General features: G+C 39.9%; 1 protein-coding gene across 1 annotated transcript; it reads right to left on the reverse strand.

Annotated features, from left to right (window-relative positions):
• Positions 1–33,419: 33,419 nt before the first annotated feature.
• On the reverse strand, positions 33,420–34,382 carry LOC138900043 (uncharacterized). Its single transcript, XM_070186746.1, has one exon. It carries the CDS (start codon positions 34,380–34,382, stop codon positions 33,420–33,422), a length of 963 nt encoding a protein of 320 aa, XP_070042847.1.
• Positions 34,383–72,089: the final 37,707 nt, after the last annotated feature.

The raw sequence follows: 72,089 nt of genomic DNA on the forward strand, positions 1-72,089 counted from the left end.
TCAGGCTCAGAGGCAGAATACCGGTGCTGCTGATAAACCGGTTAGTGCGAGAGTTCGTGATTTTATTAATCTAGACCCTCCAGTGTTTACCGGATCAGACCCCAAGGAGGACCCACAAACATTTATTGATCAGGTTCATCGTACATTGCGGGTTATGCATGCTAGTGATACGGAGGTAGTAGAGTTGGCTTCTTATCGGTTACGGGATTTAGCAGTTTTCTGGTATGATAGTTGGGAGAGATATAGGGGTCCGAACGCTCCTCCAGCCGTGTGGAAGGAATTTTCTGAGGCCTTTCTTCGTCACTACTTGCCAGTTGAGATACGACGAGCTAGAGCTGATAAGTTCTTGAACCTTCGACAGGGTAATATGAATGTACGAGAGTATAGTATACAGTTTGATTCTTTAGCAAGGTATGCTCCCCATATGGTGTCCGAGATGAGTGATAGGGTGCATCTGTTCATGAACGGGTTGGGACCACATCTGATAAATGAGTGCACAACAGCCTCCTTGGTAGAGGGCATGGATATTTCCCATATTCAGGCTTATGCCCAGACCCTAGAGGATCGTAAGTGCCAGCAAAGGGCAGATAGGGAGCAAGATAGGGGCCAGCATAAGAGGGCGAGATTTGTAAGGTATTCTGATGAGTTCAGAGGCAGTATTAGGCCCCAATCTTCGAGGAGTTCGGTGCCACCTGTAGCTAGTGCTCCTCCACAGTTTTAGAGGCCTCGGTATGATCGATTTACCTATTCTGGTTCAGGTTAGAGTTTGAGGGCATCAGGCTCACAATTTCATAGAGATACTAGTCAGACGAGACCCCCAACACCTCGTTGTGATCAGTGCGGCAAGGCCCACTTTGGACTGTGCCGTCGAGGTTCTGATGCGTGCTATTCTTGCGGACAGCGTGGCCATATGATGCGGGATTGTCCTAATAGAGGAGGTGGTGGTATGGCTCAACCGACTGGATCTGTGTCTGGTTCTTCCTCATCAGTTCGACCTCCAGCACAAGGTTTTCAACAGTCGACAAGTCATGGTAGAGGTAGAGGTTCAGTACCGAGTTCGAGTGGTGCTCAAAATTGAACCTATGCTCTAGTAGGTCGACAAGATCTCGAGTCGTCTCCGGATGTTGTTACAGGTATATTGTCTGTGTTTTCTTATGATGTATATGCGCTAATTGATCCAGGATCTACCTTATCATATGTTACACCCTTTGTGGCTAATAAGTTTGGCATTGAACCTGAATTGATAAGTAAACCACTTGCGGTATCCACTCCGATAGGAGATTCTGTGATTGCTAGAAGGGTATATAAAGGTTGCACTGTGATGATTTGTAGTCGTCAAACCTCGGCAAATTTATTTGAGTTAGAAATGGTTGATTTCGATGTGATAATGGGAATGGACTGGTTGGCCTCATGCTATGCAAATGTTGACTGTCGTACGAAGATGGTTAGGTTTCAGTTTCCTTGTGAACCCGCCATTGAATGGAAGGGGAACATTGCTACGCCGAAAGGTAGGTTTATTTCCTATCTTAAGGCAAGGAAGATGATCTCAAAAGGTTACATTTATCATCTTGTTCACGTTAGGGATGCGGAGGCAAAGCCGCCTACTCTACAATCAATCCCCGTGGTCAATGAATTTCCAGATGTTTTCCCAGATGAACTCCTAGGCCTTCCTCCTGAAAGGGAGATTGAGTGATGCGTTGCCTGACACTCAACCGATCTCTATCCCTCCATACAGGATGGCCCCGGCAGAGTTGCGAGAGTTGAAGGTGCAGTTGAAGGACTTGCTGGATAAGGGTTTCATTAGGCCTAGCACTTCACCTTGGGGTGCACCAGTCTTGTTCGTGCGGAAGAAAGATGGGTCGTTAAGGATGTGTATCGATTATCGACAGTTGAATAAGTTTACAATAAAGAACAAGTATCCACTTCCAAGGATTGATGACCTGTTTGACCAACTCCAGGGTGCCAAGTATTTCTCCAAGATTGACTTGCGTTCAGGGTATCATCAGGTAAGGGTTAAGGAGAAGGATATTCCAAAGACGGCCTTCCGGACAAGATATGGGCACTTTGAGTTCTTGGTGATGTCGTTCGGGCTAACAAATGCCCCAGCAGCTTTTATGGATCTCATGAATAGTGTATTCAGGCCCTATCTTGATGTGTTCGTGATCGTATTCATTGATGACATTCTGGTGTATTCTCGTTCGGAGGCGGAACATGCGGGCCACTTGCGGATAGTATTACAGACCCTTCAGGATCATAAGTTATATGCTAAGCTCTCTAAATGTGAATTCTGGCTGAACTCAGTAGCATTCCTTGGCCATGTGATATCTGATGAGGGTATTAGTGTCGACACTCAGAAGATCGATGCAGTGAAGAATTGGCCGAGACCTACAACACCGTCAGAAGTCCGCAGCTTCCTGGGGCTAGCAGGATATTATAGGCGGTTTGTAGAAGGGTTTTCCTCTATATCAGCACCATTGACTAAGTTAACATAGAAAGCTACCAAGTTCTAGTGGTCTGATGCTTGTGAACATAGTTTTCAGGAGCTAAAGAATCGATTGACATCTGCACCAGTGCTCACTCTCCCAGAAGGAACAGAAGGTTATGTGGTATATTGTGATGCCTCAGGTATAGGTTTGGGGTGTGTATTGATGCAACGTGGGAAGGTGATTGCTTATGCATCAAGACAATTGAAGAAGCATGAAAAGAATTACCCGACTCATGATTTAGAATTGGCTGCAGTAATATATGCTTTGAAGATATGGCGGCACTACTTATACAGCGTCCATGTTGACATCTACACAGATCATAAGAGTTTACAATACATCTTCAAGTAGAAGGAGTTGAATTTGAGGCAGCGTAGGTGGCTTGAATTACTGAAAGACTATGACGTCGAGATATTGTACCATCCCGGTAAAGCCAATGTTGTGGCAGACGCTCTCAGCCGTAAGTCAATGGGAAGCTTAATACATATTGAGGCAGGTAGACAAGGGTTGACCAAAGAGCTTCACCAGCTGGCCAATATGAGAATCAGATTGTTGGACTCTGATGACGGAGGTGTTACTGTACAGAATACAGCAGAATCATCTTTGGTAGCCGAGGTAAAAGCACGGCAATATGAAGATCCTACCTTAGTAAGATTGAGAGAGGGAATTCAGCAGTGTAAGATTACAGCTTTCAAGATCGGAGGAGATGGGACACTGAGATACCAGGGCCGATTATGTGTGCCTAGTGTGGCAGGGTTGCGAGAGAAGATTATGATTGAGATTCATCAGTCCCGATATTCTATCCATCCTGGCTCGACAAAGATGTATCATGACGTTAAGGAGCAGTATTGGTGGGATAACATGAAGAAGTCTATTGCAGAATTTGTAGCCCAGTGTCCTAATTGTCAACAAGTAAAGATCGAGCATCAGAAACCCAGTGGATTGATTCAGAATATAGAGATTCCGACCTGGAAATGGGAGGTGATTAATATGGACTTCATTATTGGATTACCTCGCTCTTATCATAAGTTTGACTCCATCTGGGTGATAGTTGATCGACTTACAAAATCTGCCCATTTTCTACCAGTTAAGACAACTTACACGGCTGAAGATTATGCAAAGTTGTATATCAAGGAGATTGTTAGGCTTCATGGTGTGCCGGTATCTATTATATCAGACTTAGGAGCTCAATTTACGGCTAACTTTTGGAGGTCTTTTCAGAAGGGTTTAGGCACACAAGTAAATCTCAGCACTGTATTCCATCCGCAGACTGACGGACAAGCTGAACGTACCATCCAGACGCTTGAAAATATGCTACGAGCATGTGTTCTAGATTTCAAGGGCAATTGGGATGACCATCTGGCACTTATAGAATTTGCCTACAATAATAGCTACCATTCCAGTATTAAAATGGCCCCGTATGAGGCACTGTACGGGAGGAGATGTAGATCACCAGTTGGATGGTTCGAAGTCGGTGAGACAGAATTATATGGGCCAGATTTGATTCACCAAGCCATTGAGAAGGTGAAAGTGATACAAGAGCGACTGAGGACGGCACAAAGCAGGCAAAAGTCTTATTCCGATGTCCGACGTCGTGATCTGGAATTTGAGGTTGGTGATTGGGTTTTCCTGAAGATCTCGCCGATGAAGGGTGTTATGCATTTTGGGAAGAAGGGTAAGTTGAGTCCGCGGTATATTGGGCCGTACAAAATTCTTCGACGAATTGGACAGGTTGCTTACGAGTTAGAATTGCCATCTGAATTGGAATTTATCCACCCGGTATTCCATGTATCTATGTTGAGGAAATGTATTGGAGACCCTTCTCGGGTCGTCCCTATCAAAGATGTACAAGTTACAAAGAATCTATCATATGATGAAGTGCCAGTGGCTATATTAGATCGACAAGTCCGCAAGCTGAGAACAAAGGATGTAACTTCCGTGAAAGTATTATGGAGGAACAAGAATATAGAAGAAATGACATGGGAAGCAGAAGAGGAGATGAAGTCTAAATACCCTTACCTATTCCAGAGTGAAGATAACGAGGATGCCGGGGGAAAAAGGACGCATTATAAGGTGAAACGGCTCTATGAGGTAAGCAATAGATTGTGAATACTCTTTTTTTTAATACAAAATGGTGATATGCAGATAATGTACATATCCATAATGATTTGTATAGTATTGTAAGGCCATAGGTTGGGTTTAATATCTTGTAAGTTTGGCTAGTGTCCATTTTATAGGGGAAACTCAGCCGGAAATCTCCGTCGGAATCCACGATGAGTTAGACACCCCATAAACCCTTACATTCGAGGACGAATGTTCCTAAGGGGGAGAGAGTGTTACAACCCAAATTTGCATACCATAGATCACGCCGTAAGTTAGTCGACATAAATCCAAGTAGAGATTATCTTTGAGATGATAAGAAGTTAATCCTATTGGTCTTAAACGATACAAGGGTGTATAAGAGTGGTTAACAAGTATTAGAAGTTAAACGAATCAAAGATGTTGTAACCCGTATTTTTGGGTAACACTAGAGGTGATTAACTGTCCCAAGAGGTCTTGTTTTAATGTATTTGAATCATATAATATCCGTATCATAAGTCTTGAAGTCAAGCGAGTTATGAAACAAAAGTCGATAAAAGTTGTCGCAACTTAGGTTTATAATTTTACTTAAACTTTATGTCAAATGTTACTGCATTTTTATCCCAATGTACTTAGAATTATGGGGTGATCTACCTATCAAATTGAATATCTATGAGCCTAGTTTCCAACGCATTAAACTGTTTGTCGATACGATCTCGGAATAGAGAGATATTCGCATTTTCGCGAGAGTGCGCCAAGCTGCTCTCTATGGGGCCCACAAAGGCGGTTTAAGACATATGGACATATATAAGATACCTCAACCCCGTTTTAAGTCATTATTTTTCAGTATATTCAGACCTTATAACCCTAAAAACAGTCTCTCAAGGTTCTCTCATGATCCAAGACCCAAACAAAGGGCAAACAACACAAATCAAATATCGGGAATCCCGTGGCGCTAGTAAGTTTCTTGTTCTTCTTGTTGTTGCTGATTTTTGTGTTGTTCCAGCTCATGTGGGAGGTTGTTTTAAGTGTTTTATGTTCTGTAAATACACCTTAAAGTTTTTAATATCAACCCTAGGTGATTTCAAGTCTTCTAAAGTAATTCTAGTGCCGAAAAACCCGAATTAATTGCTAGTTTCGCTTCCTTGTTCTTGTGGCAGAATTGGAGGGATATTTCGTGGAAAATTAAGGTCAAATTGGAGTTGTTCTTTATGTTTAAAGGTAAGGAACCTCTTACTCTATATATATTTAAGATTATCCAAGTTGTGGCTAAGTCGTTGAAGCTAGAACTTGTGAAATATATATCGAAAGGCTTGGTAGTAATGTTGTTAGTTGGTGGACTGTTTTGGAGGCTCAATATGATTATTAATGATGTTGTTTGGGCTGTTTGGTGATTGTATTGACTTGTGGAAAGTCATATAAATAGGGGAGGTGCTGTCCGTTTCATCGTAATATAGGTTGCGGTCGATACATAATAGTTACGACGCTTAAACGATAATGATAGTGTCATTTCTCTTATTGTAGACTAAGGAGTCGTGACATTTGCATAGCTTGAGGTTGGGCAGTATATACAAGGTATGTGAGGCTATCCCCTTCATTCTTTTGCACGACTCCGATTGTACATAATGTAATGAACGAGCTCCCAAAGATACTCTACTCTTAGAAGCTAGCAGTACTTACATTGCTGCCCTTCTTATGAAACGATTGATATTGATGTTACTTCTCTTATTCTTATATTATCAATGTTGTTGGTAGTTCCTGATTCTTATAAGATTCTTGATGAAGAGTTAATCCTAATAACGTGTACGAAGGATACCGACCTTACGTCACTCCGAAAGGTTCAAAATGTGATTCCAATGAGTCCAGCATGCATCATATATATGTATCTATTTTACTCTACCGAGCCGCGCTATAGTCGGCCGGGTATGGCACCTATTGTGCAACCACTGATCAGTTGGGTTTTACCGAGCTCCACGTGGCCGGGTACGATTCTACCGAGCCCTATGATGGCCGGGTACGTTTTACCGAGCCTATTATGGCCGGGTACGATATGATGATGATGATGCCCACAAAGGCATATGTTTTAAACGTTTATGTATATATATATATGTATGTATCATGTATTTCATGTCAGTAGCCCTCAGAGGTACCCAGATGTCACAGGTTGTATATTCCCTATCACTGTTTACATTATTGTTCTTACTTATGCTATTCTGCCTTACATACTCAGTACTTTATTCGTACTGACGTCCTTTTTATTTGTGGACGCTGCATGTCGTGCTGCAGGTCCTGATAGACGGGTAGACGCAGCTCCCCCATCACAGTAGGCTATCCGGTTCAGCGTTATTGGCAAGATCCTTTCTCCGGACTTGCCGTGGTCTTGGTATGCATTTTTGTTATAGACATTATGGGTATGTCGGGGCCCTGTTCCGGCAATGTTGTAGCACTTATGTTCTTTTAGAGGCTCATAGACAGGTGTCGACTCATGTATGGTTTGGAATGCCTTGTCGGCTGATTTTTGTTGTATAGTCTTTCATGGCACCATGGTAGCTCGTACCTTATATATAGTTTCTTGACAGTCTTGTCGTCCCATGTTACGTATGTTCATGACATTATCTTTCATTGTTGGATGTTCATGATCCATGTCTACCATTTATATTGGTCTTGTCGGCCCTTAAAGATAATAAGGAAGGTTAGATAAAATGTACGTTGGTGCTCGGCAAGTATGGCCCGGGTTCTAGTCATGACCTTCCAGTTGGGTCGTGACAAGATGTTTACCCCAAAATCTATGATTTTAAAGTGTAAAAATTAGGTTTTTGGGTTACAACTTAAGAGAGCAAAGCTTTGGGATTTGGACCTCAATTTGAGCTCGGATCTTGAAACTAATTATATATTTGGACTCAGGCAAGAATGGGTCATGGGGATTTGGTCTAGATTTTGGATTTCGACCATGTGGGAATGCATTAACCTTCTGTTGACTTTTAGGATTTCTTCAATAATTGAACCCTTATTGATTGTGGGTGTTTCCTTTAGCTTCCTTAGATGATATTTGACTAGGTTTTGATTGTTTTGAGGAGTATTCCTAAAGAAAGTCATTTTGGGTTGTTGAACGTTTTTCGGAATGAGGTAAGTGTCTTGCTCAGCTATACCTAAAGAATGTGTCTTTAACATGTGTGAGAGAATCAAAAAATAAGGATTCAGACTTAAAAAAATCCGCACCATAGAGAATGAAAGAAAGAAAGTTTTCCTAACAGCCTTCTAGCCTCTTGAAGATAAGTACATATACTTCTGTACCAATCTGCAAGACTCGTGAGACAAAAGCAATATAGACTTTCTCACCCCAGCCCCATTTGACCATTTCCAATCATACCAAAGTCCGAATACATTATGCAAACTTTTTTAAATACTCAAACACTACGAATAACATCAAAATCAAGAATACAACAACAACAATAACAACACAGTAAAATCAAGAATCAACGATCAAAATCAATCCTTTGAGTTCTAAACCTTCTAACTTCCACAAACATATTTGAACCATGCCTAAACATTTTGGATTCCAAAAAACCTTTGCACAAAAGTACCAATTCACTTAATGAACCTATTCCAATTCCCAAAATAATAATCTGAGTCTGATATTATCAAAGTCAACTCCCGAAAAACCTTTTGAACTTTGCAAGCATTCAAATTTCCAAATTTTTACAGTTAGAGCCAAAACTCCTAGGAACATCCAAAGATAAATCCATATGATGGTTTGAGGTCTTTTGTAGCTCCACATGATGTCTTGTCGAGATCCACATGATGCATTATGACTTGCATGTATCGTTGGTTTGAGCATTTGTATTTTGTTCGATGGTTTAAGGTCTTGTGTAGCTCCACATGATGCATTATGACTTGCGTATATCGTTGGTTTTAGTTTTTGAGTGGTTCATGATTGATTGGAAAGAATGATTCTCAATTAGGAAGTTTTATGTTGGAAGAGTTGACCACATTTGGCTTTTGTATAATTGACCTCGGATCGTATGTTCGGTGGTTTCGTTAGGTCCGAATAGTGAATTTGGACTTGGGCGTATGCCTATATTTGTATTTGGATGTTTCTAGAAGGTTTTGGCTTGAATTTGCGAATGTTGGCAATTTGAAGGTTAGAAGAGTTCATAAGTTTGACCGAAGTTGACTTTGATGTTATCGGATTCGGATTGTTATTCTGGAAGTTGGAATAGGTTTGTTGTGTTATCAAACTTGTGTGCAAATTTTGAGGTGATTCCGTTTTGTTTGGACGTGTTCGGCGTAAGTTTGGAATTTGGGAATTTGAAATAGTTCACTAAGATGGATCTTGATTGACGATTCATGGTTTTGATGTTATTTTGTGTGGTTTGAGGCCTTTAGTAGGTCCGTGTTGTGGTTTGGATTGGTTGGTTTGATTAGACGGTGTCTCGGGGCTCGGGTGAGTTTTGATGAGTTTTAGATCATTTCCATATTTTTAGGCAGACTCGATTATGGTGTTTAGCATCTACGCATATTGGAGAGCAGATGCGGATTCGCTTTTGCGAGGTTTGAGTCGCTACTACAAGTTATGGCATGGTCAAAGTTTCCTCTTCTGCGGGTGAGGGATCAAAGGTGCGACATCGCATCTTCGGAAGATTGAGGCACGATCAAGTTTGATCCTTCTGCGGAAGTTTTGCGCATCTACGCTGTCGCAAATGTGGTTTTTGTTACACAGATGCGGTTTAAAGTTGAGGTCGCATATACGAGCTTTTGCTCATAGATACGGGTGTGCAGGTGCAAGATTTGTTCTGAAAATATGGAGATGCATAAGAAAAATTTATTTATTTCCAGGGTTGAGTTATTTTATCATATTTTGAAATCTAGAGATCAGATTTGAGCAGATTTTGAGCCGATTTTATTATTCATGATTCCATCTTAATTTTTGATTAGTTTCGAGTCGTTTGGAGGTCAATTGGTGCGGATTGGCACTTCTAGAGTATCAATTTGGCTTGCTTGAGGTAAGTATCTTACCTAAAATTGGTTGAGGCACTAGTTGCCTTAGTTATTTGTGATAGCTACGTTCTATGTGTGGAACACTTGTGGGGTTGAGCCCATATGCATGCACCCAGATATTATTCATTCTCGGGATAGTGTTTAGGGTATGATATGCTTTGGATTTATTTCTAAGATTCATGTTGTGATGGTTCTTACATTTGTACCCTATTGCGAGCTATTTGAACCATGTTTGAGGTTACCTAGAGGTTAATCTCTTGATTGAACCTAATAATTGCTAGTTTCTTGATGTATTTGTCTGATTTGAGCCATGGTAGCACATTTTGCACAAGCATACACCTTAGCATGTTAGTTGTACCGGTCCAGGAGTATGAAATTTGATTATTCATTGATCATATACATGTCTTCTTGTATATTTGCTTTCTGTGTGATATGGATTGGATTAGTAGAACGTGACCAGGCCGGGCAACTTGTGATATTGAGCTTGTGAGCGCACCAGGCGGATTGTGATATTGAGCCAGTGACCACGCCGGGTGGATTGTTATATGGATCATGTGACCGCACCGGGAAGATTGTGATATTGAGCGTGTGACCACGCCAATCGGATTGTGATATTGAGCCCGTGACCACGCCAGACGGGTTGTGATATTGAGATTGTGATAACACCGGGAGGATTGATCGTGAGTAAGCCTTGCGGCATGTGGATATGGATCCATCACCTTAGGGTCACCCTCTCATGTTTATTTTTGATGGTGTACACGCGGATTGTGAGAAACCGATAGGTTTTTGGTTGATGTGGGCTTTAAGAAAGATGATCAGTGTTTTGGTTTGATTATTAAATTATGATGTTGTCCTTAGAGTCGTATTGTGATTTCTATTTAGATCGGGTTGCGCGCCGCAACGGCTTGGTATTTAGATATTGCATTTCTTCTTTACTTACAATTCCTTGGATGCATATATCATTTTTGCTGCATCTCTTCTATATTTGCTAGCTCCGGGTTGTATACATGCCTTTGGTAATATTTTTGCTGTGTACTTGTGAGGTGTATGAATTGAACATTCCATTAGTTCATATCATTTATAAATCTTGCCACTATTACTTGCCGAGGTTAGTTATCATACTTGCTGAGTACATGGGGTCGGTTGTACTCATACTATACTTCTGCACCTTGCATGCAGATCTTGGAGCTGAGAATCTGTAGATGGTGGGAGCTAGCATAGAAGATGTACCTATTTTTCGGATTTAGCTACCACTTGTCCTTGGGTTATTGAATAGGAATTCAGTTATTTCACCTATTGATTTCTTATTATTCTTATTTGAGTTGTGTTGATGTTTGTTTGGATTACCTAGCAAGTTAGATTAGGTGCCATCACGACTAGGTGGAATTTGGGTCGTGATAAGTTGGTATCAGAGCTGTTGGTTCATACAAGTTGGTATAGGAGCTCTAGGTTCATATGTTCTACGAGCCACGAGCAAGTGTCTAGTAAAGTTTTGCGAATCGGTATGATGACGTCCATACTTATCTTCGAGAGGCTACATGGCATGTAGTAAAATTTCCCATATTTCTTTTCTTATCATGCGACATTGATTCAACTTGAAGCATATCTCTTTGAATTCCTTCCATCCGCTCGTATTTTATATTGAGCACTCGGTATCAGCTATGCATCGACGACTAGTAATGTCATAGATAAAGTGCGAGATGTGTTCTCTATATTGTGGATCTAGGCCTGTCTGGAGGACTTGAGGCCAATTTCAGATAACAGCTTGGGCTTGGGGTTTTTAGATGTATGAGTATGTATTTTTGGACTTATATGTCCGGTAGTGTCCCTAGGAGTGGGAATGATGGCACAATTAGTGGTTGGATACCTATATGGTGAGTATCATGTGACTGCAGAAGGACTATGGATATTTGATAGTGCTAAGAAGATTTCTTTTGAGATGCAAAAGGACTATGGATGTTTGATTTCTGCCTGGATGTGTGGTACATATTCGGGATGTGGATGCGTTGGTGGATCTTTTAGTTGTTCATTTGTGGAATAATGTAGATTTTTATGACTTGTTGACGAGTTCAGACCAGGGAGGATTAAGTGATTGCACTGAGGTTGTGCCTATGAAATGGTGTAACGACCCACCCCGCCATTTTGTGAATTGTATCATCGTTCCCTATTTACTGCTTCTTCTTTGTTCATTGTGATTATGTGACTTACCGAGGTGGATGGTTTGTCTTCGAGGATGTTTCAGAGTGAATTGGAACACTGAGTCCTGAGGTTGGAAACTTAAGTCGGAAGAGTTGAACAGAGTTTTGCTTTTGCATAGACAATTTCAAAATGGAGTTTTGATGGTCCCGATAGCTTCATATGATTATTTTAGACTTGAATATATGTCCAGATGTTGATTTGGGGGTCCCTAGGTCGATTCGATGATTTTTGGCGAAAGTTGGAAAGTTGAAGGTTGGGAATGTTGAGAGGTTTGACCGAGACTTGACTTTGTCGAAATCGGGTTTGGATTTCAGTTCCGGGAGTTGGTGTAGGTTTGTTGTGTCGTTTATGACTTGTGTACAAAATTTGAGCTAATTCGAAATTGGTTTGATATAATTCAACATTAGTTTTAGAAGTTGAAAGTTCATTACTTCAATTGGCTTGAATCGATGTGTGATTCATGGGTGTGGTGTTGTTTGATGTGATTTGAAGCTTCGAGCGAGTTTGTATTGTGTTTTAAGACTTGTTGGTATGTTTGGGCGAGGTCTCGGGGGTCTCAGGTGTGATTCGGGTTGAATTAAAATTCATTTGGACTTGGTGTTATTGCTGAAGCCTTATGGTTTCTAGTGTGATCGTATCTGGGGTGGTCTTGGCCATAGATGCGGAGCCGTAGATGTGCCCAGGCGTGCACATGTGCAGAAGCTGAGCTGGGCAGGGGAGTCCGCAGAAGCAGATGAATGTGCACATATGCTCTCTCCCAGATGCGAGTTTTCGTCCGCAAAAGCGGAAGGTCGAATTTTTGGAGGGGGCCGCAGATGCGGCAACTATTCCGCATAAGTGGGACAGCAGATGCGGTTAAGTGACCGCAGGTGCGAATTCACTAACAAATCTTATATTCGAAAGTATTCATGGCTTTTCTCATTTGGAGAGTTTTGGGACTCGGCTAAGGGCAATATTTGAGAGGGTTTTTGCTACAATTGAAGAGGTAAGTGAAGTTTAATCACTCTGTTGATAAATATTTATTATTACACCTAGTTTATGTGAATTTGAACTAAAATTTGGGGATTTTAGACCATGGTATTGGTGAGTGAGAATTGGTGATTTGAGGGTCGATGTGTGGATGGAATTGGATGAAATTAGTATGGTTGGACTCGTAATTGAATGGGTGTTCAGAATTTGTGAATTTTATCGGGTTCCGGGGTGCGAGCACGGGGTTGACTTTTTGGGTTGACATTACATATTTGATTCAAGACTTTAGCTTTATCATTTGGAATCGTTACCTATGGATATTATTAATGGTATTAAGTTATTTTGGCTAGATTCGAGCCGTCCGGAGATTGATACGGGTGGGAAGGGATTGTTAGATGAGTAATTTGGCTTGTTCGAGTAAGTATCTTAACTAACTTGGTTTAGGCACTAGTTGCCTGAATTATTTGTGATAGCTACGTGCTTTGAGTGGCGCATATGTGTGGGGTTGAGCCCATATGCGTGCACCTCGGTACTATTTTCATGCTCGGGTAGTTCTTAGGCTATGACGTGCCTTGAATGGATTGCTAAGCTTCAAGCTGTGATGTTTCTGCTATTTGTACCCCTTTGTGAGTTATTTGTTCCATATTTGAGATTTTGTTGAGGTTACTCTCCCGATTGAGCCCGATAACTGCTATTTCATGATGAAATTCTAGTTGTGATAGTACACATTGTACATGCCTACACAATAGCATGTTACTTATACTAGTCCAGGAGAATGAAACTTGATATTCATTGATCATGTACATGTATTCTCATATATTTGTTTTCTGTGTGTTATGAGATGGACTGCTAGCTTGTGACCACGCTTGGCGAATTGTGATTATTGTCATGTGAGTTGTCCGTTTGGTTGATATTATTGACACGTGAGTTGTTAGTGCGGATCTAGATATATTATTGCCACGTGTGCTGTCCGTGCAGTGCGTGAGTTGCCCGTGCGGCGTGTGGATATGGATCCATCCCCCTAGGGTCACCATCTCATGTTTCTTTTGATGGTGTACACGTAGATTTTTTGAAACTGATCAGTGGTTTGATACGGTTATGTAAATATTGAGGAAAATCTAGCCAGTATTGTTTTCATATTTTTGCAATTCATCTTTACGAGCAATTTCTGTGGTTAATTACCTTATTTAATTGCATATCATCTTCGCAAGTTGTAACATTAACTGAGCAGAGTACTTGGATAATTGTACACGCACACATGGATAGTTCTTTATGTGCCTTATACTTGATCACATTTCTGTACTTGTTGGTTTATGAAACTGTACAGATTATAGCAAGTATCATTTATAATTCTTGCTTCTTTTACCTCGTCGAGGTTAGTTACGATACTTGCTAAGTACGCTGGTTCGGTTGTACTCATACTACACTCTGTACTTAATTGAGCAGATCCAGGTGCCGGACCCAGTCATTAGTAGCCGGGACTAGTAGCAGAGTTGATTGATGAGAGACGAGGTAGAAATGCATTCTTGACCGTAGTCTTGGCATCTTTTTTCTTATGTACAGTTGTCTTTTTTTAAAACAATATTGTACTTGGTCATTTTAGACTTGTACTTTAGTATTAGAGTTCATGACTATGTATTTGCCAGCTCTGGGGATATATCATGTATTAGCACCATTTTCTTATATTAACATTTTAGACCTATACTATTTCTGTAAATTCCACTATTTTAGTTCTTTATTATTATGTCCGGCTTGCCTAGCAAGTGTGTTATGCGCCATCATGACGTGTTGGAATTTTGGGTCATGACAAGTGGGTATTAGTGTCCGAGGTTCATAGGTATTACGAGTTATGAGCAAGTTTAGTAGAGTCTTGCGGATCGGTACAGAGACGTCTGTACTTATCTTCGAGAGGATGTCGAACTGTTAGGAAACTTCACTTTCTTACATTCTTGTTGTGCGAGTTTTTTATTTCAGAAGTTTAGAACTTGACTATTCTATTCTCTCATAGACGGTGAGGACACGTGCGACCATATCAGGCGGACTACCACCAGTACCACCAGTTAGGGCTGCAGTAGTGGCCGAGGTGTCGCTCGTACTACAGCTAGATCAGCACACGCGGAGCCACCAGTTACTAGATGTTGTTGATCCGTTAGGACAAACTCAGGCACCAATAGTTCCCATTGTTAATCCTGGACTTCAAGAGGCCTTGGCCAAGATTTTGATTGTGTGCACGAGCCTGGCTCAGGCAGTTTTTGTTCTAGCTACACCAGCCACTTCACAGGCTGGGCGGAGGTGCCCAGACTCCCGTCGCCCGTATTCTAGAGCAGCTAGCTTAGGGTCACCAAACACCAAGTGTATTGCCAGTTTAGTCAGTTGCTGCTGCTCGGGCCGAGGTTGGTCCACTTATGAGTGATGAGTAGCAGAAGAGGTTAGAGCTCTTTGGGAGGCATAAGCCTCCAGATTTCAGTTGAGCAAAGTTAGAGGATGCTTAGGAGGTTTTGGAGAGGTGGTATTAGATTCTTCGGATAGTAGGTATTTTTGACACCAGTGGGTTTGCATTTAGTACTTTTCAGCTGACAGAGGCAACTTATAGATTGTGGCAGACTTATGCATTGAGCAGGCCAGCCGATGCAGTGCCACTTACATGGCATGAGATCTCAATTATCTTCTTAGAGAGGTTTTTCCCACCGACTCGTAGAGGGGAGCTACGTAAGCAGTTTGGGTGGCTACACTAGGAGGGTATGACAGTGACTCAGTATGAGATGAGTTTCCAAGATTTGGCTTGTCATGCAATATGGTTGGTCCCAACTATGGTTTATGTTTTAGTATGGCTCGAGAGGTTGCGATGGATGCTAGGTTTGACCAGGTGGTCGAGATTTCTAGACGCCAAGAGTCCTCGTAGTTCAAGTGGTTTCAGCACTGGCTCATATGGAGGCTAGTCCCATTACAACAGAGGTCGTCCTTCTAGACCCATTCAGGCAGCTCGCTATGTTCCTTGTGGTACTTTAGTTAGCCACAGTTACTACAGTGCACGCCCAACTCAATCAGCATTCAATGCATTCCCGGCGTAGAGTTCTTACCATGCTTCATCTACATAGGGTTCCTCGGGGAGCTATTCAGATTATCATGCTTCAGCGGCTTCGTTAGAGGAGAGGTTGTTTTGAGTGCGTGGACTTATGTCGTCACAAAAGAGATTGCCCAGACTATTGAGTAAGGTCCCACAGCAGAGCTCTCAGCCTATGATGTCAGCACCAGCAGGCACACCACCTGCATAACTAGCTAGGGGTGGGACACAGTCATCACAAGGTCTTCCTAGTGGGGGAGGTCAATCATGTGATGGTCAGGCCCGTTGCTATGAATTTCTAGCCAGGCCAGAGGTTGTTGCTTCTGATGCTGTGATCACATGTATTGTTTCAGTATGCCACAGGGATGCGTCGATATTATTTGATCCTGGTTCCACTTATTCATATGTGTCATCATACTTTGCTCGTTATTTGGATATGCCCCATGATTCTTTAGTTATACATGTTCATATATCTATGCCGGTGGGTGATTATGTTGTTGTGGACTGTGTTTTTAGGTCGTGTGTGGTGACTATTGGGGGATTAGAGAAGGTAATGGATCATTTACTCCATATCATGATTGATTTTGATATGATTTTAGGCATGGATTGATTGTCTCCATGTCACACTATTCTGGATTGTCACGCTAAGACTGTGACGTTGGCAATGCCGGGGTTGCCTAGGGTTGAGTGGAGGGGCACCCTGGATTATGTTCCTAGTAGAGTGATTTCACATTTCAAGTCTCATCGGATGATTGAGAAGGTATGTTTGGCATATTTGGCCTTCACGAGGGATGTTAGTGCTGATACTCCTACCGTTCAGTCAGTTATGGTAGTGCGAGACTTCCCAGATGTATTTCCAGCAGACCTGTCGGGCATGCCACCCGACAGGGACATTGATTTTGGTATTGATTTGGTGTCGGGTACTCAGCCCATCTCTATTCCACCATATTGCATGGCACCAGCAGAATTGAAAGAATTAAAGAAACAACTTAGGAGTTGCTTGATAAGGGCTTCATCATGCCCAGTGTGTCGCCTTGGGGTGCACCGGTTCTATTTGTGAAGAAAAAGGATAGTACTGTGAGGATGTGTATTGACTATAGGTAGCTGAACAAAGTTACATTAAGAACAAGTACCCACTTCCAAGCATTGATGACTTATTTGACATGCTTCAGGGTGCTAGAGTGTTTTTGAAAATTTATTTGAGGTCGGGGTATCATCAATTGAAGATTAAGGATTCTAATATTCTGAAGACGGCATTCAGGACCCGCTATGGTTACTATGAGTTTCTTGTGATGTCTTTTGGGCTAACTAATGCCCCAGTAGTCTTTATGCACATGATGAACAGTGTGTTCCAGTCGTATCTTGATTCTTTCGTCATAGTATTCATTGATGATATATTGGTGTACTCACGCAGCTAGGAGGATCATGAAAAGCATCTGAGGATTGTACTCCAGACTTTGAGGGAAGAAGATATATGCTAAATTCTCCAAGTGTAAGTTTTTGCTTGATTTGGTGACTTTCTTGGGCCACATGGTGTCTAGTGAGGGGATCAAGGTAGATCCGAAGAAGATTGAGGCAGTTCAAAGTTGGCCCAGACCGTCTTTAGCTAGTAAGATTCAGAGCTTTCTTAGTTTGCCAGGTTATTATCACCGTTTTGTGGAGATTTTCTCGTCCATTATTGCACCTTTGACTAGATTGACCCAGAAGGGTGCTCCTTTTAGATGGACCGACTAGTGTGAGATGAGCATTCAGAATCTCAAGATTGCATTGACTACATCCCTAGTGTTGGTGTTGCCTACAAGTTCAGGTCTTACAATGTGTATTATGATGCATCGCGTGTTGGGCTTGATACAGTGTTAATGTAGGACGGTATGGTGATTGACTACGCTTCTCAGTTGAAGGTTCATGAGAATAATTACCCCGTGCATGACTTAGATTTGGCACCCATTGTTCATGCATTGAATATTTGGAGGCACTATCTATACGGTGTTCATTGTGAGGTCTATACCGACCATCGGAGTCTCAAACACCTGTTCAAGCAGAACGATCTTAATTTGTGGTAGCGGAGATGGTTAGAGTTGCTGAAAGACTATGATATCACCATATTATATCATTTAGGGAAGGCCAATGTGGTGGCCGATGCATTGAGTAGGAAGGCTGAGAGTATGGAAAGTTTGGCATATTTACCGGCAATAGAGAGGCCACTAGCCATGGATGTTCAGGTCTTGGACAATCAGTTTGTTAGATTAGATGTTTTGGAGCCCAGCCATATTCTTGCTTATTTTGTGGCATAGTCTTCGTTGTTGTAGTGTATCAAGGCTCGCCAATTTAATGATCCTTACTTGTTGGTATTGATGTACATGTTTCAGCGGGGTGGTGCTAAGGAAGTTAAGATTTGTGATGATGGTGTTATGCGGATTAAAGGCCAGATTTGTGTTCCAAATGTTGATAGGTTGAGAGATTTGATCCTTGAGGAAACTCACAACTTGCGCTATTCCAGTCACTCAGGTGTCACAAAGACATACCGTGACCTGAATAACACTATTGGTGGTGGAGAATGATGAAAGATATTGTTGCTTATGTCTCTTGGCGTTTGAATTGTCAAAAGGTAAAGTATGAGCAGCAGAAACCTGGAGGGTTGATTTAGAGATTGGAGTTACTGGAGTGCATCACTATGGATTTTATGGTAGGCTTGTCATGGACCTTGAAGAAATATGATGCAGTCTGGGTTATTATGAACCGGTTGACTAAGTCCGCACACTTCATTCCAGTAGTGACTTCCTATTCCGTATAGCAGTTGGCTCAAATTTACATCAGGGAGATTATCTGCTTGCATGGCATTCCCATTTCCATCATTTATGACTGAGGCATGCAGTTCAAATTGCAATTTTAGAGAGCAGTGCAGCGAGAGTTGGACACTCGGGTTGAGTTGAGTACAACATTCCATCCTCAGATGGACGGGTAGTTCGAGCACACTATTCAGATCTTGGAGGATATGTTATAGGCCTATGTTATAGATTTCATAGGTTCGTGTGACTAGTTTCTTTCGTTAGCAGATTTCGCCTACAACAAGAGCTTCCAGTCGAGTATTCAGATGGCTCCTTTTGAGGCCTTATATGGGAGGAGATGTCATTCTCCGGTTGGTTGGTTTAAGCCTGGGGAGGCTAGGTTGGTGGGCACTTATTTAGTCTGTGATTTCTTGGAGAATGGCTTCGTATTGCCCAGTCCATGCAGAAGCGTTATATTGATAGCAAGGTTCGTGATGTTTCGTACATGGTGGGTGAGAAGGTTTTGCTCAGTGTTTCGCCCCTGAAGGCTGTGATGAGGTTCGAGAAGAAGGGAAAGTTGAGCCCTCGGTATATTGGTCCTTTCAAGGTGTTTGAGAGAGTGGGTGATGTGGCTTACAAACTTGCATTTCCACCTAGTCTATCAAGCGTTCACCCAGTATTTCATATTTTTATGCTCCGGAAGTATTATGGTGATCCGTCACATATTCTGGACTTTAGCACGGTACAACTGGATGGGGATTTGACTGATGATGTGGAGCTTATGGCCATTTTGGACCGGCAGGTTTGAAAGTTGAGGTCGAAGAATATAGCATCAATGAAAGTTTGTCAGAGCAGTCAACCGGTCAAGGTGGCAACTTCGGAGACTAAGCGAGAGATGTGAAGCAGTTATCCACACCTATTTGAGAGACCATGTATAATTCTAGACCCATTTGAGGAGGAACATTTGTTTAAGAGGGGGAGAATGCAACGACCCAGCCGGTCATTTTGTGTATTGTAGCCTCGTTCCCCTATTTACTACTTCTTATATGTTCATTGTTGTTATGTGACTTGTCGAGGTGGTTGGTTTGGTTTTAGGGATGTTTCAGAGTGAATTGGGACAGTTAGTCCCAATGTTGGAAACTTAAGTTGGAAGAGTTGACTGAGTTTGACTTTTGCATAGATGACTCCTAAATGGAGTTTGATGGTCCCGATAGCTTCGTATGGTGTTTTTGTACTTAGGCGTATGTCCAGATGGTGATTTGATGATTTATGGAGAAAGTTGGAAAGTTGAAGGTTGAGAGGTTTTACCGAGAGTTGACTTTATCGATATCGGGTTTGGACTTCGGTTTCTAGAGTTGAAGTAGGTATGTTTTGTCATTTATGACTTGTGTTCAAAATTTGAGCTTAATCGGAATTGGTTTGATATGATTCGGCATTATTTTTAGAAGTTGGAAGTTCATTAGTTCATTAGGTTTGAATCGATGTGCGATTCGTGGTTTTGGTGTTGTTTGATGTGATTTGAGGCTTCGAGCTAATTTGTATTGTGTTTTAGGACTTGTTGGTATGTTTGGACGAGGTCCTTGGGGCATCGGGTGCGATTCAGATTGAATTCAGATTCATTTTTGACTTGGTGTTATTGCTAAAGCCTTATGGTTTCTGGTGTGATCGCATCTGTGGTGGATTTGGCCACAGATGTGGAGCCGCATGTGCGGCTAAAAGGTCGCAGAAGCGAAGGGGGAAGCTTCAAGGAAAGTCCGCTAATGTGGACCTTGCACCGCAGGTGTGGCCAGGCGTGCACAGGTGCGGAAGCAGAGCTAGACGGGGGTGTCCGCAGATGCGCTCTCGCAGATGCGAGTTTTTGTCCGCAAAAGAGGAAGGTAATATTTTTGGACGGGTGCCCAGATGCGGCCACTATTCCGGTGAAGCAGGACCGCAGATGCAGTTAAGTGACCGTATGTTTGGATTCACTGACAGATCTTACATTCGAAGGGTTTCATGGTTTTTCTCACTTGGAGAGTTTTGGTACTAGGCTAAGGGAGATTTTGGAGTGGGGTTTAGCTACATTTGACGAGCTAAGTGAAGTTTAATCACGTTTGTTGATAAATATTGATTACCCATTGATTATTATACTTAGTTGATGTGAATTGAAGTGAAATTTGGGGATTTTAGCCCATGGTATTGGAGAGTGAGATTTGGTGATTTGAGGGTCAATTTGTGGATGTAATTGGATGAAATTAGTATAGTTGGACTCGTAATTGAATGGGTGTTCGAATTTGTGAGTTTTGTAGGGTTCCGAGTTGCGAGCCTGGGGCTGACTTTTGGGTTGACTTTGCATATTTGATTCAAGACTTTAGCTTTATCATTTGGAATTGTTTCCTATGGATATTATTGATGGTATTGAGTTATTTTGGCTACATTCGAGCCGTCCGGAGATTGATATGCATGGGAAGAGCTTGTTAGAGGAGTGATTTGGCTTGCTTGAGGTAAGTATCTTACCTAAACTTGGTTGAGGCACTAGTTGCCTGAATTATTTATGATAGATACGTGCTATGAGTGGCGCATATGTGTAGGGTTGAGCCTATATGCGTGCACCGGGGTACTATTTTCATGCTCGGGTAGTGCTTAGGCTATGACATGCATTGAATAGATTGGTAAGCTTCAAATTGTGGTGTTTCTCCTATTTGTACCCCTCAGTGAGTTATTTGTATCACATTTGAGATTTCGTTGAGGTTGTTCTCCCGATTTAGCCCGATAAACTACTATTTCATGATGAAATTGTTTGTTCTAGATGATATAGCACACATTGCACATACCTACACTATAGCATATTACTTATACCAGTTCAGGAGCATGAAACTTGATATTCATTGATCATGTAGTTGTATTCTCGTATACTTGCTTTCTATGTGTTATGAGCTAGACTGGTAGCTTGTGACCACGCCACGTGGATTGTGATTATTTGCATGTGAGTTGTCCGTGCGGTTGATATTATTGGCACGTAAGTTGTCAATGCAGATCCAGATATTGATATTATTAGCACGTGGGTTGTCCGTGCAATACATGAGTTGTCCGTGTGGTTGATATTATTAGCACATGAGATGTCTATGCAGCACGTAGATATGGATCCACCCCCCTAGGATAACCCTCTAATGTTTCTCTCTTGATAGGGTACACGCAGATTTGAGGAAACTGATCAGTGGTTTGATACGGTTATGGAAATATTGAGGAAAATCTGGCTAGTGGTTTTTTTTGGATTTTTGCATTTCATCTTTACGATCAATATCCATGGTTAATTACCTGATTTACCTGCATATCGTCTTCACATGATGAAACATTGATGTAGCAGAGTACTTGAGTTATTGTACATGCGCACACAGATAGTTCTTTCTTTGCCTCACACTTTATCACATTTCAATACTTGTTTGATTTATAAAACTATATAGGTTATAGCAAGTAACATTTATAATTCTTGCTTCTTTTACTTCACCGAGGTTAGTTATCATACTTGCTGAGTATATTCGTTTGATTATACTCATGTTACACTCTGCACTTAATTATAAAGATCCAGGTGACGGACTCAGTCATTAGTAGCCGAGGCTAGTAGCAGAGTTGATTGCTGAGAGATGAGGTAGCAATGCATTCTTGACCGCAGTCTTGGCATCTCTTTTATTATGTACTATTGTCTTTGTTTTAGAGAGTATCGTACTAGGTCATTTCAGACTTGTATTTCCATATTAGAGCTCATGACTCTGTATTTGCCAGTTCTATGGGACATATCATGTATTAGCACTATTTTGTTATAATAAGATTTCAAACTTATACTCATTATTTAAATTTTGCTATTTTGGTTCTTTATTTTTATGTCCGGTTTGCCTAGCAAGTGTGTTAGGCGCCATCACGATAGGTTGGAATTTTGGGTCATGACAAACGACATAGAGAAATGCAAGTTTGAGGCTAAGCAGGTGGGTTATCTCTTTCGGGATGTTCTGAGGTTGTGTGTTCCCTATGATGGTTATGTGAAGAGTTTTCTTTCCTCTAGTGGGATGTGTATGTGCTTCAATTTGCATTCGGATCACTTGAGGAAGTTTGTACGATTGTCACAAGGATGGATATGCGCTTAGCAGATGATTTGAGGTATTTTATGATTAGAGCTACATGAGCATATGAAGGAATTAGTTGAATTACAGTGATCGATTATTCCAGTTATAGAGTAAGGGTATTTGTGGGTTATCGAATGTCATGTTCTATGGCTTCGAGCCAAGTGGGTGAGTCTTCTATCGATGAACAAGCTGTATGGTTATGTGTTATGTTAGCTTTGGTCTGACGCATATTTATGGATCAGTTAGGACTTAAAGGGGGGCTGGCTTCGAGGTTAGTGCAGGGAAATACAAATTGCCAGATGTATGGTGTATTACACTTTATGGATATATGGAAGTCTTGGAGTGATTTTGGTTTGTTATCTACTACACTGGGTATGTTTTTGTTTTTGTTGCATTTTGGTTTGTTATCTGTAGTTGACATAGTGTGCAAGGAGAAGGAATTTACTCGATTGCTTAAGGTGGGGGTTACATCTTTTGGTGATTGTGTGCTAGTTGAGCACAAGTCGCTCAGCTTATTTTATCGGTGCATTGGAGGTTAGAGCATAGTGGATGAATCTAGAGAAGGTTCTAATGAGGTCAAGATTTGTATGTGGTATTTGAGGATTTCCTCGAATTTGTGTATTGCTAAGATCTGACATTTCCTTTGGTTGGTGCCGAGAATTGCAGTGTTTTTATATCATTAGTGATTCTACATTTCAGTATCAGAGAGGTTAAAGTAACAACTTCTAATTCACATAAGGTCTCTTCAGAGTGGGTATCTCGATTGTGGTATTATTGGGTGCTTAAGAGTGAATACAGTGGGTTATGGGCTTTAAGACGATTCGGGTTCATTCTAGGATCTTTTGGGGTGAGTTTTGGTTAAGGATCATAGTGTACTTGCAAGGAGAAGAGCAAACATGAAGGTAAGTAGAGAGGGAATCGAAGAAATAGGTCGTCTTGGTATTGGTTTTGATCAGCATAGTAATACAAGTGATCGGTTCCCTTGGTTGTGAGACTCTACAAGTGTTTTGTGCCAATTCTCTTGAGCTTGGTGATCTGTGTGACTTGGTTGAGTTAGAGGGATTCAGTTCGGATGGCTTGGTTTTGTTCTAATAAGTTTTGAAGAGTTCTTGATGATTTCGACCACGGATTGGAATGAATGTTCTCGACAGGCATGAGGCATATGTTGCATGTTGTGATTTTCTCTTGGATAGGGGTTAGTGGAAGGTTTTTAGTTGATGGAGTATGTATCCTACTTATGATCAGAGTTGATAATGGGGTTCTCGTGTGGGATTGAGGTTTGCATGTACAAGGTTGCAGTTTCGTTCGAAGGGAAGGTTATGAGTTCTAGTCAACATGGATAGTTTCAGATATGTAGAAGAATGCTGGCACTATCTGGTATCACCTGAGAGGGTATGCATTTCAGAAGGCGCAATGTTCTTTGACTTGCGGATTCTTGACCGGTATCACGGTAAATGCCTGGTTGATCAACAACTGATGTTCAAATTTTGCTATATGGCACAGAAGAATTATTGAATTATTTCTCATGAGATGATTGTGTATGAGGGATGTGTTAGCCATATGAGTGGTGGAGTTTGGATCAGACATGGAGATTCTTGTATTCTAGGGATTTGAAGATTAGAAGGGTTCTCAGAGGCAGATTGTTCCTTGGTTGTGGATTGTGAAGGTATGTTAAGAGGTTGACGTCTGATTTTATGTGTTATGGATATGCTATTGTGGACTTTTTGAAGGTTATGTACCTATTTCGGGAGGATTGGAATTGATTTGGAGGCCAGTGGTAGGCCTAATAAGGATGTGTATTCTACATCGGATCGACTTATTTACTCAGCACAGCCATTGTTGAGAGGTGTGTCATTCGGTTAGAGTTGATCTTATTCGTATCCGATATGTTCCATGTGTTACTCTTCTATACCAAGATGGGATATGAGACTGCTGACTATTTACACACGTGATGTGGTTCTATTAGGGCCTTGTGGAGGAATTCGAGTGAGATGGCTCTTAGAGTGTTGAATGATTAGTGGCGCCTTGGTTGTGGTCTTACTGTTGGTGGTATATTATGCTATCTGTTTCTCCATGATTCTGGCCATGATTATGCATTTCTGCATGTTTCTATCATCATTGGCAGTGTACGAAAGAACAAGGTTTTATTTGATATGAGTTGTTGCTGGTACCGGGCTTGTTATTGAGAAGCTATTATGATCGGAAGTTGTTGCTATAAGTATCTGAGTTATGTGGTATATCATGTGATTATATCTTGCAATATAATTATGGCTTGATATAGCTTGTTCAGACATATACAGTGTTTGGATGAGAGAATCAGGTCTTATAATGGATTCCGGATGTTGGAGATTTGGTTCTAAGGTTTGTGGATTAAGGTTAAAGTAAGGATAATTATTTAGGTTGGGCAGTCGTGCTTTTATGGATTGGGGTGACGTGGTATCAACCATGGGATTGTGTATGATAAATTTATACAGTGATTTGACGGCTTCAGAATGACTCTTGGCACGTTCGAGGACGAATATATGTTTAAGTGGGGGAGAATGTGATGACCCGACTGGTCATTATGAGCATTTGCATTCCGTTCGATAGTTTGAGGTCTTGAATAGCTCCATATGATGCATTATGACTTGCGTGTGTTGTCGGTTTTGGTTTTTGAGTGGTTTGGGATTGATTGGGAGGAAAGATTCTCAGCTAGGAAGTTTTAAGTTGGAAGACTTGACCAAGTTTGACTTTTGTATAATTGACATCAGATCCGAGTTTTGATGGTTCCATTAGGTCCGGATGGTGAATTTGGACTTGGGAATATGCCCGAATTTGCATTTAGATGTTTCTAGAAGGTTTTGGCTTAAATTGACGAAAATTGGCAATTTGAAGTTTTGGAAAGTTCATAGGTTTGACCGAGAGTTTTGAAAAGTTCATATGCAGTTGTGGTCATGTAAGTTGAGTTCATAGATGCGAGATTTTGCTCACAGATGCGGGAGCACAGGTGCGAGATTTGGTCCGCAAATGCGGAGATGGCTGGACAGATCCTATTTATTTTGAAGGTTGAGTTATTTTATCATATTTTGAGATATAGAGCTCGGATTTGGGCGGTTTTTGGGACGATTTACATCACTTGGTGTAACGACACGACCGGTTGTTTTATGTATTTGCGCACCGTTTTCTCTTTTGATGCTTCAAACATGTGTATTTGTGGTTTTATGACTTGTGAGGTTGGTTAGTTCGTCTTGGGAAGATTTTAGGTTGATTTGGACCCTTCGGTTCTTGTCTTAGAAACCTAAGTTAGAAATGTTGACTAATTTTGACTTTTGTGAAATCGACCCCATAACGGTATTTTGATGGCTCCGATAGGTTCGTGTCGTGATTTTGGACTTGGGCGTATGCTCATATTCGAATTCGGAGGTCCATAGGTTGATTTATGTTGTTTTACTGAAAGTTGGCAATTTGATGTTTAAAAGTTTGATCATAGGTTGTCTTTTGGCTATCGGGTTCAAAATTTGATTTTAGGACTCGGAATCGGACCGTTATGCTATTTAGAACTTGTCATCAAAATTTGGTGTCATTTGGAGTTGATTTGATAGGATTCAGACACTTGGTTGCAATTTTAGAAGTTCTTGAATTTTTCTTTGAAATTCATGCGTTTTGATGTCCCATTCGTAGTTCTAGGTGTTATTTTTTTGTTTGTTTTGATCATAGGAGCGAGTTCTTATGATGCTTATGACCTGTGTGGATGTTCGTTTTGGAGTCCCGAGGGCTTGGGTGAGTTTGGGCGTGCCACATAATGGTTTTGGACTGAAATCAGGTTGCTAGTGTGTTGGTGCTGCAATAATCGCAATAGCGAGCACTAGCATCACATTGTGAAGCCTGTGTCGCAATTGCGATACCCCCTGAGGATGGACAGTTACCGCGTTTGCGAGGTTTTCTTCGCAATTGAGAGGGTTCACCAATGTGAACCCAGTGTCACAAATGCAACACCTGCATCTGAACATAAGGGCTGGAAAGTCGGGATTTAGTCTCATTTCTCATAATTTAGAGCCCAAGACTTGGTAGGAGGCGATTTGGAGAGGGGATTTTTATCTACAAACTTTGGGTAAGTGATTCTAATAAATTTTCAACTATATTTCTTGATTATATATGCGGTTTAACAACAAATTCATGAGAATCAAAGAGGAAAATTGGGAATTGTTGTCAATGTTTTGAAAAATGAAGATTTGAGTTTTGAGAGTCGATTTGGACTCGGATTTGAAAACTAATCACATATATAGACTCATGGGGTTATTTTAGTCGGAATCTACCCTTGGACCCGAGTTTTGACCGGGAGGGCCCAAGGTTGACTTTTATTGACTTTTTGGGAAATGTGTAAAGATCATAGCTTTATATGTTGTAATTTGGTTCCTCTTGCATTGTTTGATGTTGTTAATTCATTTTTGGTTAGATTTGAATTGTGTGGAGGCGCATTTAAAGGGAATAGCTATTTTCAAGGGTCGATTTGTCCTAGTTGAGGTTAGTATCTTGCCCAACTTTATGTGGAGAAACTACCCCATAGGATTTGGCTTGATTGTGCTATTTGTGTTACGTGAAAGACGTGTACACGAGGTGAAGAGTGTGTACACGGGCTATATGTGTTAATTGACCAGTTTAGGTTATTTAGACTCTTTCCATGCCTTTAATTGAATTGTCATACCATGTTATATATTTCATTGTTAATCTACTCTCACATGTGATAATCTACTCTTTCATGCTTTGTTTGACGTTGTTAGCACTTGTTCTATCTCTTGCTTGTTATACTTTCTCTCACATGCTTTAGTTGAAGTTGTTATCTTCCTTATTGTCTTGTTACCTCTTTATTGTTGTATTTCTCTTACTTGAAGTTGTTATTTCATGGGAATGATCTTTTTGTTGGAATTATTGACATTGAAGTTGTGAAAGCTATTATCACATTGAGGTTTAAGTTGTTGATTTTTTAGATATCTTTCCTTATTGAGTATTTCTCAATTATTATGTCATTAATGTGTTTTTTGTACACATTGTGGTTGAGCCATGGACTATATGTTGTGGAAACATTGGTATTGTTGATTTTGACAAGTTGTGGCATAGGGGCACTTGTGGTGCGAGTTCTTAATGTGTTGTGATATTGATACACATGCGATGGTATAAGGATAGGGGTTGATATGCATGCGGTGAGATAAGATGACCTTGATACGCATGTTGCTAGTAAAGGAATTACTTGAATCAACGCGGTGAGATAAGGGGGCTACAACGCGTGTAGCTATTTCGAGAAAATAATTTAAAAAACTAAATGTATGGCTAACACGGTGATATAAGAAAAGATTGAGACTTGAGTTGTGAAATGTAAATATGAGGCGGTACCGTGGTTGTGATTCGTGTTGTACATTCCATGTTGAGAAGGGTGTAGTGGTTGAATAGATCTTGTTGTTTTCTTCCTTGTTTTACCTGTTTTTATCCGTATTTGATTACTTGTGGTTCTCATTATGTGTTCCCTTCTATTTTCGTTCTTGCTTTAAATTTTGTCATTAGCTTACGTTATTAAACTGCTTTGTTAATATTCATTTCCTTGTTTTTCGGTATTTTGTCTTTATTATGTCTTGTTTTATTTATCTTGTCCTAGTAGGTGTCTTCACCTGACCTCATCACTACACTACTGTGGTTAATCTTGATACTTACTAGGTACCGTTGTGATGTACTCATATTACACTTGTGCACATTATTTTGCAGATCCGGGTAGTTCTGCATGTGCCGGATGCTAATGATCATTTCACTATTTTTGGAGACTTCAAGGTATACCTGCTCGACGTCCGCTCGCCTCTGAGTGACCTTCTACTATCTCTTATTACTGTTTATCATTTATTCTGACATTGATTTATATTGAGAGTTTAGTACTTTTCTATAGAGCTTATGATTCAGTTTCAACGGGTTTTGAGAAATATTGTATTGTGGTTCAGTATTTAGATTCCTATCATGTTTTTAGTTGTTTCTTTCTTTCTTATTATCTTGTTGTTAGGCTTACCTAGTCTTAGAGACTAGGTTCCATCACGATATCCTAAGGTAGAATTTGGGGTGATGACAAGTTGGCATCAAAGCTCTAGGTTACGACTCATAAGCAAGTTTAGTAGAGTCTTGCGGATCGGTACGGAGACGTTGGTACTTATCTTCGAGAGGCTACGAAATTGTTAGGAAATTCCACTTTCTTGATTCCTTATCGTGCAAATTTGTTGACTTCGAAATCTGAATCTTTGTCTTTCTATTCTCTCAGACATGGCGAGGACACGTACTATTTCATTCGATGATCATACACCCATGCCCCTTGCTACAGCCGTGCGAGGCCGGGGCCGAGGTATAGGCCGAAGAGGGGAACGTGGTGCAGCTAGAGCCCCTGTTCGAGCAGCGACTGAGGAGCCACCAGTAGTTTCGATTGGGGGATATGCACCAGAGGCGCTTGTTGTTTCCCCTGGACTTTAGGAGACCCTAGCACAGTTCTTGAGCATGTTCGGTACTTTAGCTCAGACTCCCGTGGCCCGTACTCCAGAGCAGTGAGTCCACATTGATCAGGTCCCGAGTGTCATTCCAGCACATCTCGTTATACCGGTTCAACTTGAGGTCATGCCGGAGGCATCTGAGGAGGAGCAAAGGAGACTTAAGAGGTTCAAGAAGTGTGATCCTCCTTCTTTCAGTGGCACGACTGGCAAGGATGCGCAGGATTTTCTAGAGAAATGCCATTTTATTCTCCGCACCATGGGTATTGTGGAGGTGAGTGGAGTTGCTTTTACTATATTTCGGCTGTCAAGAGTAGTGTACTAGTGGTGGCAGGCTAACGAGGAGGGTAGGACAGATGATGCAGTCCCACTCATCTGGGATCAGTTTTCAGAGATATTGTTGAGAGAGAGTTTGTTCCCTAGACCCTTCGTGCTGCATGGTGCACAGAGCTTGAGCATCTGCGTCAGGGGATCATGTTAGTGTCAGAGTATACTATAAGATTCAATGAGTTGTCTAGACATGTAGCTGCCTTGGATTTTACAGTTGGAGAACTATGCCGCAGATTCATCGAGGCGCTCAATTATGGTATTAGATTCAACAAGGCTCGAGAGTTGGAGAGATACACTCAGTATCAGCAGGTGGTAGAGATCATGTGGAGGTTGGAGGGCATATGGGCCACGAGATAGAGGACAGGGAGGCCAAGAGGACTTGAGATTCCGGGGGGATATAGTGGTGCTCGTGCTCCAGCTGTAGCCCATCATGGCAGAGGCTATGTGAGCCGCCTAGTTCACTCAGCACTTCCAGCTTCTAGTAGTGCTCTGTCTATTCGGAGGTCTCAGGTTGCTTATTTTTCTTAGCCACTATCCAATGCACCTCCTGCATGGGGTGCCTTCAGTGTCTGTCTAGCCAACCACGCCAGGGTCAGTTTTAGCAGTCATGCCCACCGAGAGCTTGTTTTGAGTGTTTGATACTAGACATACGGTGAGGAATTGCCCCAGATGCGGGATTTGCAGATGAGAAGAAGATCAGTGAGTAAGCTGAAAAATGCGAGAGAAGAGATTCAATCATACCTGAGAAGCTTAGTCGAGCTTGCTGGAATTTTGACCGGAGAAAAAGAAGTAGTGGCGGAGAAGGTGTGTATGTGCGTAGGAGTGCAGAGGTGAGAGAGAAGTGTGTACGTAGGAGTTTTGTGTGTAGGTGTAAAAAACATATGTTGTGTTTTGACCTTCAAGTAATAACTAATATTACGTGATTTATTTTTAAGTGATGTCACAACTGGTCAAACATAGCTACGGTGACCCCTGCATAGCTGCACATCAAAGCATAGCCTAGAGCACCAAATATTGATTATCTACTGAAAACAGCTACGCAAGGTAGCGTAGCTACGATCCCTATCTATGCCGCCTCACTTGAGAACTTCCCTTAACATTGAGGAAACTTTTGGCCAAGTTCTTCACGTGCACTCAAACTTTAATCACCAATCTCATCAAAGCAATAAGCTAAAAGAAGGCTAAAAAGTTAAAAATAAATCTACACTAACAAGATAAAAATTAAAGTAAAAGAGATAAGGGACAAAACACTTGGGTTGCCTCCCAAGAATCACCTTATTTATCGTCGTAGGATGACGCAATACCAAACACAACTCACGATGTTATTGGGGTTCCCCTAACTCAACTTCCAAGACCACCATTCTTGAATTAATGGAACCCAAATAATGAGAATATGTTGCCCATTCACTTTAAAGATCCTTTTACCATCATCAGACTCCAAATCCACGGTACCAAATGGGTAAACATGCACAATCTTGAATGGCCCATGCCATTTTGATTTCAACTTGCCCGGGAAAAACTAAAACCTCGAGTTGTAAAGGACAACCAAGTCCCCGGGGTAGAACTCCCTCTTCATGATCTTTTTGTCGTGAAGGTATTTCATCCTTTGGTTGTACACAGAAGCACTCTCATATGCTTGAAATCAAAATTCATCCATTGCATTGAGTTGAGAGACTCTCAAGTTCGCCGCATCAACCCATTCCAAGTTGAGCTTCTTCATGGCCCATAAAGCTTTATGCTCCAACTCCACCGGCAAATGACAAGCCTTTCCAAACACCAGCTTATATAGAGATATACCAATTGGTGTCTTGCAGGACGTTCTATATGCCCAAAGAGCATCATAAAGTTTTCTTGACCAATCTATCTTATTAGCATAGACAGTTTTAGCTAAGATGCTCTTTATCTCTCGGTTGGAGACCTCTACTTTTCCATTTATTTGTGGATGATACGGTGTGGAAACCTTATGTCGGAACCTATATTTCTCTAGCAACGTGGCCAATGATTGATTTCAAAAATATGAACCACCATCCCTTATGATAGCTCTTAGAGTCTCAAGCCTTGTGAAAATGTTCATCCTGAGGAACGCAGTGACACTTCTTGCTTTATTATTTGGTAGAGCTACCACTTCAACAACTTGGATACATACTCAACCGCCACAAGGATGTATTTGTTGTTGTAGGAGCTCAAAAACAGTCCCATGAAATAATTTCCCACACGTCAAACAACTCCACCTCCATAATAAGATTCAAAGGCATTTCATTTATTCATGGAATGTTGCCTTGACATTGGCATTGGTCACAAGCTTTGGCTATAGTGTTGGAATCTTTGAACAAAGTGGGAAAATAGAATCCACACTCAAGAACCTTATTCGCTGTCTTATTTCCTCCATGATGTCTACCATAAGGAGATTCATGGCAAGCCCTCAAGATCGTCACCCTTTTCTCTTTTGGGACACATATCCTTATAATGTTGTCGACACATATCTCGAAAAAATAAGGTTCATCCCAATAGTATGAGTCACTATCCCTCAAAAACTTCTTTTTTGGTATAAAGGAAGCCCTGGAGGTAGTAACCGACTCACCAAGAAATTGGCCATATCGGTGTACCATGGAAACTCATCATCCACAACAATTGTGGCTGCAAAGACTTGTTCATCGGGGAAGGATTCATTGATCTCCTTGACCTCCAAAGCTCTCCCTCCACCAAACTCAAGATGAGAAAAGTGGTCTGCCACATGATTTTCCATTCCCTTTCTATCCTTGATTTCCAAGTAAAACTCTTGCAGGAGTAATATCTATCAAAGCAACCTTGGTTTTGACTCCTCTTTGCCAAAAGGTATCGGATTGCAGCATGGTTTGAATGCACCACCACCTTTGAACCTACAAGATAAGAACAAAACTTGTCAAAAGCATAAACAATTACAAGAAGTTCTTTTTCAGTTACCATATAGTTCACTTGAGCGGTATTCATTGTTTTGCTAGCATAGTGAATGTGATGGAAATTCTTGCCTACTCTTTGGCCCAACACCGCCCCCACAGTGACATCATCCACATTACATCAACTCAAACGGCAACTCTCAATTAGGAGCTTGAATGATAGGAGCGGTTTTCAAATGCCTCTTGAGTTCCTCAAAGGCGACCATAAAAGCCTCATCAAAGTGAAACATGGCATCTCTCTCCAATAATTTACACATTGGGTTCACCACTTTTGAGAAGTCCTTGATGAACCTCCGATAGAATCCCATATTTCCTAGAAAACTTCTTGCACCCTTCACGGTATTTGGAGGATAACTTGGAAATAATATCAATCTTTGTTGGATCAACTTCAATATCCTTTTTGGACACCTTATACACAAGCACAATGCCTTTCTCCACCATAAAGTGGCACTTCTCCCATTTCAAAACGAGATTTTTTTCTTCGTATCTTCTTAAAATCTTGGGAAAGTTAGCCAAACACCCATCAAAAGAATCACCCACCACGGAAAAGTCATCCATGAATACCTCAAGAAAGTCTTTCACCATGCCGGTGAAAATAGCCATTATACATCGTTGGAAGGTAGTCGGAGCATTGCAAAGACCAAATGGCATCTTCTTGAAGGCAAAGGTGCCATAAGGACATAGAGATGTCGTCATATCTTGGTCTTCGGGGGCAATTTGAATTTTGTTGTAGCTCGAGTAACCATCAAGAAAGCAATAGAAGGACCTTCCCACTAACCGATCCAACATTTGGTCAATAAAAGGGAGTAAAATAAGATCATTCTTATCATTGAGAACCACGGTCATCCCACCTTTCTTTGGCATACATTGTACTGGGTTTACCCAAGTGCTATCCGAGATTGGATACACTACTCCAGCATCTAACCATTTTATGATTTTCTTCTTGACCACTTCTTGCATAGGAGGATTAAGCCTTCTTTGGTGTTCCACAATTGGCTTTCACCCTTCCTCCAAGTATATCTTGTGTATACAAAAGGATGAACTTATTCCCCGGATATCCGCAATGGTCAATCCTAATGCCAACTTGTGCTTTTTAAGCACATCAAGCGATAAAGAAACATGCACACTAAACAAAAAGGATGAGATAGTAACGGGTAATGATTCATTAGGACCAAGAAATTCATACCTCAAATGGGAAATCAAAGGCTTCAACTCAAGCTTTGGTAGCTCAATGATAGATGGTTTAGTAGGAGGAATAATCCGGTTTTCCAAATCAAGGGACAATGTTTCGGTCTTGTAAGAGAAGGAACAAAGTCCTTCCAAAGCCATCACGGCTTCAATGTAACCCCCCCATTGTGTCATTATCCGAATTGAGTAGAACCGCATGAAAAGCTTCATCCATACAATTTTTTCGTGCATATCCTCATCTACCACTTCATCTACCATATCAATCACGGATATCACTCCATAGTCATGTGGATGCTTCATTGATTTTTGGATGTGGAAGACCACTTCTTCATCATTCAACCGGAATTTTAGCTCTCCGAATACAACATCACATATGGCCCTCCCGGTAGCCAAGAAAGGCCTACCAAGAATGATTGGTATTTCTACATTCACTTCACAGTCAAGAATCACAAAATCTGCGGGGACGTAGGATTGATCCACTTTGAAAAGAATATCATCAAGAACGCCCAATGGTCGCTTCAAAGTGTGATCTTCCATTAATAACTTCATTGATGTAGGCTTTCGGTCACCCAAGCCCATCTTCTTGAAAACGGCATAAGGCATCAAGTTGATACTTGTCCCCAAATCACACAAAGCTTTTGTGAAGCTTGTCAACCCAATAGCACAAGGAATATTAAAAGTCTCCAGGTCTTCCATCTTCTTAACCCCGGTTTGTGAGATGATTGCACTATATTGGTGGGTGACCTTGATGGTCTCAAAATTAATATTCTTCATCTTAGTGACCAAGTCCTTCATGAATTTAGCAAAACCCAACGTCTTTTCGAGATCTTCCACAAAAGGTACATTGATGGTGATTTAATTCAACATATCATAGAATTTTTGTAATTGACCTTGTTGTTGTTGCTTTGCAAATTTTTGTGGAAATGGAGGAGGCGGTCTCGATAATTGCTGGTACACCCTAGGTGCTTTCTTGTTTGCCTCATTGATTAGTTCGTTCTCCTTTGAAGGGACTTACTTTCCATTTTGAGAGGTGCTTGGTTCACCTCTTCAACAACAATTGGACTTACTATTCGCACCTCATACTTGGGAACTTCAATCACCTTGGGTGTCTTATTGACCATGGGAGGTACATCTTTCTTAGAAACTTCATCAACTTTAGAAAATCATCAACATTGGGAAGAGCAACCTCAAGAACTTTGGGACTCTTAACCTTAGGAAAAGAATATTTGAGAGGAAACTCCTCTTCGTCATCATCATTCTCAACTACAATGGATCTCTTCTTTAGGATTTTTCTCCGCCTTGTGGAAATGGCAAACACACGCTTTATTTCCTCATCTCTCTTTAGATTTGGTATTTTGTCACTAGGCAATGATCCTTGTGGTCTCACATTCAATTGAGAAGATATTTGACCCAATTGAGTCTCAATTTTCTTGATTGAAGTGGTATGAGAAGCCTCCACTTGATTCATTTCTCACCTCACTTTGTTGGATTGCTCTTGATTCTTGAGCATTGTAACGACCCGACCAATCGTTTTGAGAATTTACATTCAGTTTGGTGGTATAAGGTTTTTCATAGCTTCATATGGTGTATTATGACTTGTGTGTATCGTCGGCTTTGGTTTTGATGTGGTTCAGGATTGATTTTGAAGGATGGTTCTCTTTTGAGAAACTTGAAGTTAAAAGAGTTGATCAAGTTTGAATTTTGTGTATTTGACCTCGGATCAGATTTTTGATAGTTTCGGTAGGTCCGGATGATGATTTTGGACTTGGTCATATGCCCGATTTTGCATTTGAAAGTTTCTAGAAGGTTTTGGCTCTATTTGGCGAAAGTTGGCAATTTGAAAGTTTGAAAAGTTCATAGGTTTAACCAGAGTTGGCTTTAATGCTATTGAGTTCAGATTGTTGTTTCAGAAGTTGGAACATGTTCATTATGTCATTTGGAAATTGTGAGCAAAATTTGAGGTAATTCCGAGATGTTTAGACGTGTTCGGCATAAGTTTCGAATTTGAAAATTTGAAATAGTTCATTAAGCTTGATTTGAGGTGTGATTCATTGTTGTGATGTCTTTATGGGTTATTTAAGGCCTCGAGTAGGTCTGTTTTATATTATGGGACTTGTTGGTATGTTCGGATGTTGTTCCGAGGGGCTCAGGTGAGTTCTGGAGTGATTTCAGATCATTTTCCTCATATTGGCATTGAGGGATCCTCTGATTTCTGGTGCTGGATTGTTGGTCATCGCGATCACGAAGATTGTTTTGGGGCCACCGGTAGTTTTTTCATCGCGGTCACAACAGGAGGAGTGCTTCACAAAGGATTGAGCAAGTTGTTCTCCACATTCATGACAGTGGTATTGCATTCTCATTGGGGAGCTGGGATTGGTGGAGTTAGCATCGCTTTCGCGAGATAGTTGCTGCATTTGCATAGGTTTGGCATCATAGTGCATCGCGTTCGCGAGGTATTTTTCGTGAATGCGAAGAGTATTTCTGTGGGCAGTGAAATTTGTACTTCGCGATCGTGAAGCTGGTCCCGCGATCACAAAGGGTTTACCTAGACAGTGTTATAAAGTTCTCTATTTCGAAGGTTTTGGCTATTTTATCATATTTTGAGATGGGGAGCTATGATTTGGAAAATTTTGAAGGGGATTTTCACCACAAGGATTGGGGTACGTATTGTTGACTCGGATTTGATTAGTGAATCTAAAAGAGAAATTGGGGGGGGGGGGGTGTCTAAACTCTTCTAAAGTGAATAATTGGGTTTTGAACCTCGATTCAGAGTCGGAATTGCAAGAAATTAGTATGGTTGGACTCGTATTCGAATGGGATGTCAAAATTTGTTAGTTTTATCTGATTTTGGGGTGCGGCCCCAGGTTGACCTTTTGTTTGATATTGTATATTTGATTAAAGATTCGACCTTTATCATTTGGGTTTGCTCCTAAGGCATTATTTGATGATTTTGAGTTGCTTTTGGCTAGTTTCGTGTCGTTCGAAGGTCAATTTGTGTGGGATGGCACTTCTAGTGCATCGATTTGACTTGTTTGAGGTAAGTGTCTAACCTAACTTTGTTGGAGAAATTTTTTCTAATAAAATAATATTATTTGCTACACGCGACGGTGATGCATATGTGAGGTGACGAGCATTTATGCATGTGCCAAGGTTATCCATTCTCGGGGTAGATTATACGATTCTCTTTGCCTTATTGGCATATATGATTTTCTTGCTTCATATTTTACTTGACTTCTATAATAATATGAATATGGATTTCAATGCTAAAAACCATAATTTAGCTTATTATAACTTGATTAGATTTGACGGACTCTTTGTGAAACTGTTAATGTGCTAAATTTGGTCATCACTATACCTAATCACGAATACATGTCTATGACTGTAATTCTGAGGTACTTGGGTTCCATACTTTCGTTGAAAAACATGTTTGAGCTTTGTCGAAATACTTGAACAATAGCATTCTTGAGGTTTATTGAATTGTTTATTGGTTTGAGAGTTGTGATTGATGCTCCCGTGGTGTATTTGCTTAACCATTCTTCCTGATGTTATCCATGCTTCCTACCTTACTTGTTATTGATATACATATGCTTGGTGAGGAAGAGTGTAAAGCACAAAGGGTGATGCCGTGCCATTGCATATATATTATCATGTGAGGAATAGAGTAAAGCACGAAGGGTGATGTCGTGCCATTGCATATTTATTATCATGTGGAAAAAGTGTAAAGCACGAAGGGTGATTCTGTGCCATTCCATATACATTATTCAGCAGAAGGATAATTTCGTGTCATTGATTTACATTATCATGTGAAGAAGAGTGTAAAGCACAAAGGGTGATGCCGTGCCATTGCATATACATAATCATGTGAGGAAGAGTATAAAGCATGAAGGGTGATGTTGTGCCATTGTATATACATTTATGTCTTCTTTTCAAGTTGTCATTGCTGCACCTATCCATTCTATGTGACTTGTTATTGTTGTCATGCCTTCGCCTCCTACTTTATTTGTTATTGTTCTAGGCACGCTTTCTATCTATTTATCTGTCAAAATCATGCTTTCTGTCTTGTTTGTTATATTTACATTTATGCCTTTCCTCGTTTCTTGTGCTCTCATCTAAACCTTCTACTTTGCTAGATAGTGAAATTTATATTCTCCGACCTTAATTGCTATCATTAGTTATGTTCTTCCCACCATGTCTGCATGCTTTGCCTTGTTTGATATTACTACCTGTGTATTCTCCACATTGTTGTTACTGTTATTGGTATTTCTTCTATCTTGTTGGTACTGTTGTACATATTCTTGGTGAGGATGAGATAAATGCACGAAGGGTGTTGTCGTGCCAATTGATTTGACATACATTCATATATTTGGTGAGGATGAGATAAATGCACGAAGGGTGTTGCCGTGCCATTTGACTTGATATCTTGAACACATTCCTCATACTATGAAGATTTGCAGATTTACTATGTTGTTTGGTGGTTATCGCTTTAAGAAAAGGATTGGTTGTGATATTGAGAAAACTGACCGTGATTTCTTTCAGTAATCACTTACTGCTTCGTATATTTGTTCTTGTACTCTTATTTGGTTTTTCTGGTATTGCTTCTACGACAAATTTAAATACACTGGTTATATTAGTGAGTATCTTTGACCTAAAAACCTCGTAACTACTTCACCGAGGTTAGTGAAGATACCTACTGAGTACATGGGATCAACTATACTCATGATATACTTTTGTACCTTGCGTGCAGATCTTGGAGCTACGTAGCTGTGGAAGACGGAGCCTTGCATTGAAGGCGTACATGCATTCCAGATTCAAGCTACCTATTGTTCAGGGTAGTTTAGGATTCATCTCTGTTTATGTAAACTTCAAACAGATATTATATTTATTCCTCATATCTGCTTTGTAAATCTAAATCATAGGGCCTCATGACTTGTACTACCAGTCCTTGGGGTAGTTGTATTGAAATCGGTTGTAGCTTCTTTTATATATATTGTTGATTTCACAGTTTATTTGTAATTTATATTATCTTGCAAACCTAGAGCAATGGGTTAGGTGCCATCATGACGTAGTGGGATTTTGGGTCGTGACAAGTTGGTATCAGAACACTAGGTTCATAGGTTCTGCGAGTCATGAGCAAGTGTCTAGTATAGTCTTTCAGGTTGGTATGATGATGCCCATACCTATCTTCGAGAGGCTACAGGGCATTTAGGAAATTTCCCTTCTTTATTTCTTTATCATGCGACCCTATTTCAGCTTGAAGCCTGCAACTTTGATTCTTCCTAAACGTCCGTATGTAATGTTGAGCACCAAGTATCAATGTGCACCGATGATTTGTGATGTTGTGGATGGACTACAAAAGGGCTATGGATGCTTGATTATCGGTGCGACGTGTTGTCTAATCTTTGATGCAGATGCACTGATCGAGCTTCCAGTTGATCATTTGTGGAATGAAGTGCATTCTTGTATTTGGGTGATGAGTACGGACTTAGGATGGATTAATTGGTTGCCTAGTTATGATAACCATGGTGGGGTCGTGGGAAGGTTTGGATTTGATGCTAGCCGGTAGGCTATCTCAGGAGTGAATAATTGAGATCGTGTGTCTCGTATGCGGTTTCTATTCAGATGACTGCATATATTATCAATTCAGAGCATTTGAGGAAGTTGGCTTGACGGTTACTAGGGTGAATATGTACTTGGCAGAGTCTTTTGAGTGTTTTATGGCTGGAGTCACATTGGTGTATGAAGTATTCAGTTGTTTAATAGTGGGAGATCGGGGCAGCTACTAAGAAAGGGTGCTATGGGTTACAAACGATGTATTTTATGGCTTCGAGCCAAGTGGGGGATCCTACTATCGACGATCGGATTGCATGGTCAGACGTTATATTAGTTCTTGGACTAGGTTATGCATGCAGATTGGTTATGATTTGAGAAAGATTTCATCGAGAATGATTTAGATCAAGGTAAATGACTATCGAGAAGGTTCTGATGAGTTTGAGACACATATGTGGTATTTAAGGATTTTTCGAATTAGTGTATAGATAGGAATTGGGATCTATATTATATGGTATCTACACTTTCGGTACTTTTATATCATTATTGACTCTATATGTCAGTATTAGAGAGATGCAAGAAACAACTTCAGATTCACGGAGGGTTCCTTGAGAGCGAGCATTTCGGGTTGAGTTACTTCTTGGTTTGGCAGTTTGCCTGACTCGGTTGAGTTAGAGGGAAATCAGTCCTAATAATTTTATTATGTGTTATGGGTTTTGAAGGATTCACGATAGTTATGGCCATGGATCGGGTTTTATGTCCTTTACGGGTATAGAAGCTGTGCGATGTATGGTGATCGTCTGCTTTTGGGCTGCTAAGGTTCAGGTTTTTCTCTGTGACTCACAAGATCTATGTGAGTATTTTCTATAAGATGATGGAGTGTGAGTGATGTATCAGTCACTGGAGTAGTGAAGTTGGGGATCGGATATGGAGATTCTAGTATTCATGAGGTTTAGAGACTTGATGTTATCGTAGACAGACTATATTTCGATTACAGACTGTGAAGATATGTTAAGATTTGGATATCTGATGGTATGTGTTATGGATAGGTTGCTATGAACTTTTGGGGTCATATACCTATTTGGGAATGATCGGAAATGGTTTGGGGGCTATTCATTGGCCTAATGAGGATGTGTATTCTATATTGGATTGGATTTGCTTACTCTTATGCAAATTTTACTGTAGGTGTATCATCGAGCGGAATGGATTTTATTCGTACTCTGGTCTATGTTATATGTTGCTATCTTATGCTATGATGGGTTGTAAGGGTACATGATTATTCCCACGCATGTTTATTCTCGTTTAGGCCTTATGGAAATATAGGCGAGATGGCCCTTGTGATGTTGATTTGCTTATTGCCCCATACTTGTGCTTTCCTTTCTCCATATTGGTTTGCGCCTATTCATCTTTCCACAATTATATTTGTGCACTCTATCGTTCTTGATGTTGATGCACATGTGATTGGTGAGCACGAGCATTGTGGCACGATGGGTATCCCTATGTTGATTGATATGTTTGGGATCGGGTTACGCGCCGCAATAGAGTTATGTGGGATGCCCTTCCTTATGTATATTTCATGTGTTTTGTTTTCCTATAGTGGGATGAGTTCATGAAAATTATGCTTTTGTTGTTATATCAGTTGTACTTGTTGGATAGCCCTCTGTAGCATCCCGAAAAAGTTTGAAGTACTTTAGCGCTATTAAAAATGTTGATGTGCGCTAATAATATTATTTTGTCTATAGACGAGGACTATTAATATGATGGATGTCAATTGGATATGATAGTAAGTGTACGAGGCATATTAAAAGTGTTGTGGGGTCTAAGGAGATACCTAAGTCCAAGTCAAGTTGGAAATTTCATGATAGACTAAAGTTTTAAATAGGTACGCATAAGACCAAATTTTGGACGAGCATATCTACACATATGTAACGAGTTATGTGATGGTCTACCTAGAAAATGAAAGATCTCTGAGTCTAGTTGCTAACGCTTCATACCGTTCATCATTTGAACACTCCTACAAGAAGTTATGACCAAATTACCAAAGGCTGGAAGAATATGATTCTGCGGTCAGATGTGCGACCGCAGAATCATTATGTGGTCGCAAAACTAGTTATGCGACTGCAAAATGGTCGCAAACCTGGCCAGCATAGCCCAGTTCTGGGCACCGATTTTGCGGTCCATTGTGCGACCTGCATACCAATTGTACAGCCCATTGTGCGACCGCATACCTGATTTTGGAGGGTCCATTTTCCTATTTTCATAATCTGACCCCATTTTGATAAATAGGCTTTGGGGTTTATTTTGGGGTAATTATCTAATTAATTTAGAGAGAAGTGAGAGTGTTCTAGAGATAGGAAGAAGCTCAAGTGCTTTGTTCATCAATATCTTGTCCAAGCTTTGAAATCCAATAAGGAAATCTCACAAGTTCTTCATCTAAGAGATTGGAATTGCTAGAATTTTTGGAACGTTGTAGTGATTTAAGGAAAGCTCAAAGCGAGGTATGTTGGATAAACTACTCTTTTAGAAATGAATTACACGATGTTCCCATAAGTTTCAAGTATGGTTGCCTCAAGTTTCCTTATTCTATAGTCCTATATGTTCCCAATAAATTCGATTGTGCCGAATAAGAAAAGTGCCGAGAATTATGTATTCCAAACGTGTTCTGAATGTTCCTATCACATTATGTTATCCTTTGGGAATGTGTTCAAGAATGATATGTGTATTAAAATGCTATGTCTTTGAGTCATGATTCAAATGAAGGCTACAATGCCAAATTGTGTGAGAAAATCTCAATATGCCTAAGACTCTTAATTGCTCATATGTGTACCTAAAGTCTTGATTGGAAATGTCTTATTGTTGATAATCTATAAAGATGATTAGAAGTGATATAGGTGAATTGGGGGTATGGAGTGTGGCCAATGTGCCAAGAATTTAAGTTATAATTGTGGCTAGTGGTGCCAATGAAATGAGAGGGTGTGATAAAGAATATGAAATGAGCCTCGACTCATTTGTTTAAAAATGATTTCAAAAATAGAATTGCCTAAAAACTTTTGTACACAATTCATGCCCATAAGTGGCTATTTTAATTAATGCTTTGCTTTATAAATATATCCAGTGTGGCTCGACTTCACATACTCAGGCGTTAAAATTGTATATTACTATTTCTGGGAAAGAGTATTGCAAGAATAAATGGTGTATTGATTGTGTATCATTTTGATGTGTATTTCTATTATTGGTCGGTATGCCCCATTCTTTGGGAAGAAACCTTTTGTGTTTAAAGTTTTCATTACTAATGAATTTGAGGTATATGATTGCTGAAATATTCTGTATGTTGATATTTGATGGTGATCTTTGAAATTGAAAGAGGAGAAAGTGTGGAATATGAAATACGGCCATCGTGCCAGGAATAAAGAATATTGTGAATGGCCAAATAAGCCAAGGAAATATTGTTGTTGTGAGTGACTGGAAATACTAATGAGAATTATACAAAGTGATAGATGTTGAGGTGGGTACAATTGTATTTATGTTACCTTTGTGTGCAAATCAAATCAAAAAAATATTTTGGGAGCATCATTAGCAAAACCCAGGAAGGATGGGTTGTCGCGCTCCGTTTTTCTCAGGAAAAGTGAGCTTCGACACGTGACATACTCCTTTTAGAATGGGAGATAGAGTGCTAAAGGAGAAGAGTTGTCACCTAACGATTTTTAAGATGCGTTAGGGCACCTATTATGCAGATAACTATGTTTGACTAGTCAATGCCACCAAATATCGGGTAAGGGCTCAAGTTACCTCAAAGAGAAGGTGTTAGGCACTCCTCGAGATCCACAACTATGGGTCCCGGCCGAACCTAAGATTATGTGGATTACGATTAAGCTAGGTGATCAAATAAACAAAGGGAAATTAAAAGTCAAAGAACTTTATTACAACACGATTAATACATATCTTATTGCGAATATAGGGATACAACTATTTAGATCTAATAACAACATATAAAGAGGAGGGGGGTCCTAAGTTTTTTAACCTAAAGGATCACCCCATGCAACATAAATAATACTTCGTAACTCCCTCAAGATGGGGTGCTACTCATATTATTAAGCAGGGACAGACTATCATCCCCTGCTACCCGATTACTATATTAAAGTTGTTACCTAAAAGCGTTCTAATTCAATTATAAGTCGTACCCTATACGTGCACTACCCGTCCCATACCTATGGTCCATGAGGTATCGGACCTTTACTTTGGATGGTTCTAGACCTCACTTACGCTGCTCAAAAATGTCAAAACTAGGCCACATACAAAACACGTTGGACTTCACATATAGGCAGTTAAGGCTCAAGTTTGCCTCTACACTTAGGCAACAAATGCATGCAAGACAAATTTTATGTTAAGCAGTTCATAATTAAGAACTTAAATCCCTATAGACATGATTTCTATGTGATAAGGCATTAAGGCATGCATGCAGTTTCAGAAACCAAGTGTTGCCCATAGACAGGATTGTACAGTTGTCGTATATTGATTGTTGAAATTGGAGATTTCCAGTTATTAATCTTGTAGATGTTGCGTCTAAGTGATTTATGTAGTAAAGACAATGGAATCTATCGGGAGAAACTCAGAATTACTCATGCTTTTGATAGTGGTCTAAGTGAACAATAAACAATGTTGAGAGGGGCATCATTAACAGTTATTAAGGCGAATTGTGGTATCATATAGGCAGGATCTTTAACGATTAGCACTTGGAACTGATTTTATTGTTATACTTTAACCTTATAGGAATTTTTTCTAGGTGAACAGTGCGATACAATACAAATGAGATGATTAAAATCCAATAGACATGATCTCTAGTGGATATACTGCAGCGATGCAGATCGAAGGAAAGTTCAACGATATTTATTTCCTATGGAGAGGTTTTCTAATACCATGTAGCAACAAGGATAATGGAGGCATTTGAGCTCATGCTTTGCTAGTAGACAAGTAGTGTGAGTGTGTGCTTTTCCTAATGGCATGATTTCTACCGTGTGCGTAGAGAGTGAATGACACATATAGCAAACATATTATTAAGTCCTATAGGCATGTTATCTACCCGTCGTAGGTAAATATTAAACTCTACCCTAGTCCCTTTTACTAACAACCCCAATTGTTTATACAAAGGTTATTAAAGGCCCAATAATGAATAAAGTAACAATATTACATAACAGTGAACAGGCCCACAATAGGCCCAAATAAAAAAAAATACCCAGCATTGCTGGGCCCTCCATATCTCTTACACAGCGTACCCAGGCCTTCAACAAAGAGCCACGTTCAATACACGACTCAAGGGTCCATAGAAGAGTCCAAATCAATTCACTTAGCCACAGCATCAAGTGTTGCACTACTTGGAACAAACAATATAGATACACAGTACATGATAGAGAAATAGAATAGTAAGAACAGTTTTGGTGGTTGAGGGAGTGACTAGGACCAAGTCCTAGTGTGACAGACTTCACAAGGGCCTCAATTGGACCCCGAGCAGTGCTCACACTAGGGAGGCCAACAATAGAACCTAGATAGCTTTGGCTTTCAGCCGGCTAAGAATGAGAATTCAGAATAGCATGAGTAGCAAGTAAGGAGAGTGTATAGTGATAGAGGGACAAAAATCAAGTAATACACCAAGTTGAAAGAATTAGGAGAAGAGCAGGTTTACAGGCATACATAGATTATCATCTACAGATGCATGAAGTTAAACTAGTTGAGACCTAAAGGTCCAAATTAAGTTAAGTATACATCCTAGTGCCGTGTTAATCAGTATGTAGACATGATGAGGGGCACACATTGTGATGTTTACTGAAAGGACAGGGTAGCAAATGAGCCAAAGGGCATACTGGGAAACATATTAGCATAGAAGCAAGGTCACAGTTGATAGAAAAAATGGAGTATTTATCTTAAAATTAGGATAGCAAGGAAATATATTTAGAGAAAACTTTGAAGCAGTATTTCATATAGTTGGGACTAATACACAAAGAGCAGTCAAACAGACACAGAACTTAGCGCTAAAGGATTCATTCAAGTGCGGGTGGCTTCCATAGATAGAAATTTTGTAACTAACAACACATGGTCACAGTAGTCAGATTCATATCAAAATGGACTTGCATTGAGACTCAAAACTGAATATATTCAGATGCTGGAGGTGCATAACTCATTCAAGTAAAACAAAGGATCAACATAGAAGTGCAAATCGTAGTGAAGATTACAGATTAGCCTAATACAAACTAAGGACAAAGCAGTAAATTATCTCATGCGTTCAACTAACACAGAATGACAAAGAGTATTGAACATTATCCCAGTAGTGCGATATTAGGGACTCACAATTAAATCATGCTTATGTAATTCAAACACATATAGGTATACAGAAGTAAAGAAAGAAATTTAACATTGCAAGGGTTAAAAATACTAACCAGTAGCAAATTCAAAAGAGTAATAAAGAGCATAATAGCAAGAACCCCAGATCTCTGATGCTTCAGAGTTCACAAGAGCGTCGAGAATGGGCTCCGAGCAGTGCTTGCACTGGAGGAGGTCGTTTAATGGCCTTGGCTTTCAGCCGACCAAGAATCAGAGTATAGAACAAGAGAACAATAGAGTAATAGCTTCGATTTTTAGTGAATCCGAGTGATTAAAAGTCTCTCTCAAAGGGGAAAGGGGAGGGGTTTATATAGTAGTAGGAATCAAGCAAACAAGGAAGGAAAACAATCAATCAAATATAAATATAGAAAGAAAGTACCATATGCTATCATTAATGGAACGGGTAAAAGGTTAAGAATAAAATTCCGAACCCTAATTCGACAGAAATCGAAGATTGACCGAAAAGCTTGGCTAATCGGACCCAATATAGCCTGGACGAGATATCGTCCAGATTCAAACGTTTGAAGTGAATGGGCAGAATCGGAGAGACGGTACTTGCCATGTTTAGGCAAGTACCAAGTAACACCATAATCTTCCAAATAACATTGAGATAATGCGTAAAAGGAAAATAAATCACAGAGGGAATTCTTGATTTACTCGGATTTGGAGAAGATTGGGGAGGCGGCTAAGATTGAAGGAAGATGGGGCGGGTCATACAAAACGGGTCCCGACCGGGTCGTTTGTTTTAAAGGAAGGTCATTTGGCTTTGGGCTGGGGTTCTGGGCTAAGGTGTTGAGCCAATTTGATCCACGAAATCACTCAAAAATTAGGCTTGCCTTTTAAACAAATATAATTTAGCAAAATAATTTTTCAAAATATTTAGTAAATGAGTAAAAAATATTTTATGCACTAAAATGATTAAAAATAGATTTAGCATTATAAAAATATAAAATGCTATTTGTTTGGCAAAAATAGTATAAATAAGGAGCATTTGTATATGAATATATGCTATTATTGTAAAATTAGATAAATAGCTCAAAAGGCTAATGTAATTATATAAAATGAAGTAAAAATATTTAAAACATGTATTATAGGTGCAAATAATAATTTTAGGTAACTAAGGCATCACAAAAATAATTTGAAGGAATAATTAATAATTATTCAAGCAAATTTAAATACAGAAAAATCAATTTTAAAGCTCTAAAATTATGGAAAATTATAGAAAATGCTTGTATAGATTTGTAAACTAAATAATGATGCAAAAAATGATGTTTTGAAAGTATATATATTATTTAAAAAATATGAGGGCAAAATTGGGTATCAACAACTACCCCTCTTTACTCGGGAATGATGAAAGAGTTATCGGGTAAAGAAAATAATGACCAATTTTGACCGAATGAGGTGATTTAAAAAAAATGGAGGCCGAACCCTGGATCCTAAATTGCCTACATATCCCTGGTGTTACGGGAATTATGTCGCGTGTAGTTCTAGATCCAGCGGTGCGCTGAACCGATGGAGTTGTTATAGGGATGGTTTTATGCTTTGAAAAAGATTATTTTGGGGTAGGACAGTATCAGATGAATTTATGTGGAGTCATCGATGTGAATCTGAAACGTTATGGATGTATTACTGAGCAAATATCTGAACGGTCAGAGTTTAAAAGGCGGACAATTGATGGTGGTAGGTTATGTTTGAAATAATTACAGGATGTGAACATTGAACGAAAACCGGAGCGAAGATTACTCCCGTTAGGAGAACAATTACTTCCTGGATTACCTGCAAAACTTAAAACACGATGCATGCAAGTATATATGGATTATTGCTAGAATTTAAACATGATGCAAATTACCTTCGGATCATGAGGGTTGTCTTTGGACGGTGAGGATGGTGTCCTTACACCATGACGTCCTGGGCCATGAATCATGTGATAAGGAATTCACAGGCCATGAAATGATGTCCTCGGGCAATGGAAATGGTGCCTCTAAACCATGATGCCTTTGAATAATGATGTGCACTTTTAAGAGATCCTTGTGCCATGGAATGGTGTCTTCCGGCTATGAGGAGGATGCCTTCAGACCATGACGCCTTTGAACAAAATGGTGATATTTCAGCCCATGAGATGCAAAATATGATGTTTGGTTGTATATGAAGAAGAGACAAGACAAGGCTTAGTCTTGGGTAAGATGAGGGCAATGCTTAGACCTGGGTGAGTAGAGGATAATGCTAGGTCTTAGATGGCGTAAAGGAAATAGCATTTAATCTTGAGTTAAAAGCAGTACTTAGCTGTATGCAAGAAGGGGAGGCAGGGCTTAGCCTCATGCAAAATAGGAGACAGTGCTTAGCCTCATGCGAAGAAGGCAATGTTTAGCCTTATACAGTTAAGGAGACAATGCTTAGACTCATACAAAATAGGAGACAATGCTTAGTCTTGATGCAAAGAAAGGCAGTACTTAACCTTATGCAGTTAAGGAGGCAATGCGTAGCCTCATAAAAAATAGGAGACAATGCATAGTCTCGATGTGAGGAAAGGCAGTGCTTAGCCTTTATGCAATTAGGGAGGCATGGCTTAGCCTCATGCAAAATAGGAAATAATGCTTAGTATCTATGTAAGGAAAGGCAGTGCTTAGCCATATGCAATTTAGGGAGGCAATGCTTAGCCTCATGCAAGAAGAGGAGACATTGCTTAGTCTCGATGTAAAGAAAGAAAGTGCTTAGCCTTATGCAGTTAAGGAGGCAATGCTTAGCCTCATGCAAAATAGGAGAAAATGCTTTGTCTCATGCAAAGAAAGGCAGTGCTTAGCCTTATGCAGTTAAGGAGGCAATGCTTAGCCTCATGCAAAGAATAGGAGACAAGTGAAAAAGTATTTCTTAGCTGAAGATATTTGTGCTAGATAATTTGAAGGCAGTGTCTTGATGTATCAGCGAGTATCATTATCTTATTGTACCTGCATTCAAAGAAAATTGTGAGTTCTGTGGGGGAAGGTTGGTTCGCGTTTTTGTCTTCTGCCTTGCCTATGCTCCTATATTTAGATCCTGTTTGAGTTACCCTGGGTAGCATCTGGCTGCCATAAAAATAAAGTTTTCGAAAAATATGCATGCATTTAATAAATATAGTTGATTTTTAATTATAGTAGTATGCGATATCAAGTAAGTTAGATGAACTAATGACTATGACATATTTTAGAGACATTGTGACCTCCTTTCTTTAGAATTTTGAGGGTCCTCCTCAAAATTCTGCCCCAGTTTGAAAGTAATTCTTTGATTGTTTTGCGTGTGACGAAATTGGCTGGGCTTGCTTCAGAATTTTGAGGGTCCTCCTCAAAATTCTACCCCAGTTTATGACCATGGAAAAATGAAGATTTTATAAAGATGTGACCGAACCCACAGGGCTGCCTACGTATCCCCTCTTAAATGGGAATCAGTTCAAGCATAGATCAGTTACATCAAATGAAAAAATGTAAACAATATAAATATAGTATCTCTTGACTGCGTCTGAGTTGATAGGTTTTGGCCAAATTTCTCCGTTCATTTCTGCAAGTATGAGCGCTCCTCCTGTTAGTACTCTGTGAACCATGTAGGGCCCTTTTCCAATTAGGTGAAAATTTCCCTTTGGCTTTTTCTTGATGCGGGAAGATCCGCTTTAGCACCAACAGCCCTGATGTGAATTGTCTGGGCCTGACCCTTTTATTAAAAGCTCTGGACATTCTGTTCTGGTAAAGTTGACCGTGACATACTGTGTTCATTCGTTTTCCATCAATGAGAGACAGTTGTTCATAACGACTTCGTATCCATTCTGCATTACAGAGTTCAGCCTATTGTATGATTCTCAAAGAAGAAATTTCTACTTTGGCAGGAATGACGGCTTCAGTACCATAGACCAGTAAATAAGGAGTTGCCCCAGTTGATGTGCGAACTATGGTGCGATATCCAAGTAGGGAAAATGGTAACTTTTCGTGCCATTGTTTGTGATTATCTACCATCTTCCTTAATATCTTCTTGATGTTCTTTTGGGCGGCCTCCACAGCTCCATTCATTTGCGGCATGTATGCTGTGGAATTCTTATGCTTGATCTTGAAGGCTTCACACATGGATCTCATCAAATCACTGTTAAGGTTGGCGGCGTTGTCGGTGATGATTGACTCTCATACCCTGAATCGACAAACAATATAATCCCTAATGAAATCTGCGATGACCTTCTTAGTTACAGCCTTGTAAGATACGGCTTCAACCCATTTTGTGAAATAGTCTATGGCCACTAGAATGAACATGTGCCCATTTGAAGCGGCGGGTTTGATTGGGCGGATGACATCCATCCCCCAAGTAGAGAAAGGCCAAGGTGCACTTGTTGCGTTGAGTTCATTGGGTGGCACTCGTATCATATCAGCATGTACTTGGCATTCTTGACACTTTAGACATACTTGATGCAGTGTGTTTCCATAGTAATCCAAAAATATCCTGCTCTTAATATCTTCTTAGCTAAGACGAAACCATTTATGTGTGGTCCACAAGTTCCGGCATGTATCTCTTCGAGCAATTTGGATGCTTCTTTGGCGTCGACACACCGTAATAAACCCAGATCTGGAGCCCTTCTGTACAGAATTCTTCCGCTTTGGAAGAAATGGTTGGATAGCCTTCGAAGTGTTCATTTTTGAGTATGATTTGTGTGCTCCAGGTATTCTCCTTTTTCCAAATATTCTTTGATGTCATGGAACCATGGATTTCCATCAATTTCTTCTTCAACGTGAGCACAATAAGCTAGCTGGTTAGGAATCCCTTCCGGGATAGGGTCAATGAAATTCTTGTCTGGGTGTTGTATCATGGAAGATAGAGTGGCCAATGCATCTGCGAACTCATTCTGGATTCTCGGAACATGTTTGAACTCTATCTTTGTGAATCTCTTCATCAATTCTTGTACATAGTACAAATACGGCAGTATTTTGGTATTCTTTATAGCACATTCTCCTAGAACCTGATGTACCAAAAGGTCTGAGTCACCAATTACCAGCAATTCCTGAACGTTCATGTTAATGGCCAACTTGAGTCCCAAGATGCAAGCCTCATATTCTGCCATATTGTTGGTGCATGGAAACTGGAGCTTTGCGGATACTGGATAGTGTTTACCTATCTCTGATACTAAAACTACTCTAATACCCACTCCTTTGAAATTTGTAGCTCCATCGATGAACATTTTCCAACCATCATAGGTTTCGGTGATATATTCTCCTACGAATGATACCTCTTCGCTGGGAAAATACATTTTCAGTGGTTCGTACTCTCCGTCTACAGGATTTTCTGCCAAATGATCTGCCAACGCTTGCCCCTTGACAGCCTTCTGAGTTACATAGATGATGTCGAACTCGCTTAGTAATATCTACCATTTTTCTAACTTCCCCGTGGGAATGGGTTTATGGAAGATGTATTTTAACGGATCCATCCTTGATAAGAGATATGTGGTGTAGGCATAGAAGTAATGCCTCAACATTTGAGCTATCCATGTCAAAGTGCAGTAGGTCCATTCCAACAAAGAATACCGTGCTACGTAGGGTGTGAACTTCTTTCTCAGATAGTATATGGCATGTTCCTTTTTTATCGTCTAGTATAGATAAATAGAGTAGCAGAGGTCTCCCAGGTTCCGGTGGGACTAGAACAGGTGGTTTGGATAAATATTCCTTGATATTGTCAAAGGCTTTCTGGCACTCTGTAGTCCAACTTGTTGTAGTGTCTTTCTTCAACATTTTAAAAATTGGTTCATATATCACAGTTGATTGTGCTATGAAACGGCTGATATAATTGAGACGCCCTAAGAAAATCATCACATCTTTCTTGTTCTTCGGAGGTGGCAAATCTTGGATAGCCTTGACCTTTGACGGCTCTATCTCAATTCCTCGACGGCTAACGATGAACCCTAACAACTTTCCAGCAGGGACTCCGAAGGCACATTTTGCGAGATTCAGTTTCAGGTTGTACCTTCGAAGTCGATCAAAGAATTTCCTCAAATCTGCTATATGATTTGTGCTTCTCTTGGATTTGATGATGACGCCATCCACGTACACCTCTATCTCCTTGTGTATCATGTCATGGAAAATTGTTGTCATGGCCCCTCATATAAGTGGCACCAGCATTCTTTAGGCTAAACGACATCATTTTGTAACAATATACTCCCCATGGTGTAATGAAGGCTGTCTTTTGGGCATCCTCTTTATCCATCCAGATATGATGATATCCCGTTAAGCAATCCACAATGGATTGAAGTTCATGCTTGGCACAGTTGTCAATCAGTATGTGTATATTGGGCAAAGGGAAATCATTTTTGGGACTCGCTCTGTTTAAATCCCGATAGTCGACACACACTCTGACCTTCCCATCTTTCTTTGGAACCGGCACAATGTTAGCCAACCAGGTCAGATATTCAACCACTTTGAGAACTTTGGCTTTGATCTGCTTGGTGACTTCCTCCTTTATTTTCACACTCATATCTGGCTTGAACGTTTTGAGCTTTTACTTTACAGGCGAACGCATAGGGTTGGTAGGTAGTTTATGAGCCACTATGGACGTGCTTAAACCGGCCATATCATAATAGAACTATGCAAAAATATCCTTATACTCCTTCAAGAACCGGATGTATTCTTCTTTCTATGACGGCGATAGGTGAATGCTTACACGAGTTTTCTTGACTGTTTCGGAGTCTTCCAAATTAACAGTTTCAGTCTCATCCAAATTGGACTTAGGCTTGTTTTCAAAATTTTCAACTTGTTTGAAAATTTCCTCGGGTATTATATCCTCTTCCAGATCCTCTGAATCACTATCCTTATGTTGCGTTATCTAGTTACATGTCACAGTCGTAGGTTTATCGGGATAGGTAATAATAATGATGTAGAGAAAAAATGTAAAGAATAATAATAAATACTAAAAATAACAATGCATTAAATAAATCTTGAAAACGTCAAACAAGTACGGCTCGATGACTCGAGCAATTATTTCAAAACAAAATACGCTCAGAACAAAATATTGAAAATGTGTTAGATGCTCATAAAATTGCTTTTTTAAAAATAATTGATGCTAATTGCCAAGCTACCCAGGAACTCAACGGGACCTTGAAGGCACAGTAGTCCAATTCTTGAGAACAGCTCCCTTCTCCATTGTCAGAATAATAAGGTCTTCCTCCTCCTCCTCCTCGACTATCACACTACAGTCCATGTCTTTGTCATCCATAAATAGCTTCATTATGCCGTCTAGAGCTTCATCTTCTTAAGACCCCCACATCATGTCATCTTGATGAAACGACTGGCTCAAATATGGTAGGGTTGCTCTAGAGGGTAATAAGGACCACGCCATGGCGGCGACCAATTCTGATACTCGTGCCAGGTGTATTCATACCCCAAGCCCAAAATTTGTGTCGTGATGCTCTAGATGTATCGGTTTGGTGATCCCCTGGAGATTCTTACCAAGACCCTTGCTAGGTTCATACCTTATCCATGCCAATATGCCTTCTATCTTACTGCTCCACCATTTGTCTTTTTCAGTTGCGTTGACGCGCTCCACGCGATGGTATGTTTCTCTACCCAACTTCCTTCTATTCTCGACGACCGGAACAGTTTGATTGGTGTAAATGGGATTACTTTTGTCCCTATGGATGATCACTTCCTGATTGTTCCACTCAAACTTCATGACCTGATGTAGTGTAGAAGCCATGGCACTAGCGGTATGTATCCACGGTCGCCCCAACAACAGATTGTATGTAGAAGATATATCCAATACTTGAAACTCAACATCGAACCAGGTCGGGACCATTTGTAGGCTGAGGTTGGTCTCCCCAGTTGTGGCTCTTTAAGACCAATCAAATGCTTTCACATTCATACTCCTTTCTCGTATCTCGTGCAGACCATTACCCAACCTTTTCAAATTAGTTAGTGGACAGATGTTGAGACTCGAACCCCCATCTATCAGGACCCTTGCAATGAATTTGTCCTCAAACTGCATTGTGATATATAGTGCCCTGTTGTGACTTAGTCCTTCCGGCGGCAGCTCGTCTTCATGAAAAGTGATCTTGTGGCTTTCCAACACTTGCCCTACCATGTTGGCCATATCTCCATTGCTGATGTTATTGAGTACATAAGCTTCATTCAACACCTTCATCAAGACATTCCTATGTGCCTCGGAGTTTTGCAGTAGTGATAAAATGGATATTTGAGCAGGGGTTTTGTTCAGATGATCAACCACAGAATACTCTCTCGCCTGCACCGTTCTCCAAAGATCATCTGGGCCAGTCTCAATGACAGGCGGCTTAGAGGCGGCTTCTTTGCTTGTTCCTCCCAAATGATCGGGTGTATAAACCCTACCAGTTCTAGTCATGCCTTGCGCTGCACCTATTTCTTTCATTTTTTCCTTTCCTTTCCTTTTTGCTTCTGCAACATAATCCCAAGGTATATTATTATACTTAAAAGATGGTGTGGGTGCCACCATAACGGTGAAGGGTGTTGTTACCTCAACCTCAAATAGAGTTGGTGCGGCGACCTCAACTTCAATCAGTGCCTGAGTTTGTACCACGATAGGTGTTAGAGTGACTGGAGATGTTTCAGGATTATCCCCTTCTCGAATGAGTCCAATCGACCCCTCTGAGTCCCATTCTTCATCGGTCTTTATCACGTTTGCCCCTTCACCCCTATGATCCGGGAGAGGATTGTGACGGACATTGGGTGCAGCCTCCTTTGCCTGTATGACTTTGGTGTCAATTAATGTCTGAATCTTATCCTTCAAAGTACGACACTCATCAATAGTATCACCCTTCATGCCTGAGTGATAGGCACATGTCTTATTTCGATTAATCCACTGGGAGGAGTTTTCCATAGCAACAACGGAAATGGGAGTGACATAACCGGCTGCCTTCAGTCTCTCGTACAGTTGGTCTATAGGTTCAGCAATTGGGGTGTATTGTCTGGGTGGTCTGTAGTCAAAATTTGGTCTAGGCTTTTGGTAGTTTTGGTGGGCTGGTGGTGAGTGGTAATATGCTGGTTTGGTGTTATAAGTATGGTAAGTGGCGGTAGGTTATTGGTATCTGGGAGGTGAAGGCTGATATGTGGGTGGGGGTGTTCGGTATGTAAGAGGAGACTTTGGACCTTGGGCTACCATCAACGCACCTACTTCTTTCTTCTTAGAGATACCTCCTGACTGCAAAGCTTTATTTGTGTCTTGGAGTGCTTCAAAATTTGTCACCATTCCGCTTTTGATCCCTTCTTCTATTCTTTCTCCCAATTTGATGATGTTAGAAAATTTATGATTTTTTCAATAACCATCAGTCTTTCATAGTATTGCGGATCCTGAGCTTTGACGAAGAACTTATTCATTTGTTATTCTTCCAGTGCTGGCCTTACTTTTGCAGCTTCAGACCTCCACCGAGTAGCATACTCGCGAAAAGTTTCTGTTGGCTTCTTCTTGAGATTTTGAATATAGAAAACATCTGGTGCATTTTCTGTGTTAAACCTAAATCGATTCATGAAATCTGATTCCATTCTCACCCAATTAACCCATTTCTTTGGGTTCTGACTGATGTACCAAGACAGGGCGTCTCCGGTGAGGCTCCTCATGAACAGCTTCATGTGGATTCTTTCATCCTTGCCAACTCCTACAAGCTTGTCACAATACATTCTCAAGTGCACCTTTTGATCACCAGTCCTGTTGAACATTTCGAACTTAGGAGGCTTGTAACCTTCTGGCAGTTCTACATCTGGCTGAATACACAAATCATCATAATTCAACCCCTCAATGCATTTACCCCCTTTCGACACTTTGAACTCTACCAGTAAGTTTCTTGAGTTCTTCTGCCATGTTCTTGATGAGCAGGTCCTTTTTGACGGATTCGGGTATGTATTGGGTATGTTGTGGGGTGTGGGTAAAGTTTACACATATATGGGATTGCTTTGGTGGACTCCGGGAAACTGGGCATAATGGTGGTCATTGGTTGAGTTTTTCGGATCAGGAGTAGGCTGTGGTGCATTCTAAGGGGTGTGGTATGTGGTTGTTGGTGGGTATTGAGTTGGGTGGTGATGGTGTTATTGAGGAGTAGGTACCGGTGGAGGGTTGTGGTTCTGAGGAAGTGGGGCGTATTGATGTGGTGCGGGAGGATTTTGCGGATTTTTATTTTGTGTGTTTTGGGGAGGTGCCGGGTTTTGGGCAATTGTGTTTTGTTGGTTAATGTCGGGGACGTTTAGGGTGAGGGAAAGGTTTGCCAAGTTTCGGACCTGCTCAAGTTGCCCTTGTAGCTCCAATATTTTATGTTCCTGACATAGGACCAATTCATTCTGTATTGGAGTACTCCGAACATCCGAAGTTTTAACGTCCTCTGCATTGTCCTTTCTGACACCGCTTAAATCGTCCATTTTTGTTTTCCCTTTGCTTTTGCCTTTAGGATCACTTAGTGGAGGAGGATGTGGAGGACCTCTGGATCTAGTGTGATATGTAGATGATGCCAGTATGCACGAACCAACCTTTGGGGAATGGGAATAAACAAAAGAAAAGAAAAATAAAAGGGTAACCAAGTTAGTAAGGGATATTGAAAGAATGCTTGCAATATTGAACATGCTTTGCAAAATCATGTAACAGATTCGCGTCCTAATTTGGGGGACCTCATTGCACCCAAGGTAAGCCTAAGAGACACATAGACTTGGAGAAAATTGATGCCAATAATTGTCTCATTTCATTAATGCGAAAATTAATCAGATCCTTACTAAAACAACAATAATAAGAAAAATTAATAATGGCATTTGCCTTATTACAATCAAAATCTAAAACTAAGCTAAAAAGTAGTAAAGAAAAACATTTCCTAATCTACTAGGCCTTCTTGGATCCATCAATCAAGTTCCCCAGGTCGCGCATGTCCAATAGTAGGTAAGCCCTTGCTAGATTCCCTCCATCATTGCCTTCGGTATTCTGACAATCTGAAAGCCTCTTCCTCATCTTCCCCTCAAGTTCCATTAGCCCTTGCTCCAAATATTCCAATCTTTCTGTTGATTTAGTAGCAATTTCTTTTCATTTATTGATTGCTTCCATATCCACTTTCTATTGTTCCAAATGCCTAGCTTCAGACTCCAAAAACCCTCTTGCACAGCATCCTATACTTGACTTGTGCTTCAGCAACGTCATCTATAACCCTATTTTTCAGATTAATCCCTCGCTTGATATCTCCCGCTATATCATCTACCAACCATGATGGGTAGAAGTATACATGGCCGGCATGGTACCTGTCTGGCTCGATAGTGTCTTTATCTATAATGACCTTTTGATTCCACATATGCTATGCCTCGAACTTGAACGGAATGATGTTCCCTTTAAAGTCTGCTTTGTATTGGACCATGTTGGAAACCCGAGGTATAACCTGTTTTCTTCCCGCTTGACTCATTACCCTTATAGGAGCATAAGGATAGATTCCTCTTAACCCGATCAACACTAAATAAGTGGTTTCTCTTGACCTGATGATGAACTCGCTGCTAGGGAATCATCCAAACATCCAATGTACCTTTTCATCTGTCAAATTGCTGAAGAAACGCACCCAGCTCACAGCACTTCCAGATTGCGCAAACATATCTGGGATAAATGTCATTCTTTTTGGATGATGGTAGGCTATGTATTCATTCAATGGTCATCGCAGAAGCTCCTGACGATATTCACCTCTCTGGAAATGTTCTAATAACCAAACCTGCAGCAACAGATTACAGCCCTCGAAGTGCCCATACCCCTGCTTGCATCGATCTAGAGCTCGATACATTTCGGCCAAGATCATGGGGATGATAGTGTAAATTTATCCCTTAATTCCTTCCATTAGAGTCATAATGACCATGGCTAAGAGAGTGTGGGACTTCCCCCCTTTCATTGGAAATATCAGCAACCCCAAGAAACAGACAATGAACATAAAAACTCGACAGTGTGTCCAACCCACAAAAGTAACGGCAAGTTCATCACGGTGAAGGCGATATGACTTTCTATGCCCATAACGTTCATAAAGGAATTCAAATGGTATGTATGAATCCTTCAGACAGAGTAATTCATCATTTTTCTTGAAACCCATCATTTTCAAAAAATCGCAGGGAGTGCAATTTTCTGGTACTAATAAACCCGGACTATCCCATGGCAGCCTAGCGAAGCCTCCTATTTCCTCTAATACATGGGTCATCTCTACATCACCTAAGCTAAATATAGCTCTTTTCTCATCCCAAAACATAGTGGCGGCCTCAATCAATGCATTATTTGGCCGAATGTCCAATAGGGAAGGTAAAGTTCCGAGGACCATTTTCACACGATTCTTGTCACTAGGTGAGAGGTTCTTCCACCAATCAAGCATCAAAGGTGAGATGTTTTGAACCATGCCGAACCTGGGACTTCGTGCCTCACTTTATGAAAAATAAATAGAGTTAGCCCTTCCCCCTCCGGGTCTGACTATTTACACATTAAATGATCAACATACCGGCATGTTTTCTCCAAGTAATGCACATAACGTGATGGTGTCCATTGGGATTATGGAAATCCCGCCGGGCTATGAGAAGGCTTCTCTTAGTGGGTTATCACGCGGACAACGTTCTAACCCATACTAGGTTTGACATGATGCATGCACAGTTGATATTGGAGCAAGGTTTCTAGAAAGGTCTAAACTGGTACTTTCAAGTGGACAACATGAGAGAGAAAGGCACGGAACCGTCGACTGCACCGCTGATCGTCTAGTTTACCGCAAATAAGCCTTTCCAATTTAAAAGGTAATTTTGGAAGAGTGCGAACACTCATCAAGTGCCTCTATGGTATTAGTTGGGCACGAGTGGAATATGATGTGGAGCATGCTTTATACAAAGATAATAACACATTGCCAAGTATTTTCATGATAAATATGTGAAAGCAATAAATGCCGTATTAAGATAAAACATAAAGGACGTAAAAAGAAAGACAAAAGAAGAAGTTAGTTCGTGGAATATTGGGAATATAATAAAGTAGGCAAGGGAGTATGGGTGGGAGAGACATGATATAGCAAATAAATAGCAGTTAGAGCAACTAAGGGCGAATAGGGAAAGGGATGTACATGTTATAACGGTTTTAAACAAGTAAAGGTGAACGGGAAAGGGATGTGAATGTAATAGCAAATCTAACAAATAAAGATAGAAAAGGAATGTGTGTTTTATAACAAAGAAAACTAATCCACATTAGCCAAGTTCATTATGGTAAGAGCCTAAGTGTAAATCCCCAACAGAGTAGCCATGTTGTCGCGCTGCATTTTCTCTCGCGAATAGCAAGATTCGACACGTGACATACTCCTTTTATAATGGGAGATAGAGTGCTAAAGGAGAAGAGTAGCCGTCTAACGATTTTTAAGGTGCGCTAGGGCACCTATTATGCAGATAACTCTGTTTGACTAGTCAACGCCACCAAAGATCGGGTAAGGGCTCAAGTTACCTCAAAGAGAAGGTGTTAGGCACTCCTCGAGGTTCACAACTATGGGTCCCGGCCTAACTTAAGATTATGTGGTTTACGATTAAGCTAGGTGATCAAATAGACAAAGGGAATTCAGAAGTCAAAGAACTTTATTACAACATGATTAATACAGATCTTAGTGCGAATATAGGGATACAACTATTTAGATCTAATAACAACGTATAAAGAGGAGGGGGTCCTAATTTTTTTAACCTAAAGGATCACCCCGTGCAACATAAATAATACTTAGTAACTCCCTCAATATGGGGTGTTACTCATATTATTCAGAGGGCATAGACTATTATCTTCTGCTACCCGATTACTATGTTAAAATTGTTACCTAAAAGTGTTCTAATTCAATTATAGGCCGTACCCTATGCGTGCACTACCCGTCCAATACCTATGGTCTAGGAGGTATTGGACCTTTACTTTGGATGGTTCTAGACCTCACTTAGGCTGCTCAGAAATGTCAAAACTAGGCCACATACAAAACACATTGGACTTTACATATAGGCAGTCAAGGCTCAAGTTTGCCTCCACACTTAAGCAACAAATGCACGCAAGACAAATTGTATGTTAAGAAGTTTAGAATTAAGAATTTAAATCCCTATAGACATGATTTCTATGTGGCAAGGCGTTAAGGAATGCATGCAGTTTCAGAAATCAAGTGTTGCCCATAGACAGGATTGTACAGTTGTCGCATATTGATTGTTGAAATTGCAGATTTCCAGTTATTAATCCTGTAGATGTTGCGTCTAAGTGATTTATGTAGTAAAGACAATGGAATCTATCGGAAAAAACCCACAATTACTCACGCTTTTGATAGTGGTCTAAGTGAACAATAAACAATGTTGAGAGGGGCATCATTAACAGTTATTAAGGCGAATTGTGGTATCATATAGGCAGGATCTTTAATGATTAGCACTTGGAACTAATTTTATTGTTATAATTTAACCTTATAGGCATGTTTTCTGGGTGAACAGTGCAATACAATAACAAATGAGATGATTAAAATCCTATAGACATGATCTCTAGTGGATATACTGTAGCGATGCAAATCGAAGGAAAGTTCAACGATATTTATTTCCTATAGGAAGATTTTCTAATAATATGTAGCAACAAATATAATGGAGGCATTTGAGCTCATGCTTTGCTAGTAGACAAATAGTGTGAGTGTGTGTTTTTCCTAATGGCATGATTTCTACAGTGTGCATAAAGAGTCTATGACATATATACCAAACATATTATTAAGTCCTATAGGCATGCTATCTACCTGTCGTACGTAAATATTAAAATCTACCCCATTCCATTTTACTAACAACCCCAATTGTTTATACAAAGATTATTACATGCCCAATAATGAGTAAAGTAACAATATTACATAACAGTGAACAGGACCACAATAGGCCCAAATAAATCAAATAAATACCCAGCATTGATGGGCCCTCTATATCTCTTACACAGCATACCCAGGCCTTCAACAAAGAGCCGCGTTCAAAACACGACTCAAGGGTCCATAGAAGAGTCCAAACCAATTCACTTAGCCACAGCACCAAGTGTTGCACTACTTGGAACAACCAATATAGATACAAGTACATGACAGGGAAATAGAATAGTAGGAACAGTTTTGGAGGCTGAGGGAGTGACTAGGACCAAGTCCTAGTGTGTCAGAGTTCACAAGGGCCTCAATTGGACCCCGAGCAGTGCTCACACAAGGGAGGCCAACAATAGAACCTAGATAGCCTTGGCTTTCAGCAGGCTAAGAATGAGAATTTAGAATAGCATGAGTAGCAAGTAAGGAGAGTGGATAGAGATAGAGGGACAGAAATCAAGTAATACACCAAGTTGAGCATACAGAGCAACTAGTCAAGCAGGCCAGTAGGTTCAACAGGATTTCACACATAGAAAAGTACTACATAGACAACCTCATAGTGAAAGAATTAGGAGAAGAACAGGTTTACTGGCATACATAGATTATCATGTACAGATGCATGAAGTTAAACTAGTTGAAACCTAAAGATCCAAATTAAGTTTACATCCTAGTGACATGTTAATCAGTATGTACACATGATGGGGGGCACACATTGTGATGTTTACTGAAAGGACAGGGTAGAAAATGAGCCAAAGGGAATACTAGGGAAACATATTAGCATAGAAGCAAGGTCACAATTGATAGAAAAAATGGAGTATTTATCTTAAACTTAGGATAGCAAGGAAACATATTTAGAGCAAACTTTGAAGCAGTATTCCATATAGTTGGGACTAATACACAAAAAGCAGTCAAACAGACAGAGGACTTAGCACTAAAGGATTCATTCAAGTCATGGTTGCTTCCATAGAGTTGGAGTGGTATCCAAAACAAAATATGCAGAAATTTTGTAACTAACAACACATGGTCACAGTAAGCAGATTCATATCAAAATGGACTTGCATTGAGACTCAAAACTGAACATATTCAGATCTGGAGGTACATAACTCATTCCAAAAAAACAAAGGATCAACATAGAAGTGCAAACCGTAGTGAAGATTATAGATTAGCCTAATACAAACTAAGGACAAAGCAGTAAACTATCTCATGCGTTCAACTAACATAGAATGTTAAAGAGTATTGAGCATTATCACAGTAGTGCGGTATTAGGTACTCACAATTAAATCATTCTTATGTAATTCAAACACATATAGTTATGCAAAAGGAAAGAAAGAAATTTAACATTGCAAGGTTTAAAAGCACTAACCAATAGCAAAATCAAAAGAGTAATAAAGAGCATAATAGCTAGAACCCCAGATCTTCGATGCTTCAGAGTTCACAAGAGCCTCGAGAATGGACTCCCTGCAGTGCTTGCACCGGAGGAGGTCGTTTAATGGCCTTGACTTTCAACCGGCCATGAATCAGAGTATAGAACATGAGAATAAGAGAACAATAGAGTAATAACTTCAATTTTTAGTGAATCCGGGTGATTAAAAGCCTCTCTCAATGGGAAAAGAGGAGGGGTTTATATAGTAATAGGAATCAAGCAAACAAACAAGGAAAACAATCAATCAAACATAAATATGGGAAAAAAAAGTACCATATGCTATTAGTAATGGAACGGGTAAAAGGAAAAGTATAAAATTCTGAACCCTAATTCGACAGAAATCAAAGATTGACCGAAAATCTTGGCTAATCGGACCCAATATAGCCTGGCCATGATGCATATGGAGGAGATATCGTCCAGATTCAAACTTTTGAAGTGAATGGGCAGAATCGGAGATATGGTACTTGCCATGTTTAGGCAAGTACCAAGTAACACCATAATCTTACAAGTAATAATGAGATAATGCGTAAAAGGCAAATAAGTCACAGAGGGAATCCATGATTTACTCGGATTTGGAGAAGATTGGGGAGGCAGCTATGGTTTCTGAAGAGAGAGGCAAGACAGAGAGAGTTTAGAGGCGGCGGGTAATGGGATAATGGTGTTAGGGTTTAGGTTTAATGGATTTAAAAGGGGAGGTGGCTTGTGAGTCGTTGATCTCTGAGATCAACGGCCAAGATTGAAGAAAGATGGGGCGGGTCATACAAAACGGGTCCAGACCGGGTCATTTTGTTTTTAAAGAAAGGCCATTTGGCTTTGGGCTGGGGTTCTGGGCTAAGGTGTTGGGCCAATTTGGTCCGAAAAATCACTCAAAAATTAGGCCTGCCTTTTAAACACATATAATTTAGCAAAATAATTTATAAAAATAATTAGTAAATGAGTAAAAAATATTTTTTGCACTAAAATGATTAAAAATAGATTTAGCATTATATAAAATATAAAATGCTATTTTTTGGCACAAATAGTATAAATACGGAGCATTTGTATATGAATATATGCTATTATTGCAAAATTAGATAAATAGCTCAAACTTGCTAATGTAATTTTATAAAATGAAGTAACAATATTTAAAACATTTATTATAGGTGCAAATAATAATTTTAGGTAACTAAGTCATCATAAAAATAATTTGAAGGAGTAATTAATAATTATTCAAGCAAATTTAAATACAGAAAAATTAATTTTAAAGCTCTAAAATTATGGAAAATTATAGAAAATGCCTGTATAGATTTGTAAACTAAATAATGATGCAAAAACTGATGTTTTGAAAGTATATATATCATTTGAAAAATATGAGGGCAAAATTGGGTATCAACATGGGTCATAAGGCCCACACCTGAAACTACGCGTGCCGGTGTAGGGGTGGATTGTGATTATTCCCCTTATTTGGGATGATATTGATGGGTTGATATTATTCTCCTTAATTAGGATGAAACTAGTAATAACTGTGAATTGGAAAAGTCAACCCACACGGCATATGTGAAAAGGCGGCCTAGCTGATCGGGTGGAGATCATACGTCATATTGCGCATATGGTGGTACTACTCTTGGTAACAACTTTATTTTGCATCACATATTAAACCAAATTGTTTGTGGGGATTTGGCCTAGCCGATAGGGCATGATCGGACTCCATGCTAACAAAGACGGTGGTATATCAGTGCTAATGATCTCCCAACCAAATTTGTATATGAAGTTCGTATTTTGAAAATTATTATGTTTTAACTGGACATTTGGATATTGTTGATTGTGGCTTGCTGTTTCTATGGTTTTCCTTTTCTTATATGGATATTCCATTTTGAAAGATGACAGTTAGCTTTACATACTAGTACTATTCCATATGTACTAACGTCTTTTTTGTCGGGGACACTGCATCTTCAATAGATGCAGGTGGTTCATCAGTGGGCAACTTTGGTTCTCGTTAGCAGCTACTCCCTTTTCAGCAGGTTTTGGTGAGCCCTACTCTATTCCGGGCCTAATAGCATTTGATGTTGTACTTTGTGTTTTGAGGTATAATCGGGGCCTTGTTGTCGGCATTTCCATATTACTCTTTTGTTGTAATTAGAGGCTCCGTAGATAGGTTGTGGGTGGTATTCGATGTTGGGAATTGAACTAGAAATGTTGGTCTTTGGTAAACATGTTTTTCATTATATCTATAAACTTGTAATATTTTGGAAATTATGAATGAAGCTGCTAATGAAAATGAAATGGGAGTTGTTAATGAAATCTTTTCAATGTTTGATTAATGGAGTACATCTCCTCTTTATTCATGGATGAGTTTGGGTAGAAGAAAATTTAATAGGCTTGCTCGGCCGGGTTCACTCTGTTAAGAGCCGGTCGCGTTCCCCAAGTTTGGGGCGTGACACCCTTGTACCTTGCTTTCTTTCCATTTTAAGATATATCTGAGTTATTGCCCGTTTGGGTGTACAAACTGTGTTGTGTGAGGTTCCATGTGGCCATTGGGGTGACTTTCTAGTTGGGATGCTTGTATTGGGTGAGACGAGGTTTCTAGACATGAGATTTGCACTATCATATTGGTATAAGGAATGTTTGGAAGAATAATACCATATTTTCGCTCAGAATTTGGCAATGGTCCTTGTCAGATGAGAAAGATTCTTGACCCATTGATTTCATGGGTAGTTACGAGCTTTTGTATGTTTTATTTATCATTAGTAGGATTGTGAATGTCCAAAAGAAGGTTTCATGTGATATGAAGTATATTATCGCTACTGGATTTGGTAATGAGCAGCTATTGTGGTCAGGAGTTATTGTTGTGAGTACATGAGTTATCTGGCACCTCGTGTGGTTTGATCTGGGCAGTGTACTAATTTCTTGATTCATCTTGTTAGGATCGTTACGGTGTATATGTACAAGGAGCGAATCTTATAATGGATTCCGGATGTTGAAGATTTGGGTTCTATGGTTTATGGGCTAAGGTTGAGGTAAGGATCTTCAGTTATGTTGGATTGTCGGGCTTACATGGTGTAGGGTGACGTGGGATTACCCATGGGTATTTGTTTGGTGAGTTGATTTAGTGATTTGATGGCTTTGTTACGACTCTGGCATGTTCGAGGACGAACGTATGTTTAAGTGGGGGAGAATGTAACAGCCCAACCGGTCGTTTTGAGCATTTGCATTTAGTTCGGTGGTTTGAGGTTGTGATTAGCTTTATATGGTGTATTATAATTTGCGTGGCTTTGGTTTTTGGGTGGTTCGACATTGATTTAGAAAGATGGTTCTCATTTAAGAAGCTTGAAGTTAAAAAGTTGACAAAGTTTGACTTTTGTCTATTTGACCTTGGATCGGCATTTTTATGTTTCCGGTAGGTCTGGATGGTGATATTTGACTTGGGCTTATGCCTGGATTTGCATTTGGAAGTTTTGAGAAGATTTTGACTCTATTTAGTGAAAGTTGGCAATTTGAAGGTTTGAAAAATTCATAAGCTTGGCCGCGAATTGACTTTGATGATATTGGATTTGGATTCTTTTTTCGGAAGTTGGAACATGTTCGTTGTGTCAATTGGAACTTGGGTGAAAAATTTGAGGTGATTCCGAGTTGTTTAGACGTGTTCGGCGCAAGTTTGAAATTTGAAATTTTGAAATAGCTCATTAAGCTTGATTTGAGGTGTGATTCATGGTTTTAATATTGTTATGGGTGATTTGATGCCTTGAGTAGGTCTGTGTTATGTTATGGGACTTGTTTGTATATTCGGACGGGGTCCCGAGGGGCTCGGTTGAGTTCTAGGGTGATTTTAGATCATTTTCTTCATATTGGCGTTGTTGGTTCCCCTAAGTTTTGGTACTGGGCCATTGGTCATCGCGACCGCGTATGTGTATCGCTATTGAGTAGGTGTATCGCAATCGCAAAGAGTGTTTAAGGTCCACTAGTAGTTTAGTCATTGCGGTCGCAACAGGAGGAGTGCATTCGCAAAGGTTTGAATGGGTTACTCTTCGCGTTCGCGACAGTGGTTCCGCGTTCGCATTAAGGAGCTGGGGACTGGTGGAGTTACCATCGCGTTCGCGAGGTTGTTGCAGCATACACGTAGGTTTGGCATCGTAGTGCATTGCGATCATGAGGTGTTTGCCACAAACGCGAAGAATATTTCTGTGGGCAGTGAAATTTGTTCTTCGCGATCGTGAAGCTGGCCCAATGATCGCGAAAGGTTTACTTGGGTAGTGTCATAAAGTACTCTATTTCGAAGGTTTTGGATATTTTATCATATTTTGAGTTAGGGAGCTCGAATTTGGACGACTTTGGAGGGGATTTTCACCACATGGATTGGGATAAATATTTCTGACTCGGATTTGATTATATTACATGATTCGATCTTCCATTTTGGCATTTAATTAGTGAATCTAAAAGAGAAATTGGGGGTTTTGTCTATACTCTTATAAAGTGAAGAATTGGGTTTTGAACATCGATTCTGAGTTGGAGTTAGATGAAATTAGTTTGGTTGGACTCGTATTCGAATGAGTAATCGAAATTTGTGTGTTTTGTTGGATTTCGGGGTGCGCCCGAGTTGACTTTGAGTATTTGATTAAAATTCGACCTTTATCGTTTGGGTTTGCTTCCTATGGCATTATTTGATGATTTTATGTTGCTTTTGGCTAGTTTCAAGCCGTTTGAAGGTCGATTTGTGCGGGATGGCTCTTCTAGACTATCGATTTGGCTTGTTTGAGGTAAGTGTCTTACCTAACTTTGTTGGAAAAATATTTCCTAATAAAATGATATTGTTTGCTACATACGGGGGTGATGCATATGTGAGGTGACGAGCGTATATGCATGTGCCAGGGTTATCTATGCTCGGGGTAGATTATACGATTCTTTTTTCCTTGTTGGAATATGTTATTTTCTTGCTTCATGTTTTACTTGACTTCAATAATAATACAAATATGAATTTTCAATGCCAGAAACCATGATTTCGCTTATTATAACTTGATGAAATTTGACGGACTCTTTGTGAAACTGCTAATATGTTAAATTCGGTCATCACTATACCTAATCACTAATACATGTTTATGACCTTAATTCTGAGGTACTTGGATTCCATACTTATGTTAAAAAGCATGTTTGAGCTTTGTCGAAATACTTGAACAATAGCATTCTTGAGGTTTATTGAATTGTTTATTGGAGAGTTATGATTGATGTTCATGTGGTGTATTTGCTTAACCACTCTTCTTGATGTTATCTATGCTTCCTACCTTGCTTGTCATTGATATACATGTGCTTGGTGAAGAAGAGTGTAAAGCACGAAGGGTGATGTCGTGTCATTGCATATTTATAATCGTGTAGAAAGAGTGTGAAGCACGAAGGGTGATGCCATGCCATTTCATATACATTATTACACACAAAAGATAATTTTGTGCCATTAATTTACATTATCATGTGCGGAAGAGTGTAAAGCACGAAGGATGATGCTGTGCCATTGCATATGCATTATCATATGAGGAAGAGAGTAAAGCACGAAGGGTGATGTCGTGACATTGCATATACATTTATGTCTTCATTTCAAGTTGTCATTGCTGCACCTATGCTTTCTATGTGACATGCTGTTGTTGTCACTTCTTTGCCTACTACTTTAATTGTTTTTGTTCTATCCACGATTTTTATCTATTTATCTGGTCAAAATCATGTTTTTTGTCTTATTTGTTATATTTACATTTATGCCTTTCTTCATTTGTTGTGCTCTCATTTAAACCTTCTACTTTGCTAGATAGTGAAATTTATATTCTCCTACCTTAATTGCTATCATTACTTATGTGCTACCCACCCTGTCTGTTACCGTTGTCTGTATTCTCTACCTTGTTTTATGTTGCTACATGTGTATTCTCCACTTCATTGTTACTGTTATTGGCATTTCTTTTATCTGGTTGGTACTGTTGTACATATTCTTGGTGAGGATGAGATAAATACACGAAGGGTATTGTCGTGACAATTGATTTGACATACATTCATATATTTGGTGAGGATGATATAAATGCACGAAGGGTGTTGCCGTGCCATTTGACTTGATATCTTGAACACATTCCTCATACTATGAAGATTTGCAGATTTACTATGTTGTATTGTGGTTACTACGCAAAAAATGGATTTGTTGTGGTATTGAAAACACTGACTGTGATTTCTTTCAGTAATCATTTACTGCTTCGCATATTTGTGTACACTTCATTGTTATTTCTAGTACTGTCTGTATTACAAATTTAACAACACAGGTTATATTAGTGAGTGTCTTTGACCTAAAAACCTCGTCACTACTTCACCGAGGTTAGTCAAGATACTTACTGAGTACATGGGTCTGTTGTACTCATGCTACACTTCTACACCTTGCGACTAGATCTTGGAGTTGCGTAGCTCTGGAAGACGTGCCTTGCATTGAAGGCGTACCTGTGTTCCAAATTCAAGAAACCTCTTTTTCATGGTAGTTTAGGATTCATCTCTGTTTATGTAAACATCAAACAAATAAGCTTTGTAAACCTAAATCATAGGGGCTCATGACTTGTATTACAAGTCCTTGGGGTAATTGTATTGAAATTAGTTGTAGCTTCTTTTGTATATATTGTTGATTTCATAATTTAGTTGTAACTTATATTGACTGGCTTATCTAGCGAATTGGATTAGGTGCCATCACGACTTAGTGGGATCCTGGGTCATGATAAGTTGGTTTTAGAGCACTAGGTTCGTAGGTTTTGTGAGTCATAAACAAGTGTCTAGTAGAGTCTTGCAGATCGGTGTGATGACGTCCATACCTATCTTCGAGAGGCTACAAGGCATTTAGGAATTTCCCTTCGTTCTTTCTATATTGTGCGACCCTATTTCAGCTAGAAGCCTGCAACTTTAATTCTTCTGAATATTCTGTATGTGATGTTGAGCACCAAGTATCAATGTGGACCGACGGTTTGTGATTCTGTGGATGGAGTATGAAAGGACTATAGATGCTTGGTTATCATCGTGACGTGTCGTCTAATCTTTGAAGATGATGCACTGATAGATCTATTAGTTGTTCATTTGTGGAATGAAGATGATTATTGTATTTGGGTGATGAGTACGGACTCAGGATAGATTAATCGGTTGCCTAGTTATAATGACCATGGTGGGGTTGTCGCGCCCCTTCTTTCTCACGGAATCGGGCTTCGACACGTGACAACTCTTTTAAAGGAAAGGTGTTAAAAGAGAGAGTCGCCACCTAACGGGTTTGAGGTGCGCTAGGGCACCTATTTGCAAGTAACTCTGGTTTAACCAGTTTGCGTCACCAAAGATCGGGCAAGGGCTCAAATTACCTCGAGGAGAAGGTGTTAGGCATTCCTCGATGTCCACAACTGTGGGTCCCGGCCGAACTCGAATTATATGAATTAGTCAAATAGTCAGAAAGAAAAACAAGAAGTGAAAAAATCATTATTAGAAGGTCCTTGAGTAAACACAGATAATTGGTTTAAAGACAAGATAGGGGGTCCTGCATTTTTTAGCCTAAAGGATCACCTCATGCAACATAAATAATACTTCATAACTCCCTCGAGATGGGGTGTTACTCGTATTATTCAGCGGACGCAGACTATCATCTCCTGCTACCCGATTACTATCTTTATGTTTTTTACCTAAAGCGCACTAGTTGATTCTAAATCATACCTTATGCGTGCACTACCCGTCCCATACCTATAGTCCAAGAGGCATTTGGACCTCTTTCTTAGGTGGTTCTAGACTTGACTTAGGTTTCTCAAAATGATAAAACTAGGCGACATACAAAATAAGTTGGACTTCATGCGAATGCAATTAAGGGCTCAAATTAGCCTCCACACTTAGACAACAAATGCACGCAGACAAATTAGGCATTTGACAATTTCAGAATTGAGACAAGTTAAAGCCATTAAGCCCTATAGACATAGTTTCTATATGACCTTGGGATTCAAGCGTGCAGGCAGTTTTAGAGCAAAATGCCATTTTAGAACGACTTCTAAGTGACTACGCAGTTGCCTACTGATTATAGGTTATAAGAGGTTAAACGTATATGCATGATATCTAGATGATTTATACAGTAATTAGCAATGATAATTGCAGGGGAATATTCAGAATTGCTTAGTTGGATCCTATAGGCATGCTTTCTAATAGTGACAATGACACAGTGTTGAAATTTCAACATTAACACTTAAATGAAACGAGCAAGAAAATCAGTAATTAAGACTCATTTTAGATCCTATAGGCATGATTTCTATAATCAATAATTAAGATCTATAGGCAGGAGTTTTCAATGGCAGATTAGGTAGCATGTAAATTAACAGAATCCTATAGCGCCTAATGAGTATGTTGTAATGCACATTGAGGCATTAGTCATTTAATTTCTTATAGGCATGGTTTCTAGCATGTGGAAGAAAAATATATCAAACAAATTAAATACCTATAGGCAGGTTATCTAATACACACAATAGCAGAACATATTTGAGCAAAGTAAAACACCTATAGGCAGGATTTCTACCAGTTTCAATGCAAGTATTAAAATAAACCCCTTTTTCCAATTTTACTAATACCCTAATTGTTATTACAATATTATTACAGACCCAATGAATGGCATAAATTATAGAGTAAAATAACTATAGTGAGCCTACAGTAGACCAAAGATATACCTAGCCAGGCCAGGCCTTCATTCTCAAGTCCACATAGTTCATAACAGTCCAGAAGTCATATCTTCATTTACATAAGGCATCCAGAAACCAATTTATTCAGCCAATAGGTGAAAACAGAGTTGAGAAATTAGAACTATGACTCTAATGTGTCAGAGTTCCCAAGGGCTTCAAGGACCAAGGGCAGTGCTCACACTAGGGAGGTTGATAGGGGAAATTCAGAGAAAGACTAAAGACCAAATCCTAGTGTGTTAGAGTTCACAAGGGTCTCAATTGGACCCCGAGCAGTGCTCACACTAGGGAGGTCAAATGATAGAACCTAAGTAGCCTTGGCTTTCAGCCGGCTAAGAATAAGAACTCAAAAGAGACCAGGCAGTAAGTGAAGTAAACCAAGGTTGAGAGACAAAACTAAGGGATACAGACATTGTCAAGTTGCATATATAGCAGATAGTTGGACAAGTTATAGAGTTTAAGAACAAGCTTAACAAAAATTTAGAAAAAATAGGATCAGCACTTAGTGCATATACAGTCCTACATTAGCAAAGTCAATGGAAGAACAGGTTTGCAGGATTAATGAAACGTATCATACACAGCTCATAATATAAAAGAAAAGGTTCAAATTATACTAAGTATAAGTCCTAGTGTTATGAAATAGTCACACTAATTTGGTGGTAGAATTACATTTAGACATGATGGGGAAACAGATTACTACAACTACTGGTGAATCAATGGAGAAAAAACATGCTAAAAGGGACATATTGATAGAGAACTAGTCGCAATTGACAGGATTAAAACATGTTATATAAGCAAGATATAACCACAGAAATTCAGAATAGACTTGTGCCATAGAATAGATATGAACATTCATGTTTTGAACACAATTGACTATTCGACTAAAGAGGACACAAATTATGCAAGTAAAGCATGTTCACATAATAGGATTGATAGCCTAAGGCAAAAATAAAACACCACAGATATGCTTACAAGTGCAAAGATCCCAAATAGTAGTAACACATTGAGAAGAATTTAATTTACTCGAATCAAGTTTAGGTATGCTTATAGCTATCAACATTATGAAGTTAAACATTAAGGAGCCCTAAAATATTGAAGTAAAATAAACAGAATCACACACAAAACAACACAGAAAACACATTAAACTAACGAACTTCAGAAGTGAAGGCATATGCAAATTGCAGATACATAGGAACGAAATTACAAAGGTTCAGTAACTCACCAGTTAAACGAAAATACAAGAAAGAACAAAAGTCCACAGTGTTCTGAACATCAATGAGAATCAAGAGCCCAGAATTTATTGGCCTTGGCTTTCAGCCTGCCAAGAACCAAAGTATAGAACGTGATAATGAAGAAATAACAGAATCAAGCTTTAAATTTTAGTGAAATTATAGCGATTCCAAAAGAGTCTCCTTCTAAAGGGGAATGAGGAGGGGTTTATATAGTGACAGAGATTGAACAAGTAAATAAGGAAAAGTGTCAATCAAGCACTAGAAAGGAATGAACATCACATGCAATCAAAATCAGTAAGGAAAAGAGAGAAATTTCAAAACCCTAGTTTTAGGGAAAGTACAAAAAATCGTCAGAATCTAAAAATAAAAAAATCAAACGTTGCACAAAATAGATGAATATAGAGA

This window comes from Nicotiana tomentosiformis, chromosome 10, assembly GCF_000390325.3.
Source record: "Nicotiana tomentosiformis chromosome 10, ASM39032v3, whole genome shotgun sequence".
Taxonomy (NCBI): domain Eukaryota; kingdom Viridiplantae; phylum Streptophyta; class Magnoliopsida; order Solanales; family Solanaceae; genus Nicotiana; species Nicotiana tomentosiformis.

Excerpts from the sequence above, each read along its gene's own strand:
- LOC138900043 (XM_070186746.1), bottom strand. The coding sequence starts at position 34,382 with ATGAAGAATATTAATTTTGAGACCATCAAGGTCACCCACCAATATAGT.